General features: G+C 39.1%; 3 protein-coding genes across 4 annotated transcripts; 1 reads left to right on the forward strand and 2 right to left on the reverse strand.

Annotated features, from left to right (window-relative positions):
- Nucleotides 1-777: 777 nt before the first annotated feature.
- On the forward strand, nt 778-19,751 carry prpsap1 (phosphoribosyl pyrophosphate synthetase-associated protein 1). 2 transcript variants are annotated; one of them, XM_056250655.1, is made up of 11 exons: nt 778-1,037; nt 1,514-1,566; nt 3,754-3,820; nt 4,149-4,321; nt 4,505-4,620; nt 4,720-4,775; nt 7,337-7,482; nt 9,442-9,480; nt 17,489-17,559; nt 17,673-17,819; nt 19,281-19,751. In XM_056250655.1, the coding sequence occupies exons 1-11, from the start codon at nt 955-957 to the stop codon at nt 19,437-19,439; spliced, it is 1,110 nt and encodes a 369-aa protein (XP_056106630.1). In that variant the 5' UTR covers nt 778-954; the 3' UTR covers nt 19,440-19,751. The 2 variants fall into 2 exon arrangements, with proteins under 2 accessions (XP_056106630.1, XP_056106639.1); XM_056250664.1 differs by lacking the exon at nt 9,442-9,480 and having other exon boundaries at nt 779-1,037.
- Nucleotides 19,752-27,431: 7,680 nt separating this feature from the next.
- On the reverse strand, nt 27,432-28,321 carry rasd4 (rasd family member 4). The gene has a single exon (XM_056253403.1). It carries the CDS (start codon nt 28,280-28,282, stop codon nt 27,656-27,658), a length of 627 nt encoding a protein of 208 aa, XP_056109378.1. The 5' UTR covers nt 28,283-28,321; the 3' UTR covers nt 27,432-27,655.
- A 34,622-nt stretch (nt 28,322-62,943) lies between these two features.
- On the reverse strand, nt 62,944-65,906 carry LOC130087184 (uncharacterized). Its single transcript, XM_056253413.1, has 3 exons — nt 65,775-65,906; nt 63,833-64,138; nt 62,944-63,434 (listed from the first exon to the last, which is right to left on the reverse strand). The coding sequence occupies exons 1-3, from the start codon at nt 65,827-65,829 to the stop codon at nt 63,040-63,042; spliced, it is 756 nt and encodes a 251-aa protein (XP_056109388.1). The 5' UTR covers nt 65,830-65,906; the 3' UTR covers nt 62,944-63,039.
- Between the last annotated feature and the right edge of the window lie 6,183 nt (nt 65,907-72,089).

Raw genomic sequence — 72,089 nt, forward strand, 5'->3', positions numbered from 1 at the left:
TCATATTGATTTCAAGCAAAGCATAAGTAGCTCTACACAGTGGACATTGCATGCTGCTTGGTCATCAAGATTATTTGAGTCACACAAATGTCAGGATTCCACAGTAGCCTATACCTCAAAAGTGTTGTTACTTAGTTAACCAGCATAGTTGTTGGAGATGTTGATGGGGTGCTCGCCCTTTACAGTGCCTGTAGTGAAGTTTTTCTTTTTGAAACTTTGAATCAATTGAAACAATTGCTTCGCAAAATGATTCGTTGTTTCGAAGCCCTCAGACCGCGACACGCTGCTCTGCTGACCCCTGCTGGTCATGCATGAACATGCATAAAAACACCTTTTACGTGCGCAATTTACGCAAATGTTTTATTGAAAGTGTACTCTATTAAATGCTATTAACAAATAATACCATTAAATGAAGTGTAGTCTGTATAAAATGTGTTATTTTGTTCAATTATAGCTGATTTGTTTTATGGGGGCTGCTTGGTTAATTAGGCCTAGACAACTGTCCCTTTTATACAAATGTGGCATTACAATTTCTACAGATTACAGAAATCAGGTAAAAAACATATAGACACTGGTTCATAATCATAAACTTACATTTCGGAACGTTTGAAAACAGTTGAAGTAACGGAGCCTCGTTTGTTGAAATCACTTGACTTTAGAAGTTTGAATCACTGATTCGAACCAAATGATTCTCAAAGGTTTCGAAGCTTCCCGACACGCGCCCGCCACCAGGTGTCAGTAGCGAGGCGTCGTGCGTTCATAGACAGCAGTGGAGCTCGCGCAGAAGAAATCGGTATGGTTGTTTGGAAACCGCAGTAAACGTTGGTCTTCTTCAATAGCTATTACAGCATCCACAGGTTTTCCTTTTGTAAATACGAAGATAAAACCACGAGACTCTGTAGCAGTAGACCTGTAAACGGCTCAGTTTTGTTGTTGGTCATTGTGTAGTTGATCATGAACGTGGCTAAAAGTGGTTATCGTGTTTTCTCGGCTAACTCTACGCCCGCCTGCATAGAGCTCTCTAAGAGGATTACTGAGTAAGTAAAGTATCCTACGACCAATTGCTCGATATTTGACATGGGTCGTGATTATAGAAGCTGATCTTGATGTATAAATGTGATGCTATTGTGACAATCCTGTAAGTTAGATCAGCAGAACCTGGCCCGTTTCCTCGCATCATCACTTTGATGATGTTATAGGTTAGTTGTAAAATTTTGGGATTGATAACTGATCTATAAAGCATCACCATTGTGCTCTTGAACATCAGATAAGTGGACATGTAATAAGTGTACTTTGGGAAGTAAATGTAATGTTTATCTCGTGCACGTGAAGAGATCAGGAACAGTGGGCTATTCATCACATAAGCTGTACATGTGACTGGGGATATCCTGCATTCAGTGCAAACTCTTGACTGAAGGAATACAATCTATTTAATCAACTCTGCTTCAAAGTTACTCTCATGATAAGACACTCTTTGCAAACCTGTCCTGATGTTCTGCTTGTGTTTGCGCAGGCGTCTTGGAGTCGAGCTGGGGAAATCAGTTGTTTACCAGGAGTCAAACAGAGGTGATCAATAATGCTTTGCTTGTTCAAACACACTTTGACCCTTGACACCCTAACATGGACTGAACTCATTTTTACTATAATTTGATTTTAAAAAGTCATACATTGTGCAAACCATAAAGCTTTTATGCTAATCTTAATAAATAAATGGGTTTAGTAGTGTCCTTGTACACGTTACATGTACTTCCTCAAGTAATAATAACAGTAAATCAACATCTAACCCTAATTATATAGTAAGTACATGTGGTTAATTGATATCTCTTGGTACTTAATTATATAATTACACTCTAACAAGGACTCCTTGAAATAAAGTGCTGCACTTTATTTGGTAACACTTTATTTTACAGTGTCCTTGTTACTTATGTTACATGTACTTACCATAGTAATAACAGTAAATTGGGCATAATTACATACAACTAAACATCAACCATATCCTGATCCTACCCTAACCCTAGAGTACGTACATGTTGTTAATTAATATTACCCAGTACTTATAAATATATTAATTACACTGTACAGTGTCTTTGTTACACTGTAAATATATATTTAAGGACAGAGTAATATTATTAAGTAACTACATGTACGTACTCTAGTGTCAGGATTAGGATTTGGTTGAGGGTTAGTTGCATGTAATTATGCATAATTTATTGTACTACAATATCTAAATGACACTGTAAAAATAAAATGTAGTCAAAACCTGATTGTCCTCATTGCATTACATCACGGATTTGTTTGTAATTACTAGGCTTAAAGGCCATCACTGCATTTTTGCAATTTCAAGCTTCATCTGTATCTCTCAAAGTCCGCACTATTTATGACAATACTGTTCCTAAATCACACAAAACTCAAAGGATTATTTCATATATGTACGCACAGGAGAACTTCTCACAAAACAATTCTACTTAATTCTCAACACATGCGCTCGCACATGAATTTGTTCTTAATCTCGGTCTAATGTTAATGAATCTGGAGTATACTAAATGAGCGACCGTGTGCCCGAGGTTATAGTCGTTTGCATAAAACACACCCAAAAAATCTCCAAATAAGGGCTTTCTGTACAACCCCCTTCCTTTACAGCCTTTCGTCTCGCTCCGCAAACACGTGACCTTCTCTAAAGATGTATCTGAGAGCACATGCATGTGCAACAACCAGCTCAAACACAATAAACACCTTTACCCAGATTTTACCACTCATTAGCCAGCGGTACATATGCATATCTGTGTTGTTATTCAGAGAAACCTTGCAGATGAGCCATAACACTGCTTACTACTTAATATTTCACCGTATATGATGAAATGCAATTCAAGTCGTCATGAAATGGATTATTTCTTGTGACGTAAGTCAGAGTGAAACGGCTTCTTGAATAAGAAAAAAAAAATGTAGGTCGAGACTTGTTTTTGTCCATGGTGAATTGATTGGATGGTTGTGGTTTGCTATTGGTGGATCTCATGTGAGTGACAGGTTGCTCCGCCCTCGCGCCAGTGAACGCATCATCAGAGAAGAGAAGAGATGCTGGGGGGGGGGGAGAAGTTTTGATTAAAGACTACAAGACGCATTAATTAAAAAAAAAAGATATGTTCATGGATAAATTGTTTATAATAAATCCTTCAATATTCCATATAAATAAGAATTGTCAATTTTGATTTCATTGGGGACTTTATGATGAAAAATGTTGTGGTTTCACTTTTACCAACTTTTTTTTTTAAAATTTTGTAACAACTTTTAGTACAAAAGTTGGTGAATCATGATTTGTTCTTGATAACATTTGTGTGTTAGTGAATGAGACCTATCATGTGTCTAAGCCAACTATGTAAAACACTTTCTGAAAAAATTCATAGCATTCATAAACCAGTAGGTGAAAAGTACCCGGGTGACCTTCTTCACACGGCCAGATTGTGTATCCACGTATCTGATGGACACTTTACTATCCCATGAGGCCACACGAGAGGATTTGTGACAGTGAGGCTCAAGTGATGTCTTAAGTCACATGATGATGACAACATGGCTGATGTTGCAGTGTGTCTAAATCTCATTCATACTACACACGTTCAATATTTTTTAATGGTTGCAAAGTAAATTTCTTATTTTTGTTTGAGGTAAAATATTACATTTCACCCAAAAACCAGTTAGTAGCAACTGAATAATCCATTTAATGTTGCTTTTTTTCATGCGTTTGCTTTTATCTTACAGAAACGAGAGTTGAGATCAAAGAATCTGTGAGAGGACAAACAATCTTCATCATCCAAACCATTCCCAGGTAAGAGGAGAAAAGGGAATCAGCACTCTTATTAAGTAAATTCAGGATGTTTAAACTTATTCGTGTCTGTGCATTTTGCAATCTAAAATCATATATAATGCATCATTGTACACAAGGTGATATTTTTAATGTGAGATGTAGTTGCCAGTTAAAGGGTTAGTTCACCCAAAAATCATTTACTCACCCACTTTTTTGCATTGAACGCCAAAGGTGAAAATGCTTTTTTGTATGTATATATACATGTCATCTTACCTTTTATTCTGAACTGCATGTATTGGTCTTTTAGTCCCAGAAGCACTTAAGATTTAGATTTTTCTGTCTCTGTCAGAGATGTTAACACGGCTATAATGGAGCTGCTGATTATGGCCTACGCACTGAAGACCTCCTGTGCCAAGAACATCATCGGCGTGATCCCGTACTTCCCCTACAGTAAACAGTGTAAGATGAGGAAGAGAGGGTCAATAGTGTGCAAACTGCTCGCTTCCATGTTAGCTAAAGCAGGTAATGTCTATGATGTTCCTACTTCTGGTTTCACACTACCACTCAAATGTTTGGACGTAACACTCAGTCTTTATTATTATACGTGCATGCTGAAGACTTGATGACTGCTGTTCCTTCAGTGTCTGCGAAATATGAAAACTATTAATTATATAAAAACATTTTACTCTCTGCATTGGTAATTAGGTCTGACTCATATAATCACAATGGATCTGCACCAGAAAGAGATCCAGGGCTTCTTTACATTCCCTGTGGACAACCTGCGGGCTTCCCCGTTCCTGCTGCAGTACATTCAGGAGGAGGTCGGCAGCATTCACTGACAAAACCTTGATAAAATTATAAATAATCAATTAATAATTAATATTGATAATTTCTCTTCTTCCTATTTCTGTTTTGCATAGGTTCCTGATTATAGAAATGCTATCATTGTAGCCAAGTCCCCATCTGCTGCAAAACGGTAACTGTTCCTGGATTTATCATCCATTTGTATTTGTTTTGTGGGTGAAAGCAGGCCTAGATGAAAGTGTATCTAAACATTGTGAAATGGGTTAAACCGAGCTGAGAACGCTACATTTTTAGATGAAAGTGTTATCCAATTAAATAACACGCTTGGGGCAGATAAAGCATATCACTTTGTGGATGGATCTGCAGAGATTTGTGAGTGCAGATTGCATGTGGGTTTGCTTGTTTACAGTATATCGGAACCAAACTTTCAGGTTGCTTAAATTGCCCCATTATGCTTTTTTTTTCCGGATATTTCCTTTCATGTAATATATAATATAGCTGTTTGTGAATGTTAAAGTTCTTCAACATTTTGAAGATGATAGTGCCGATAAATGGAGTTGTTCACTCCCAAAAGAAAGAACCACTTCTGAACTGCCTGAAACGAGTCGTCAGTCTTATGTCCTGTTACTAAACAATTCGGTCGTGTTTGGTTTCCGGCGTGCACTGTAACCGATCGACCAACTGTCTGACCAATCAGAGCAGAGTAGACCAATCACAACAGCCTGAACCATCTGACCAATCAGAGCAGAGTAGACCAATCACAACAGACCAAGTCAACTGACCAATCACAACAGACCAAGTCAACTGACCAATCACAGCAGACCAAGTCAACTGACCAATCAGAGCAGAGTAGACCAATCTCAACAGCCTGGGCCATCTGACCAATCAGAGCAGAGTAGACCAATCACAGCAGACCAAGTCAACTGACCAATCAGAGCAGAGTAGACCAATCACAACAGACTGGGCCATCTGACCAATCAGAGCAGAGTAGACCAATCACAACAGACTGGGCCATCTGACCAATCAGAGCAGAGTAGACCAATCTCAACAGACTGGGCCATCTGACCAATCAGAGCAGAGTAGACCAATCACAACAGCCTGGGCCATCTGACCAATCAGAGCAGAGTAGACCAATCACAGCAGACCAAGTCAACTGACCAATCAGAGCAGAGTAGACCAATCACAACAGACTGGGCCATCTGACCAATCAGAGCAGAGTAGACCAATCACAACAGCCTGAACCATCTGACCAATCAGAGCAGAGTAGACCAATCTCAACAGACTGGCTTCTGATTCCACTTAACAGTTCTGGGGCCTCATTTATAACCGTTATGTACGCACAAAACATGCCCTGAAGAGGCGTACACCATTTCCGACGCACAAGTTGTGATTTATAAAAACAAACTTGACAGGAAAATTTGTGCACGTGCACGCAAACTCTGACCCGTGCGTACGAACGTTCTGGAGACAGAGCAGTTTGGCGACACCGATGGTGAGCTGGAGTTAAATGTCTTCTTGGTCATTTTAGACAGAACATTATACATATACAGAAAGATAATACAAATATAATTTCACTCACCAAGCCTATCACTTGAAGCAAATATCCATCGCTTCTTAAATGTCCGTGCCAGCGAGCGCCTTGGGCCGTTTAGTGAAACCTATATATCTCACGGCAGATGAAGTAAATCTTGATTATGAGTCCTAATCATAAATACAGTGCATGCTCACAATAACAGTTTAAATAAATAAAATAATTATTTAAACTCTTTTACCTCTGATATAAACATTTAGATTAAATATGCCATTCTCATTAATGGAGTTAAACGCTTAAATGACATTAAATCATTACTGAGAAGTAAATATAAATATTTGTTGTGGATGCGATGCTTTTGAACACTTTTCCTCTGGCATGCTGTGTTTTAATGTTTTAACTACAGAGAGAATTGCTTATCATGATAAAATCGCAGATTGTCTGAGAAAATATTTTCGTGCATCAATTAGAAATACTATTTTGGCCAGTGGAAAAGATTGAAAAAAACTTTCTCTGGAATGCATTTTACACTAATTGATTTATTTCTTCAAAAACAAGGCAAGGGTAGACTACTAAATTATGTTTCTCAATGTAATGTGGACGGCACATCCATATTCTTATATTTTCCTAATGTCTTTTACCGTTAAACGTGGTATCAGGTGGATGAATAAGCTTATGCAAATGATATGCAGATGAGGATATGCATAGTAAAACTAAGCATTGTAAACTCATATATGGTTATTTCGGGGTAGAGACACATGTGCGCACAATCTCCCGCTGACTGAGATTTATGAAGGGAATTCTGCGCAGGTTCTGGCGTACGCACGGTTTTATAAGTCCGAGTATTTTTTAGCGTACGCCGTTTTTGGCTTTCAGGCGCACGTACACTTTTAGTAAGGATCCTACGCAAAGTTTTATAAATGATACCCCTGGTTTGTTAACAATTCAATTAATTGTATACTTCTAACAAAACAAGCATGTTTCTTTTCCCCACACAAGATAATGTAAGACTTTTGGATATAGCACTAGGACTTTTTCAGTTTCAGCGGTCACTATGAACTGTCATTATTATGTAAAAGTGTTCAGGAAGGCTAAATCTCCTAGAATTACTGAATCCCAACCTGGCGCTCATGAACATCTAGGCGAGAGGCCCATAAGGAACATGTCTGTATGTGTCCCCTCTCTTGTCGTTGTCTCTCCAGGGCTCAGTCGTATGCGGAGCGCTTGCGTCTCGGTCTGGCCGTCATGCACGGAGAAGCTCAGTGTTCGGAGTCCGACATGGCAGATGGGCGGCATTCTCCTCCATGTGTCCGCAACACCTTTGGACACTCCGGCTTGGAGTTGCCATGTAAGAACCACCACACTGTAGATCTGCACGACCCAGCAGCTTGAACCCTGCGACTAATCATTATTAAAAGTCTTAACCAGGTTATAAACACTAACTAGACCAGCAAGACAGCTGAACACTCACAAAACCTGTCGAAACATGTCCTGCTTACATTTGACCCTAAAATCAAAAGAAAGAAATGGTTATTTTTTATAAACAAAATTAATGTGAATAATTTTTCATTGAGATTTTATTTTCTGACAAAAATCTCATTCTTATTAGTGTAATAATAATAATTAAAAAAACACAACAAAGATATGAAATGGAGGTTCTGAAGTATTTGTACCTCATGGTAGTATGTCTTGTACTGCCTTTAAGGTGATTAAGTAAAAAAATATTGTATTTCAGTAATAGTATTACAGTATTAAGAATTACCAGTAAGAAATATGGGAATTTAATAAAAAACCTCAAAAGTAGAATATAAAGAAGCAGTGTGGTTTTGAGAATTAGGGTGGAAATGGTCCATGTATGTTGCATTCATTTGTTTTTGGTTTAATATTGAAAGCAGAAAAGGCACATTTTTTTATGAAGACGAATTCTTGTTGAAAAGTTGAATTTTAAATGATTTTTTATTTCTGATTTCAGTATTAAACCAAAAAAAAAAAAAAGAAAAAAAAAATGAATGTACACAGACTGAAAATTTGTTTAATTGTCATGAACATAAAGCCACAGTGCAAGAAAGACTTGGTGGGGAAACAAATGAACAAATTATATTTAATTTTATTTAGGCTATGCAATTTAAATGTACCAAAAAAATGAATTCTTTTGATTTTGGGGTGAAATGTAATCTAGCCTGAGATTTATACCGTGATCCTGTTAATAAAGGGGTCGATTGCAGCATTCAACCTGCCGAATAGCTGATTCTGGAGATCTGTTAAGTAGTTCAAGATAGGTCAAGAGGTTTTTTAACCCTCCCACATTCATTTAGCTCTGTCTCTAGATGTTTACTAAGGCTTTGTCTCAAAACCTAGTCAGTACGCGAGCTACCTAGACAATCTGCTCTGCTCTGTTCTCTTCCAAAACCTAGCAAGCCACCAAACTAGAAACACAGTTTATGCTATATTGGTAGCTCTTGACTCGGAATGTCTTAGTAGTAATGTCTAAGTATTTAGAAGTTGATTAAAGTTCTTCCCTATTGTGACATACTGTATATCATAGTGAAACTAACTAAATATTTCAAAATGGGGACCTCAGTTTTAACTCTTAAGATTTGGAGTGGGACCTACTAGCAGAATTGATTGGTGACTTTCATCCCAATAATCAACAGTGCCCAATACTGTATGGTCCTGAGATTTTTTAACAAACTTTGAAAAATATCTCTCTCTGAAGCATGTGCATATATAACCCACAAATAAAGAACTGCACAAACTCTTAGAATATGTTTGTTAGTTACCATTACAAGACTTGTTTTCCGTGACGAAAGTTTTACGGCATGCTGTTTAGGTAGACACTGACCAATAAAGGAATTAGACAAGTCATCTAGGTTTTGAGAGACAGCTATTATTTTCAATGTTCCATGTGCTATTTGTTTTAGATTTTAAGATACCCGTGTCTTACCTTGAGCACGCAGTTTACTTAAGAAGTTCATAAACACACTGTGATATTTAGCATATTAATTTATGAGCAGGTTTTGTGTGGTAGGTGTCTTGGCCTTTATATACTCACATAGCCTGAGAGGAGTTCACTCCAAGTAGCTCTATGTACATTTATGTGTGGACTTTAACAATCCTCAAAATACCCTCTCTTGTATTTGTTCTCAATTTGAAGGCACTTAATTTAACTTGAAGTGTAAAAAAAAGTTTATTTGAAAGCTTAGAAAAATGTTTAATAAGGATTGTTGAAGTCCTAGTTTCTTGTTTGTATGTTCTATCATTTGTGTGTGGATTTTTGTTTAACGTGATGTTTATTTATTGGTAATAGGCAAACAACAAGTTCCGTTCCCAGGCATAGAGCTCCCAAGTATGACGGTTAACTCTATTTGCTACCGATCACATCAGTGAACACGCTGAAATGTTTCCTATTGCATGCGTGCAGTGGCTGAGGTCTCTCAGTGTCTGTGATCCCAGCACTCTGAAGTACTTACTCGATTCACCATAAGGTCTTTATCAATTCACCCAAAAATGTTTTCATTATTACTCACCCTTGTGTCGTTCCAAACCCGTAAGATTTTCGTTCATCTTTGGAACACAAATGAAGAAATTTTAAATGAAATATGAGAGATTTCTGTCCCTCCATTGACAGCTATGCAGCTACCACTTTGACGCTTCAAAAAGTTCATAAAGGGATCATAAAACTAATCCATATGAATCGAGCAGTTTATCAACATTTTCTGAAGAGTCTAGATCGCTTTATATGATGAATAGATTTGATTTAGGCTTTTATTCACATATAAACATTGATGAGTGAACACAAGAGTAACACAAGAATGAACCTCATTGGTTCTCGCTGAAGCTCAAACGTGCTGCGTAACACGAGAATGAACCTCATTGGTTCTTGCTGAAGCTCAAACGTGCTGCGTAACACAAGAATGAATCTCATTGGTTCTTGCTGAAGCTCAAACGTGCTGCGTAACATGAGAATGAACCTCATTGGTTCTTGGGGAAGCTCAAACGTGCTGCGTAACATGGGAATGAACCTCATTGGTTCTTGGGGAAGCTCAAACGTGCTGCGTAACATGAGAATGAACCTCATTGGTTCTTGGGGAAGCTCAAACGTGCTGCGTAACATGAGAATGAACCTCATTGGTTCTTGCTGAAGCTCAAACGTGCTGCGTAACACGAGAATGAATCTCATTGGTTCTCGCTGAAACTCAAACGTGCTGCGTAACACAAGAATGAATCTCATTGGTTCTTGCTGAAGCTCAAACGTGCTGCGTAACACAAGAATGAATCTCATTGGTTCTTGCTGAAGCTCAAACGTGCTGCGTAACACGAGAATGAACCTCATTGGTTCTTGCTGAAACTCAAACGTGCTGCGTAACACGAGAATGAACCTCATTGGTTCTTGCTGAAGCTCAAACGTGCTGCGTAACACAAGAATGAATCTCATTGGTTCTTGCTGAAGCTCAAACGTGCTGCGTAACACAAGAATGAATCTCATTGGTTCTTGCTGAAACTCAAACGTGCTGCGTAACACGAGAATGAACCTCATTGGTTCTTGCTGAAGCTCAAACGTGCTGCGTAACACAAGAATGAATCTCATTGGTTCTTGCTGAAGCTCAAACGTGCTGCGTAACATGTGAATGAACCTCATTGGTTCTTGGGGAAGCTCAAACGTGCTGCGTAACATGAGAATGAACCTCATTGGTTCTTGGGGAAGCTCAAACGTGCTGCGTAACATGGGAATGAACCTCATTGGTTCTTGGGGAAGCTCAAACGTGCTGCGTAACATGAGAATGAACCTCATTGGTTCTTGGGGAAGCTCAAACGTGCTGCGTAACATGAGAATGAACCTCATTGGTTCTTGCTGAAGCTCAAACGTGCTGCGTAACACGAGAATGAATCTCATTGGTTCTCGCTGAAACTCAAACGTGCTGCGTAACACAAGAATGAATCTCATTGGTTCTCGCTGAAGCTCAAACGTGCTGCGTAACTCAAGAATGAACCTCATTGGTTCTTAGGGAAGCTCAAACGTGCTGCGTAACACGAGAATGAATCTCATTGGTTCTTGGGGAAGCTCAAACGTGCTGCGTAACACGAGAATGAACCTCATTGGTTCTTGCTGAAGCTCAAACGTGCTGCATAACACGAGAATGAATCTCATTGGTTCTTGGGGAAGCTCAAACGTGCTGCGTAACACGAGAATGAATCTCATTGGTTCTCGCTGAAGCTCAAACGTGCTGCGTAACACGAGAATGAACCTCATTGGTTCTCGCTGAAGCTCAAACGTGCTGCGTAACTCAAGAATGAACCTCATTGGTTCCTGCTGAAGCTCAAACGTGCTGCGTAACACGAGAATGAACCTCATTGGTTCTTGCTGAAGCTCAAACGTGCTGCGTAACACGAGAATGAATCTCATTGGTTCTCGCTGAAACTCAAACGTGCTGCGTAACTCAAGAATGAACCTCATTGGTTCCTGCTGAAGCTCAAACGTGCTGCGTAACACGAGAATGAACCTCATTGGTTCTTGCTGAAGCTCAAACGTGCTGCGTAACACGAGAATGAATCTCATTGGTTCTCGCTGATGCTCAAACGTGCTGCGTAACACGAGAATGAACCTCATTGGTTCTCGCTGAAGCTCAAACGTGCTGCGTAACACGAGAATGAAACTCATTGGTTCTCGCTGAAGCTCAAACGTGCTGCGTAACACATGAGAATGAACCTCATTGGTTCTCGCTGAAGCTCAAACGTGCTGCGTAACACAAGAATGAATCTCATTGGTTCTCGCTGAAACTCAAACGTGCTGCGTAACTCAAGAATGAACCTCATTGGTTCCTGCTGAAGCTCAAACGTGCTGCGTAACACGAGAATGAACCTCATTGGTTCTTGCTGAAGCTCAAACGTGCTGCGTAACACGAGAATGAATCTCATTGGTTCTCGCTGATGCTCAAACGTGCTGCGTAACACCAGAATGAACCTCATTGGTTCTCGCTGAAGCTCAAACGTGCTGCGTAACACGAGAATGAACCTCATTGGTTCTCGCTGAAGCTCAAACGTGCTGCGTAACACGAGAATGAACCTCATTGGTTCTTAGGGAAGCTCAAACGTGCTGCGTAACACGAGAATGAACCTCATTGGTTCTTGAGGAAGCTCAAACGTGCTGCGTAACACGAGAATGAACCTCATTGGTTCTTGGGGAAGCTCAAACGTGCTGCGTAACATGAGAATGAACCTCATTGGTTCTTAGGGAAGCTCAAACGTGCTGCGTAACATGAGAATGAACCTCATTGGTTCTTAGGGAAGCTCAAACGTGCTGCGTAACATGAGAATGAACCTCATTGGTTCTTAGGGAAGCTCAAACGTGCTGCGTAACATGAGAATGAACCTCATTGGTTCTTGGGGAAGCTCAAACGTGCTGCGTAACATGGGAATGAACCTCATTGGTTCTTGGGGAAGCTCAAACGTGCTGCGTAACATGGGAATGAACCTCATTGGTTCTTGGGGAAGCTCAAACGTGCTGCGTAACATGAGAATGAACCTCATTGGTTCTTGGGGAAGCTCAAACGCGCTGCGTAACATGAGAATGAACCTCATTGGTTCTTGCAGAAGCTCAGACGTGGTGCGTAGCGGTTTGAAATTACATGATGGTGAGTAAATGTTGACAGAATTTTCAGTTTTGGGTGAACTAACCCTTTATATTTTCCTCATTATTATGAGCACAAGAGCAGTTAAAAATGTAAAAATAGCAATTGTAAGCTATTACGAAGAGTAGGGGTGGGCGGTATATCTAAAATATCACATGCAAACAATTTGTATCTCGATTTAGTTATTTTCAATATAAATTCAATTATAAAAGTTTTTTTTTTAATAAGCATGTCGTACCGACTCTTTTTGCATAATCCATTTAATTAAGGGGGTCTTATGCTTTTTCAATTTTAGTTAGTGTGTAATGTTGCTGTTTGAGCTTTGTAAACTTGCAATCTTTTTCATGCTCAAAGTCCAAAAGGGAAGAGATTTTATTTAAGAGAATCCACTTTCCAAGAACTAGAACACGTTTTTTCCAGATGTTACTCATTTAAATAATCCCCGTCCACAGAATCCCACGTCCCCTTCTCGCCTGTTTGAGCGAGAAGACCGTGTTGAGAGATGCTGTTTTTTCCACCCCGTTTCCAAAACTTATTTGTTTGACCTTCCTACAGTGGAGGAACTTAGAGTGCTTGACTTAACGGCTTCCAGAAACTAACAGTACAATGCACGAAAGCTTCTTCTGAAATACAGCAGTTCCCACTTGTTGTTTGTGGATCACACATTGAAAGTATGTCTTATTACTTGTAGTTGCGTTTTCAATTAACAGTTCCAATTATACGTTTTATGTTGTTGCTACGATGTAACGAAGGGCAAAGCTGACTGGCTTCGCTCGCCTGCTAGCCAACATTAGTGTTGATATAGTGTCTACTGTAGCTCTTGCTAGCTCTCGCCTTTTTCTACCACCCCTTAGGAAAATTAACCATAGTTTCGTGATTGATTACTCTTTGTATTACCACAGTTTTCCGACAAATATCATGATTCAATTGTGTATAACATATCTAAAATGTATAAGAAAAAAAAAACACTGAAACGTCCCATGAAATCTGTTCATAATAGCCGTTTTGAACGATCCTCATGTTGAAATTCTTAAGTCTAAATAGGTTTGAAATTGACGCCATCTTAATATTTACATCTGAGAGGAGCTCGCGGTTATGGTAAGGGGCGTGACATTTCCCGAACACGCGCTAAGTGGTGCCAATCACAACACACTGGGCCAGCCAACCAATCACAGCACAGTATTTCAGAAGGAGGGGCTTCATCAAAAATGACTCATTCGAGTCGGACTGGGGAGAGAGGTGCTGTAATGTAAAATATGTGAGACATAATGTGTGTTTTTTGAACAATCAAGCGTGAAAGCGTATTCTAGTACACCCCAAAAACAAGACTTCGTAAAAGGGCATAATACGACCCCTTTAACTATTTTACTAATCAGGTACTTCTTCATCTTATGTTATATTTTTATTTGAAATGGTTCATTAGAAGCCGTTGTACATAGCTGTTCAAATACATCCACCATAGATACTGCCATACCGCCCAGCCTTAATATCATTTTACCAAACAATTGTAAAAATGGATGTTTAAGCTTCAGAGTGCTTCACTCAAACAGAACTAAGAAACCTCAAATGAAGTGCTTTTTTTCAATTTCCATGTAATTATCATCACTTGTTCCATCGAAATGGAACCATTGAATGTTTGTCCGAGAGATATGCCTTTATTTGTGATCCAGGCTCATCTAGCCAATCAACACACCATGCCTGCTTATGAAAACCCCTAGACTGGAGTTTTTAAATGGTAGTCTTTTAGCTGCTTGTAACCAAGGCTCTTGCATCGTCTTGGAAACACATGACCTTGATAAATAGAGGAAGGTGTTCGCTGAAAGTTTCTATCAAGGGTTAGAGTTTTTGATACAGGGCTAATTTAAAAACAAGCTAGCATATGTGAAGTCAACATATGCTTTGTGGTCTCATAAGCTTGTAGAAGTACACATTAAGAAACAGTTTGACATCACCATTGAGAATATAACTTATGCAATAGAAAACTTGTTAATATCTACTACCAGACTTCAAAATTGCCGTTGTCTATCCGCACTTGTTGGGGTCGTTCACACAGGACGTCATCTTGTATTCCATCTGCGTTTTTTTTTATATCATTTCTATATTAAGTGTCTAATTTTGTTAACGAAAACGATGACTTCAATTACCTTTTTTTTATGACTAAGACTGATTACAAGACAACAAGGTCATTAAACGATTACTGTGACTATATTAATATGCAATATTGTTGACGAAAAAACCCCCAAGACTAATATGTAGTTAAAAAATAAAAACTTTACCTTTGTCGTAAAAAAAAGAGACAAAAAAATTTACAAACTGCTGTACAAGCCTCGAGCAGGGTTTCCAGGTCTGCACAACTATCCGTGGCCATTTGCTAATCAAAACTAGTCTGATCATGGCCAAAACTAGTGTTCTTGGGGGTAAAAATCGCATTTTGTTTGCTTTAACCTGTGGACTACAACAACTTTGCAACACTGACTATGAGCTTTCATGCTTACGGTTGCCAGATGTCAGGAGTTAAATCCCCCAGTCAGAGCTTTTCTGTTAAAAGAATCATTTTTTTTGCCCGGTGTTTTACCTCATCTTTGCAATCTGGCAACCATATTTAATAGAAAAACCTTAAAGAGATAGTAAATTCTGTAATCATTTTCCAACCTCAAGTTTTTCCAAACCTGTATGAATTTCTTTCTTCTGCTGAACACGATAGAAGATATTTTGAAGAATGTCAGAAACCAAACAGTTGATGGACTCCATTGACATCCAAATTTTTTTTTTTCATACTATGGAAGGCAATGATTATCAATTTAACCATTATGCAGCATGACAAAAATGTGACGTTTTCATTTACTAAAACTAGAATAAAATCCCCAGCTATTAAGTTGACTAAAACTTGACTAAACATGATAAGGTTGACTAAATATGATGATAAACTAAAAAGTACTTTTGACACAGGACTAAGACTAAATAAAAAAAATAGTTGACAAAATTAACACCACTTGATGTGTCACGATAAATACATTTTTCTGATGGTTTGGCCAAATATTTTCAGTTGCCAGAGATTCGGTGCATTACTATTTTAACGACATTGTGTCATGTAAAGCCCTGTTCACACTGAAAGCCATTAAAACTGGAGTTCTCCTGAGTCTGTGTGCTGCTGGTTTCTAGTACTCGAATTCAGTGTCTAACTTTGTCAGGCGGGAAATCACTGGACTATCATTGGTAGTCGCTGCGTCATGTCTCTGATCATTAGATAATCTCTGCCATTTGACTAATCACTGTGGAAAATTACGTAATTTCAACGCTGATTGGCTGATAACACTGCAATAATACACAGTCTTAAACAGAATGCAGACAAGGAAAACATCTACAATGAATATCTACAGTTAAAATGTTGCTCACAAAAATTATATAATGGCCCCCTTTCACATTTCCGGTGTTCTCAGAAGCGGAAACCTACAGTGGTAAACGGAAACTATGACACATAACTTTTGCTTACCATTTGCTGCAATAGCTGAAGAAAATAAAATCCATTATGGCGTTTCTATGATGTTCCAAAAAGGGAACAAAATATCAAGTTATTTACTACGTTGGTCAGAAGACAGAAACATTTCAAATTTGCCATCACTCTCTCAGCCGTTACGTAAGAAACGCTCATTGTGTAAACTAGTAATGCAAAGCCAATGTAATACACAGTAGGAGTTAAAAATGTAGATGTTCATTACAGAAAAAAAAAATGAATATAGGTTTTAAAATAGCTAGATTTACAACGTGGTACAATAATGGTAGAAATGCATTATCCCAGTCTGTAAAAAGGGTCCATGTGAGTTTTGGTCACCAGTGAAGATGATGTTTGGTGCATCTGTGTGCTGGTGCCTCCAATGCACCCCATCAGCTGTAACTCTTTTTAAGTCAAGATCTCGTCCTCTGTGAATTGCTCCTTTCAAATGTGCCATTTTAGATGTGTATATCATAGCAGCTCCTTGCAGTAGTGGGTCTATAAGCCTGTAAGGTCTGCAAACCTTGTAAATCTGATAAAGATATTTCTGTATAAATATCGAAAAGCTTTGTGGGTCTTGCTGTTGATGAAAGGCATGTGTTGAAGGCATGCACAACTCCTTTAACCCTATGTATTCATAAATCGACCCGCCAGTCTTCCTCTCTCGTGTTTACTTGGGTCGGTGTGTTTTTTGGCTGTGTTCCAGTGTCTTTCCTCTGGATGAATGACATTAGCCCTTCTTGACCTCTCCTAAATTACAGCAATGTCCTGGAGTCTGTCATGCTGACTCAAGGACAGATTGATTGATTGATGTGTAGTTTCCTGCACTGACTCTTAGTGTAAACCTCTAGACATTTGCCTCTATGATTGGGTACATTGGGGACCAAGAGATGATCATTTTGATTTCTGCATGGCATGTGCCGCGATGAGTTTTTTCATTGCTATTTGGATTGAATTCAGTTGTAGGTGGGGTAAAATGGGAAGCATTCTCCAACAAATAGGCTAGTGTTATGCTATGCTATGCTATGCTATAGGGTCCCTTCAGGACTCTTTAAATTTTAGTTGTACCATTTGATTATATGGGAGGGTTGGGCCATTACTTAAAGTTCTAGGCCATTTTTATACACTTCTTACCCCATCTTACCCAATCTACTTTGATGATGGAATGTGATTGGTTATAAAAATGATTTCCTGAAATGATGTGCAACACCAGTTTATATTTTTCTTTATAGTAATGATGGCCAAGGAGAAACCACCCATCACTGTTGTCGGAGATGTTGGAGGCCGCATCGCCATCATTGTCGTAAGAAATGCAGATTTTTGGAGTAGTTAACAGTATGATGGTCTTTTTTTTTTTTTGATTGATTGATTGATTGATTGACCGGATGAGCAATGCATGTTGTTTCCGTCCTGTAGGATGACATCATCGATGATGTGGAGGACTTCGTGGCAGCAGCTGAGATCCTGAAAGAGAGAGGAGCTTATAAGATCTACATCATGGCCACCCACGGGCTCTTGTCTGCGGACGCCCCGCGCCTCATCGAGGAGTCCGCTATAGACGAAGTGAGTCTTTCGGCTCATTTACTTCAACATCCACTGAGAAGTGAATGGCTCATTCTGCTTCTCCAAAAAAAGCACATTAAATCTAAGTTATGCTATGCACATTTCAAGCATTAAAATTCCAGATTTACCATGAATCAGTTAAAGTAATGTAACGGTTGTAATTAGTAACATTTTACAAGGCTCTAACCAGCCCTTACCATTTAGGATTGGAGGAACCTTAATAAACTGCCATTGAAAGATGTAATTGACCATTGCTTTGAATAATGAGGGGGATGTCTATGGTCGTCCCTCAGTGTCTATGGAAAATATGGCCCTGATACGTTGGGTGTGAATTGGGAAAAGAAGGTGATTTATTTGAAAAAAGTTTAACGGTAACTCTTAAATGGAATAAAATAAATTCATAGGGGCTTTCGCATCTTTCATAGATCTTTTTCTGGTTGCATTCGCACCGCCAGTAGGAACTCTGAAGTGACGTAAGCCGCGGTTTTTTATTTTGACGGTGCGGCGGACCTTCATTTTGATGGCGCTGAGAACTCCAGAGGCTAAGCACACAGTGCTGGCATTTTCCGTATTCATTAGTTTACGATCCGTCTAACAGTCCTGTCTAATACGTTATTAAATAGAACTGTTATACATAAAAAGACAGTATATGATAAGGTATTAGCGTATGCCGTGTGGTTGATGTCCAGTGTCACTATCACGAGCAGAAATACATAATCATGTTTGGCCTGATCCTCTCAAAGTGGCGTTGGATTTTCTCCTTAGCGTAAAGGTTAAGAGGTCCATCTATCACTGTTTTCCATGTTGTTTCTGGAGTAAATATACAGGTAAATATTTTTTGAGACAGGAATTTTGGGTTTTCATGAGCTGTATGCCAAAATCATCAGTATTAAAACAATAAAAGACCTGAAATATTTCAGTTGGTGTGCAATGAATCTAAAATATATGAAAGATTAATTTTTATCATTACGGAAAATAATGAACTATCACAATATGCTAATTTTTTGAGAAGGACCTGTATAGTCTATAATCTGTGTGTTACACACCTTTTTTTTTTTTAAATGGCGGGTGCTGGTGCTTCGCATGTGTTCGGCCAATCAGCACACACTAACATCACTGGTAGTTCCTATAGTGCTGGGTTAGACCTGACTCTGAAGTAGGAGCTAAATTAGTCCCTCCAAAAGGAGTTCCTAGAACTAAAATCGTTCCTAGTTCTTGCGGCGCAAACACACCACAATCTGGGTACTTCCGCCAATAGTTCTAGGAACTATGAAAAGGTTCCTCCGGTGCGAAAGCCCCTTTAGTTCACAAGTGACACTATTTCTTGAGAATGAGCTAGATGTCCATCAGCAGTTACTTACCTTCATTTACATGGATGCTTAATACGTTCATCAACAAGTATTGATTTTAACAGATATTAAAAGGATGTTTGCATGACCAAATGTTTGGGATGTCTTTCAGGTGGTGGTGACCAACACTGTCCCTCACGAGGTGCAAAAGCTGCAGTGTCCTAAGATCAAGACGGTGGATGTCAGTATGATCCTGGCCGAGGCTATCCGACGCATTCACAACGGGGAGTCAATGGCCTACCTCTTCCGCAATATCACAGTAGACGACTAGCCAACAGACACATTTGGGTTAGAGATAAAGGTGAGGTGTAGAGTTTAGGGAAGTATCTTACGCAGTTGAGAGGTGTGCCAATGCAGTTCCCCATTCCCAGCACAACCGAGGACTATACAATCACCTTCATTTCTCAAATGAACCGCTTTTATTCGTAAATACAATCTAAACACACTCCCATTGCCAAATGACATGAATTCCAAAATAAACGAACAATTACTCAAACCTGTTAATTTACGCACACATCCAATCTTTTTCTAAACGCAGATATGAAGTTATATTCCAATGCAAAGAATAGAAATTATGCAAGTGTTCACCTGTACATCTGTTTTTACCTTTAAGTGATGTTCTGCAGTAAAACCGTCAGTTATGGATCTACTTTCCTGTCAGAAAACTGGTTTATTTTGGTTTAATTCTGCGTAATGAAGTTGCTTCAAAATGAAAGGGAGAGTTCACCCTCCTTCATGTTTATTCGTTTAATGTTGTTATAAACCCATATGACTTTCTTTCATCTGTGGAACACACTAGGCAAAAAGGTTTCTATTTGCAAAAACCTTTGCAATCCAGAATACTCTTCAATTTTGTTCAAAATATTCTTTGGTGTTCCAAGGAGGAGTGAAATTCATACAGGTTTGGCCAGATTGGATGGTCAGTAAACTTTTTTGGGCGAACTATGCCTTTAACACTTGATATCTGTAGTGCACGTTACAGGCCCGGGTATACTTCATTTATCTGCGCTCCGCTCCATCCCGCACACAGCCTTCAAAGTATACTCAACTGCGGATGGACGAGTTCGACACGCCAATTGCTTTTCTATACTCCACCTGACATCAGAGGGCAGCACTGAGTCGTGTCACAGGGCATTCCCTCAGACGGATAGAAGAAGAAATGTAGCGGATCTGCCATTGCATGCAAAGTTTAGAGCAGGAACCAAAGCCAAAACGATGGAGAATGATATGCTGCTTGGTTTACTGTTGTTTTGTATTGCTCTTTCCACACACTTCTTCGACTACTGTACAGTACATCACCGCCGTGTTTTGGGCTTTTATTGTCTGAACATTCACCTTGAGCATGAGCAGTTGTGCATTACTATCGTGCCGTTGTCTGCCGACCCTCCTGGTGACACAAATGACGTCACTCGAACAGTGCGCGGACGTTGCAGATCGCGGATGGTGGAAGTATACTTGGGCTTAAGGAACCAAAATATAATATTTTACAGAAAATACTGGTTTCTGACTTTAGTTGGTTGATACGTGTCATGAATGTTTACTCTATTGGACAAAAGCAAAACAGTAACACTTTACAATAAGGCCTCATTTGTTAATATTAGTTAATGCATTGGCTAACATGAACATACTATGAGAAACATATTTTTACAGCATGTGTTAACCTTTGTTAATGTTACCTCTGGTGGTCTTCGGTCATTTTTGACCGAAATTTTTTACATTTTTAAAATCATGGACATGATTAGAAAAGATTAAAAGGTTAAATTGTATCTAGTGGAAGCATTTGGTACTGCAGCCAAACAAAATCTGACCGAAAGCTAACTTTTTGGATATTTAAAGCTCAAATTTGGAACACAACTGGTTTAGATTTATGGCTTTGATTTTCTTGCAGTTTTAGAGAAAAAATGATTTATAATCTGCCAAGTGTCGGCTTTGAGACATCAAACTTAAGTCTCTGCTCTAAAGCATTCAAGATTTACCACAGTTTGAGGTCTGTGCTCGAAAAGTGAATTAACAGATTTTAAATACAGCGTACATATAATTTAGTATATATAAAAAGCACAAAAAATACAAAATATTACTTAAAAAGCATTATCAAACTAAAATATAGTTCATTTCATTGGTCCAGGGAGTTAAAAATACAGTTGTACATTGTTCATGTTTGTTCACAGTGCATTAACTAATGTTAACAGATACAACTTTTGATTTTAATAAGTTAACAAATGAAACCCTATTGTAAAGTGTTAGACAAAACAAAAGAGCTCTGAACGAAGCAAGTACTGTGAATACTTCTCCATATACTCCTACACGACACAACTAAGGGAGTGAAAATGGCACGTAAAACACGTCTCCGTCTAATCTGTTCCTCAGTTTCAGTGTATTTTTACATTTCAGTTACATTCGTGTGCTAATGTCAAGATCTGGCGTAGATGATGATGATGATACAACCATTTGTATATCTTGAAGGCATTTGAAACCATATTAGCAATACTAGGCCAATAAATGCAGTACACTGTGAATGTTTGGCTAGTTAACTGATAATACCATTTAGCTTTTGCTTCCTGATTAAACCTTAGATGAGCGGGATAGCTGAGGGATGGAGAACACATGCACCAGCACTGCCCCCCCGCACGTCCCCATTCTTCCTCTGTGTGCGTCTGCCGTCGGCCGTTGTTCGTTTGAAGCCCAGCAACACTTCTTTCTTGTAACCTTATCTTCCACATCTCCGTGTTCCTCAATTGTATGTCGACTAGCTGTTTCCCCAGTGCCTCACACTCCGTGAGAGTGACAGCGGTTGCTATGGCAACCTTATTCGAAGGCGTTATATTTTTTTGCTGTTGTGCAAATATTGTCCGACCTTACAGAGAACATACATTTCTTTTGCTACGATGTACTGTATCTGCTGTTGCTTTGCAAGCTTATTTTTGTAAATAAACACAGATTCGCCTCATGCCGCTCTCTGTTGAATCTTTATTGAACTGAAACATAGAGATTAAGCACATGCAGTTTTCCATGATGCGTTCAAACGTGTCCGTCAAGCTCCTGTCGGGACGTGATGTCATCAGTGGTCTTCAGTGTCAGAGGACGAGTTCGTGAAGGACCCTTTACTTGCTCTTAACTCCTCAGGTTTTACACACGACACTGAGGAGCTTAGACCAAGTCAAGCGACCCAGACAAGAGAACCTATGGAAACATTTTGCCTCAAAATCGCCTATTTTTTAGGATAATTATGACTTTTTTTGTTGTAATGTGACATTGCGTTCATGACAATTAAGCACACATAGTAAAAAAAGTACAGACAAATCATGGTAACGACTGTTTTCTTTTGTTAATGATTTGCAATATTTATTAATACAAATGAATCTGCATAAATATAAAAGTGGTATATCTAAACCTTAAACTACCATGATGTATAAATACATTTATTTATTTTATTTTGTCCGGTGCTAAATGGTCCTAAAGTCTACATTTTCTAGAAGGAAAATATAATAATATAATACAAAATTTTATAAAATTGGACCCAGACATCCCAAAAATGACAATTGTCATCCATTCACCCTCATGTCATTCCAAACTTGTAGGACTTTCTTTCTTTCATGGAACATTAAACATTTATCACATATTTATGTATTTGAATGTCAATTGTTCCACAGGAGAAAGTCACGACATGAGGGTGAGTAAATAATGACATAATCTTCCCTTTTTTGGTTAAACTAACCCTTTAAAAGGTTTTACCCACACAAATATTGACAACATTCTCAAGGATCTTTACATCTGAAAAGAACAATGATAGTTGAACACAAAAAACTAAAGCAAACGTACCTCCAAGTGTTGTGCAGGTGTGTCAGGTTTAACACTGTTATCAGTCAGACACAGATCTGGTGAGAGTGGCACTTATCAGTGTGTGGATGACTGATGAACAGACAGCTGTGTGTTTAAACCCGGCTCGAAGAGGAACTAGACATGCAGCGTTTAGAGGTCACTTCCCACTTGTGGCCTCAGGAAACAATACACCTTGTATCTACTGTTCGTATGAAAGGGGAAATACTCACAGTTTGTGTGTGTGTCAGTGGGCAACGGTGTTTTAGTGCGGAGACATTTTGGGAAACCTTAAAGTCATTACAATCATGCATGGCTGACTTTCTTCTATTTAATACATAAAGAGATGTATTTAATACATCATTTTCAAAAGGGACTAAAAAGCACCATAATAGTAGTTCATATGACTTGTGTATTTTATGACAAGTCTATATGTGTATGAGGAACATACCGAAATTAAACCCTTTCAACATTTTCACTTATTTCATTGGCATATTTCACTCGTATATGTGTGTCTGTGTATCCATCATAAAATCGCATCGCAATATATATATATGTATATGTATATGTGTGTGTGTATACACACCGCCATTCAAAAGTTTTGGATCGGTAAGATTTTTAATGTTTTTAAAAAGAAGTCTCTTCTGCTCACCAAGGTTGCATTTATTTGATAAAAAAACAAAAAAACTTTTTTTATTTTAATACGTAATTTATTCCTGTGATCAAAGCTGAATATTCAGCATCATTACTCCAGTCTTCAGTGTCATCAGAAATAAAAGAATATTATAATTATAGACATTAATACTTTTATTCAGCAAGGGTGCATGAAATTGATCGATTTACAGTAAAGACATTTATAGTTTTACCAAAAATGATATTTCAAATAAATGAAATGTAACTTTCTATTCATCAAAGAATCTGGAAAAAAATGTACACAACTGTTTTCAACATTGATAATAATAATGAATGTTGTTTGAGCATAAATTCATCATATTATAATGATTTCTGAAGGATCATGTGACACTGAAGACTGGAGTAATGATGCTGAAAATGCAGCTTTTATCACAAGAATAAATTATATTTTAAAATATATCGAAATAGAAAACTGTTATTTTAAATTGTCATAATATTTACAGATATTACTGTTTCTTTAATCAAATAAATGCATTGGTGAGCAGAAGAGACTTCTTTTAAAAACAGTAAAAATCTTACCGATCCCAAACTTTTGACTGGATATATATGTCACTTGTATTAAAGAAAGTTTAGAAAGTGGAAAAATCCAAAATATATTCAAGATAAAGTCAATAAAAACAAGACTTAATATTTTATGCAATGTTTCTTCTCTAGTAAATATATATTTTGTGTATATATGTGTGTATATACACTCACCGGCCACTTTATTAGGTACACCTGTCCAACTGCTCGTTAACACTTAATTTCTAAGCAGCCAATCACATGGCGGCAACTCAGTGCATTTAGGCATGTAGACATGGTCAAGACAATCTCCTGCAGTTCAAACCGAGCATCAGTATGGGGAAGAAAGGTGATTTGAGTGACTTTGAACATGGCATGATTGTTGGTGCCAGAAGGGCTGGTCTGAGTATTTCAGAAACTGCTAATCTACTGGGATTTTCACGCACAACCATTTCTAGGGTTTACAAAGAATGTTGTGAAAAGGAAAAAACATCCAGTGAGCGGCAGTTCTGTGGGCGGAAATGCCTTGTTGATGCCAGAGGTCAGAGGAGAATGGCCAGACTGGTTCGAGCTGATAGAAGGGCAACAGTGACTGAAATAACCACTCGTTACAACCGAGGTATGCAGCAAAGCATTTGTGAAGCCACAACACGCACAACCTTGAGGCGGATGGGCTACAACAGCAGAAGACTCCACCGGGTACCACTCATCTCCACTACAAATAGGAAAAAGAGGCTACAATTTGCAAGAGCTCACCAAAATTGAACAGTTGAAGACTGGAAAAATGTTGCCTGGTCTGATGAGTCTCGATTTCTGTTGAGACATTCAGATGTTAGAGTCAGAATTTGGCGTAAACAGAATGAGAACATGGAACCATCATGCCTTGTTACCACTGTGCAGGCTGGTGGTGGTGGTGTAATGGTGTGGGGGATGTTTTCCTGGCACACTTTAGGCCCCTTAGTGCCAATTGGGCATCGTTTAAATGCCACGGCCTACCTGAGCATTGTTTCTGACCATGTCCATCCCTTTATGGCCACCATGTACCCATCCTCTGATGGCTACTTCCACCATGTCACAAAGCTCTAATCATTTCAAATTGGTTTCTTGAACATGACAATGAGTTCACTGTACTAAAATGGCCTCCACAGTCACCAGATCTCAACCCAATAGAGCATCTTTGGGATGTGGTGGAACGGGAGATTCGCATCATGGATGTGCAGCCGACAAATCTGCGGCAACTGTGTGATGCCATCATGTCAATATGGACCAAACTCCCTGAGGAATGCTTCCAGCACCTTGTTGAATCTATGCCACGAAGAATTGAGGCAGTTCTGAAGGCAAAAGGGGGTCCAACCCGTTACTAGCATGGGGTACCTAATAAAGTGGCCGGTGAGTGTATATACAAGTATAAACAATTACCAGTAATAACTCAATAAGTAGTCATATATTTTGCAGTGTAATGGGGTTAAATGTTCATAATGCAATTGTAGATTTCATGACAATTAAGTTTTTAATACTTGGATAACCAAGTAACGTTTGAATAACTCTGAATAACCTTTTTTTATGTTATGATACATTAAAGGAATTACTTAATGTGGTAACCCACTTTATTTTCCGTGTAGTCCTGCATTGTTGAACAGAAGTCTGTCATTGTAAAATGTTGTGCTGCAGATATGTGCTACATGCGTTACGCTTTCATTCAATAGATCATTCACTCAGTGTTTTAGGAAGTGCCTTACATCCTGTTGGGTGTATAGGTGATAATAGGCCTTTGTTATACGCAGCTCACATTTCCTCGTTGCTTTTATTGCTCACTATATTCATGGCATATCATATCCTAAGCCGGTGAAATGAGAAGCTCAAAGTCAGTCGATGAACCACAAAGTGGCAATATATGACAAGTACTGTATGTGCACGGCATGCGTGTGAACGTGAGCTGTGGTAGCAGCTTTTTTTATTATCAAAGTAGAAAAGTTAGGTATTGTGGTTATGTTTTCATAGGGTTTATGTTGCCTTCTGGATTTTATGACTGATTAAACTTGTTTGTATGAAAAAATTCTCATGAATTACAAATAATTTATTAGCGTCTACTTAAATACTTGAAATTATTTTGTGCATAAATATAGAATATATTGATGCTTTTACAATTTTTTTTATATTATTTTTAAATAGATAAAAACAGCACATGAAAACTCCATCATATGATTTTTGTTCTTTCAAAGCTTTGGAGTCTTTTGTTACGTTAATCTTAAAAACACTGTGTACATGATACTTACAAACATCTAAACATTATTAAATCAAGACACATTTACTTGAGAGGCAAAATTACTAAATATATTAAATCTTGTTTGTTGAAAACAAGACTTTTTTTGTTTAAAACTAGGAAAATATCTGCAAGTAGGATCATAAAAAAAAAACTTAAATCAAAAGGAAAACAAGATTATTTGTCTCACCCCATTGGCAGATATTTGTTCTTGTTTTAAGTATAAAAACTCACTTAATTGTGATACTTTTTCAGAAAACAAGACTTCATATCCGATGTCATTTTGCTTCTCAGTTATAAGCATCTTGGTTTAATAATATTGAAACATGCCTACAATACCGAGTAAGACATTTTTTTTTCTGCAGCGCAGTGATAAAGAATGAATAGATATTTCCAACAAGTATACCACAAAATCTTGCACAGGTGGAACTCGAAAAATTTGAATATCGTGCAAAATATAATTTTGTTGATTATTGTGTTTATTAGAATATTGTGAAAAGGTTTTCATAAGCCATAATCATCAAAATTATAACAAATAAAGGCTTGAAATATCTCACTTTGCATGCAATGAGTCTATATGATATATTAGTTTCACCTTTTAAGTTGAATTTACTTTGTGCTTTGACACATTTCAAATTCTCTCAACATAAATGCTGCCAGAAAGCCTTTGAGCTGCAATTAGTTCTTTATTTTTCTTTAACAAGTTACAAAAAAAGACATCAGTGCTTTATACGAGTTTTCGACAGAATAAAAGTGCATGACCAGATTCTGACGGTATATGCAACTGAACAATGAACACAGTGACCTTAATACTTAGTGCAATGATTTGTAAACCAATGAACGTCATACAGTCAAATTATGTTAATAAACATTTATGACATGCTGTAGCATTAAAGTCCGAATATTTTAACGTATACGATAGCATGTTGACGACACGGATCACACAACTGAACTTCAGGAACTCGACATCACGGTCAAAACATTCAACAGTTCATTGTCTTTTGATCATCCTCCCCTTTCTCTGAAATCGTTGTTTCCCTTCATCACTGCGGTGGATGCTGATTTTGGGAGCGGGATTATGTGAAGTTTCGCTATGTAACAAAAGCGTCTTCATGTGCCTTAAAAGAGCCTTCCACATCTTCGCTTTGCTTCAGCGTCGGCGTCGAGAAGAACCTCGACCCTCGCCGTCCTCGCTCGTCTTTCTCTCGCGGGCTTTAGGAGACTGAGCAGCTGTTGGCCTTGTTCATGGGCGGCCGTAGACCCTTGTCTTTGGGAATGGTCTCCCTGCGGCGACGCAAGGCCGGGCTGAGGAGGCTGGGGAGGTTGGCTTGCTGGAGCAACTCCCTGAACACCTCCATCACGTTCTCGTTGTCTTTGGCCGAGGCCTCCAGGAAGCAGTTGTTCCAGTCCATCTCCACCTTCGCCAGCACGTCGTCCGCGGACACCCTTCGCTCGTGCAGTCGGTCCGTCTTGTTGCCCACCACTACGATGGGTGTGAACTTGTCCTCCTTGACCTCCATGATTTCCTCGCGCAGGCTCTTGACGGCCTCGAGGGATTCGGGGTCGTCCACGGAGTAGACCAGTGCGAAGGCGTCTCCGTTCTGGATGGAGAGCTTCCTCATGGCCGGGAAGGAGTAGCTTCCGCTCGTGTCCATGATGTTGACGGTCACTTTGACCCCGGCCACCTCGTACTCCTTGCTGTGGAGCTCCTCCACTGTGCGCCGATGTTTGGGCTCGAAGCTGTCTTGTAGGAAACGTTTAATCAGGGCTGTTTTCCCAACACCTGCAGCTCCCATGAACACCAATCGCACCTCTGTCTTTTCCTTGACTTCCAGAGACATGATTCCCAATCCCAGATACTCAAGCTCTCTGCTGAATGTAAGTCTCCCCTGCAGCTTCTCGTGAAGACTTCAAACTCGTGGATCTGTCTGATTGTTGCAGTCTTGAAGCATGAGGAATGGTTTCAGCTGCATCTGTGTTTTGTGTGTGTTCTCGTGCCCTATTTATGGCCTTTCTCAATCGCAGGGATTCCAAGCCCTCTTCAGAGCTCAGCCAATCAGCTCCTCTTGTTAAACCACTGGCCAATGGCAAGACACTATGCAGATGAGATACAAGCTCTTGCTGTTGATGTAGTGGAGAGCTGTCAGATGGGGTTTGCGCCTTGGATACAGCGGTTGTCAGGTTTTTAAATGTGTGAATTTAATTTGCCGAGAGCATTTTGGCAGTTTATATATTTGCATGCACAATGTGTAGTGTGTGTGTATCACCCTGCAGGAGAATCATCATATTTTTGGTCCTCAAAGAATCTTTCAGTGAACGGTTCTTAAAAGAAACATTTTTAATAATCGAAATAATCTTTTTTTCCAGTAAAGAACCTTTTGTGGAATGAACTTCCTTCAAGGAGACGGCAATCCCAGTTAAAAAATTATGATTATCTGTGTTTTTATGTGGTGGATATAAGAGAGTTTCAAATCTGTCACGTACCGGCATCGTGTGTGTGTGTGTGTGTGTTTGTGTGAGAGAAAGAGAGGCCGAGAGACAGACAGAGAGAGATTTTGTCCTGAAACGGCATTCGATTAAAAGTGTCAAAATTTTTACAATTGGATCACAAATCTGTGAAACGCTGATCTAATATGCCACACAGAAACACTGCATCAGTATTTTACATTAGAATTGATAATAGTTGCTCAGATTATTATGTGGAATAAAGCGGCACAAGTCTCATTATAGAATATGATGACACGATGCCACAAATCCAAGTACATCGCTGTAAGAAAAAAAAAATCAGTAGATAAATGGAAAATGTCCTGGTGATTTTCTGCCAGGATATTATCCGTTAAGTTTACAGACATTTCCCTAAAACACAATGCATTGTAATGTTAATGCAATGTACATTAAAATACGGGTAAAGGACCTGTGAAAAATCAATATGGAAAATTCCTTCATATTAACATTACATTGGGCCCAATTTGTATATGTAGGTAAGTCTAGGCATACTTACTCACATATAAAAAAAAAGAAAAAAGGTTATTTAAAATGATTCATACAAGCAAAATAAATATACACACAAAAGTCAAGTTTTTCACCCTTTCAAATCGATAAAATCAATAATAAAAGAAAACAAAAAAAATTGAGAGAACATAAAAGTTTACGTTTCTCAACGTAAAGGACAATTAGTTGTACAAACTTGTATATTCAATCAACATAATATATTAAGTTGAACAAACTTATAGTTAAACTTCCATTTTTAAGTTTAGTTGACTAGAAGTTTCTTACCATAGAGATTTAAAGCTTTATTGCATTTACAAACTTAAAGCTGGAGTTAACCAACTTAAAGTTAGCGGGTAATTATGTCACTTTCCCGTGCATGTATTGTCAAATCCCCAAATAGAGAAAAGTTGCTCCGGCTACTAAAAAAATTAGTAAAAACTTGGGAGAGGGGAAGGAAAGTTGTCACGAGGGAGAAATGGAGCTGCTAAATCTCCAACCTCCGGGGAATCACTCGTTTTAAACAAACCAGAACAGAGGAGAGTCTGCTGGCGAAAAGGGAGCGTGACAGAGCTCATAATAACCTTCTCCAATGAGAATAAATGTAAGGCAGGACTGGGTTTTTGTCCTTGGGGAATTGATTGGATGCTTGTGGTTTGCTATTGATCGATCTCATGTGAGTGACAGGACGGGCTGTCAATATTTTCAGTATTTTTCCATAAAAAAACAAACAAGAATTACCCATTTTAGCTTTAAGAGTCTCAGCCCATACCCCTTAGCTGAGGTAAAAAACACTGCTATTCATGGTTTACTGCTTTATTTCCTCTCTCCCCCGACTCTGATGTGCTCGAATGTTTAGCTCAGCTGACACTCAAGAAGCTGTTCTTTTATCTCAACCTCTATTGTTAGAAGAGCACCACTGAAAATCCTTCATTAAGCCTCAATTCAGAGTATGTATGTGATATGATAAGCTCATTGTGTTAAAATTGATGTCTCTGGTCACATCTTTCTCATGTATGCTGCAGTTTCTCTTAGTTTTACTATTGTTTTTATCAAAATTGCAAAAATAGTGCATGCATTCAAAGCAAATTTCAACTTCAAATAAGGATTGTGATGTAGGAAAAAACAATTATTATCACGAAATAAAAGACTGAAATGGTATTTGACTGTATGATGAATGTGGCTCAAACCAGGCAATTTATCTCGAGGATTATTCTTTTTTTAGTATCTCAGTGAGATCCCAGAATGCCCTTCTGTTGAGTTTCTACTCATACCCGTTCAAATAGAGCATATCTGTAACGGGGAAATGCGAAAAGTTAAGTGATCTTGCAGATGAAATGTACATGCTTACAAATAATTTGCATTTGAATGATGCTTTTAAACTAAAAATGGAAATATGTTCTGGAGTTTGGAGCTGTGGACTCAAAAGTGTCTCCGTCTGAATAGATATAATGCTCAGAGAAGCAAAAGCTGAGAGGGTCATTTTCTCCCCTCACATGTTAGATGTCCCCTCATTAGCTTGTGAACATTAGTGTACTGAATAGCTCAGAAAGGAAGAGACCTAGTGAAGGATAATGTGGCACTGTGAAGTAGTGTGTTTGTAGAGTTTAAGCTTGAAATTGCTGTTTAAAAGACTCTTGAGTAATGTTATTTCTTTTTACTTCTGGCCAGTGAGAGCTGGAGAATGTAAAACAATCAATGTAAAATACATAAAAATATAGTTTTTCACTAAAGAATGATCATGATTTAACCATTGTATGCATGCACCAATGTATCAACACATGGTAGTAAACAACTATTTTTACCTACAAATACTGGTACTAAAACACTTTAATAAATGAAAAAATATAATACATGATAGTTTTGTTGAGCACAGTTTTGAATCAGTTCATTGGACAGTTTGAACTGGTTCATGGAAATTAATTGAAATAAGCTCTAATGCCCTTTTGCCAGAGACTCGATCGACCTTGTAAAGCCTGAAAAAGCCTAGAAAAATCTTTTTGGACGGCGATTTGCAACGAATGTGGGATCTTATGCTTTCAATGTTAGCAGGCTAAATTTAGCATTTCCCAGATCACCTATTGCACCTTTAAGTATCATATTTCATACATCAGACATTTATGACTCACAAGTTGAAATAGTTAGAATATGGAGCTCACACTTGAGGAGGAAAACATTTTCTATTGAGAGGCCCAAACTGTCACAGACACTCATTCTCTGCGTATTACGTGTTCAGTCTATAGTGTATCATCGCCACCTAATGGCCTGGAAGCAGAATACAGCGTTCTTAGTCGTTTTCACGGATCCGTGCGAATGGGGATCGTTTTGAATATGGTGTCGTCTGTACGCGGAAAACACAAAAGACAATCTTCTCAGTTTCAAGCTTATATTTGTCGTGTAAACGTACCCTCAGTTTCATTATCATGGACTTTTAGTTTGTTTTCATGAGTTTCCTGTTTCCCTTTGTTCTATTTTCCCGCCACTCGTTTGTCTTCTTACTGTCATTATGAGTTTTGTGTTTCAGCTGTGTTTGATTATCATCTCGTTTGTGTTTGCTTTATAAGTTGTACCCTCACAGTCACTCTTTGTCCGGTCACCGTTAATGTTAAGTTGTGTTTGCTCGCCTGCCGTTTGGATTGTTTGCACGTATGAATTATTAAAGCCTTTTTGAACCCCGGTCTTCATCTTCATATGCTTCCTACAACCTAAACGTGACACAAAATAAGAAAAAACATGACGTTTTGTGCAGTTGCTAATATTTAAAAACTAATATGATGAAATTCAGATAGCTTGATCAGATATAGTATAGACTTGTGCATAAATCTCAGTTGTCACTCTATAATATGTCTTAATGATAATATTTAAATCCTTAATTTTATGATCAAATCTCTGCAATGCCTAATTAATACTCTTATTTTAACATGATTTGTGTAGGAAATTATGAGTTATTACTAGCAATATAATAGTTATTCTTACATTTACGTACTATATACAAATCATTAAAGATTTCACAGCAAAAATACATGTGAACACCAGGGGGGACGTTTTTAAAAAATGTACTAAAATGTATTTTACTTGCTAAAATTTTATTGTATCAAAAATTATACAGTAGGTTTAAATATTTGTAACGTTCTCAACAAGAAAGGATGACAAAACTAGTCTAATGACGATCTCTTTAGGAAACTTACTGGCCAAATAAATAGACAATTGAAATCATTGTGATATTCAGAATTTGGTAGCAGTTTATTTTACAGTCCTGTTCCGCATGTACGTACTTATTATAGTAATTATAATAACTGGGTAATAACTAACTCTGAATCTACTCCTAAACCATGTAGTTACTGTACATTATATTAACCAGTTCTTTCTTAGGTAAGTCTACATACTGTCAAATAAATTCTTAATTTTCCTTAAATGTTACATCACCAGGAATCTCATCATAAATATATCACGAACAATCAATATATGGCCCAACCCCATGATCAGTCCAAATCTGACTGCCTTCTTGGTTCTCCATTGGTTTACCAAGTATTATATGTTATATGTGACACTTTAATACATTTCATATATAATGGTTCAAAGAGACCGTGACATAAGATAAAATAAGAAACAGTGTTTCTACATATGCGGTTCCTGACTCGTCGGGTCAAATATAAGTAGTTGCATGTTTCAAAGCTTGGTAAACAAGGCCAGGCATGTGTTGAGCTGATGAAATTCTTCAAAAGATCATATCCCTGCTCAACATATTTTACATTTGCCGTCTCCAGCGCTGATTGTGGATGTATCTGAAAGACCAGCTTCAGCTGAAATGACACATCTGACCCAAGCGGATCGCTGTGATGTGTCAGCCACTTGCATCTGCATTTTATTACGCAGGATAAGTTGACAATGATAGAACAGTTGTGAAGTGTTTCCGCTGCAGCAGAGGCCAATTCAGTTCAGTAGCTCACTTATTCTGAATGTTCATTGATATAAGGTCGTCAAGAGCACTAGGGGCCATCTACATTTATAGCAGCCTTGGTAGCAGACATGCATTTCCCTTTCATCTTTTTTTCCAAAGGGCCTTTCAAAAATGTTCAATAACCCAGTCAACCAGCTCAAAAGTGAATCACATAATAAACTCTGTGCTATAGGGCTGTGTTATAAAGGGTTGTAAAGCGTCACTGTGGTGGCTGAGTTGCACCGGTGGTTGGTCCACCATTTTTTTTGTATGTGAATGCTGTTTTACTTTAATATTATGGAAGGGTTGAAGCACAAAGCTCTGTTTACCAAAGCAACAATAGATTAGCAATTAAACATTACATCGCAGCCATGGAAACGTTTGGATTCGTGACGAATGAGAGAGTTGCGTGAATGCGTGAGCCCATGCATTAAAGCTTTGATGGGTTTGTATTCTGTTTTGCGATCTGGTCACTCGATAATCAGCGAATTTACCAATAGTCCATTAGCTATTCCACTGGACATGGAATCTTGTTTCTTTTCCCAAATCTTCACTCACGTCTCTTTCTTTGGTTCGCTTTTAAGTAGGCCTATTATATTCGCATTCTTTACTGTGGTAAAGTAGAAAAACGCTGTAGGAAAGATAGCCTACCTTTTTACTTGCACGTCAAATTCGTTTTAACACAGTTTGTGCTTGTTATTATACTTTGGTAAGGCGCGTCAAGATTATTTGTAATCCGTGCTTCACACACGCGGGTGATTTTAGTTTCACTTTCTCTGGCAGCGCAAAATCAAACATAGATTAAATGCCTTGTCCTTGTGGAAGATAAAATTTGCGATTAAAATTGCGATGTGTGATTTTTCATTGACGGAAGTGCTCATGTGTGTTACGAAATGGATGTTTGGGCCTCGTTTATTATTAGCCTATTATTTTATTTCAAAATGTATTTAATTGAGGTGTATATATGTATAGGTGGTCAGGGGGTGTGTATATATATAACACCCCCCAACCACTGCGCCACTGCCGGTGGTTGGTCCATTACCACCACGGTGGTAAAAAAACTGTCACCGTCACAGCCCTACTCAATGCTGAGGATTCTGGGCCGAGAACAGTCTGTAATTGACCTATCGGTAAGCCCCTCCCCTCAATCACAGATGAGCCAATGGCAGTTGAGTATCAGTTGCACGGGGACCAGAACTGGGACATCTTTAGGTTTCAGCGCTATAGAGAAACATTGGAAGATCCAAAGCTCTCATCGGTTTGATGGTCTTTAAGCTACAAAAATGGTGAAACGATGTGCCTGGGGTACTTGTAACACTGATTCCTTGTATCCTGAGATGATGGGCATGGGTACTGTGCGCGCGTTCACCAGCGAGGTTCAAAAGTGTGATAATATTTGTGCGAACGGACCAATTATCTGCGCAATATGACAGAAGCCCGGTTTATTCATACTGTAAAATCAATGATGTTCATTTTCTGGTTATCATACTCTCATTAAGTTGCAATTAAAGTTAGTGAGTCCATGCTAACGTACAAACCTAAATAGATAACTGTTCTCACGTCATGTACAGTGAAGGTCAAAAACACATAAACAAAGGTCTACATTTCAGTGCCTCTCCATATTAAACTGATTAAATGTAAATTAATTTAAGCTTTCCCCGCGATACATGAACAGTGCTACGTAACATTAGGCTTTTCCCGATTGCATTGTGATCTGTAAACCCTCGCTTCCAAATTAATCTTGTTACCTAACATATTTATTTTAAAATCTTTTACATACCCCTCCATGGCATATTTGAGTCCCACTTGAATGCTCCTCGATGAGAAGGTGGTCCTTCGGTCCAAAATTTATCAAAAACATCTTGGGATAAGGTTTTCACACTGACAGCTGTGATTGTAAGACAGTTAGCAACTCCATTTGTTTGTCCGAGATAGCAACAGTAACTAAGGGGGGCGGGGCTTATACCATGCTCAAGTGGAAATATAACTTGAACCTTTCTTTGCCGTTCTTAGAACCGTTTGGAAAAAGCGGCTACAGTAAATGAACCTGGTCGTTCTGAGACTCCGTAACACTGTATCATGAACTACACGTGTGTAAACGACATGTTTCACTCTTAAACCGGTTACATATATAATTTCTTAAATCTCAGCCTCTGCGATTGGAAAATTGCCCTAATTCGTGATATTGCCCTACTGCACAAATCAGCAAACCATGCAATCCCCCTATCAGAGCCATTTTACGATGACCTACAACTGCGGTTGCAGAGAAGCAGATCAAGCTGACGATTATTTGTCGTAATGAGAACACTGTGCACATGGTCGTTCTCACAGTCCGCTGCGGCCGCACATTCATCATCCGCCTCGTGGGCAGAAACACTCAAAGACGTCAAGGGGATCGTTTTTGAGCTCAGCCCGCCGGGCACTGACCCATTTGACTCATTCAAGAATGTTAACGCGAGTACTCTTTTTATTGGCACACAAAAACCTTCTTTACCGATGACCTAGTTTCAGAAGCTCTGAAGGCATGCGGCCTAATTGGATTTGTATCATTCAGGAGCTTTTGGGCTGAAACCACAAATATTAAGAAGGCTGGAGTGTTATGCAGACTTGAAAGACCTTTTATTGACGTTTCTGAGCCTAAAATAGAAGAGTGGAGGGAAAATAGTCTTTGCTGACTCGTTCTTTATGCAGGAGTAATAGGACTGTAGTCAGACTTCTACTCTGGGCTCCTTTTGTTATTTTCCTGGGGAAATCTAAAATTCATTGTGAAGTATATCTTTCAAAGTGTTTTTCTTTGAGAAAAAATAAAGTTGAAAATGTTTCCATATTTGGGTAATTCTCAGGAAACAGTGCCATTTGTGTCCAGTTGACTTACTAAGACAGAACTTGTAACCCGAAGGTCGCAGGTTCGATTCTCAATACCGACAGGAAACAACTTAGAAACCCCCAATCACTCTCTGGTGAATGGCTACCCACTGCTCCGTGTGTGTGTGTCCACATTTTGCAGTGTGTGTGTCTGTGGGTGTTCACTACTCAGTGCTCCTAATGTGTGTGCACTAACTTGCACTAAATGCAGAGGACAAATTCCAAGTTTGGGATGCCATACTTGTCCTTCACTTCTCTTCATTTCACTTCACTTACTGTGCATATACACTGGAATTGACTTTTATTAGAGATTCAAATACAATTAATTGGTAATGCAAAAGAAATATTTTTTTCAGTGGGTTTGCATATCACCATTCATCACCTTTATGTTATTAGTAGGTTTATTGATCTTAATGTCGGTGTAGTTTTCTGAGGAAATGCTGATTTTTCATTCATCACTTTCTGTTAAACTCTGTTATGCTGTGATATTCCCACCTTTAAAAAATAATTTTGGATCTATTCAACATCATTTTAAGGAGAGAATTAATCATGTTTAGATCACATTGAACAAATTGCATTACATATTGTTTCTTCTTTATGGTTAAAATTATATTTCCCTCAAGTACAATAGTTAAAAAATGTTATGGAAATATCACAGTGAAACACAAGCTTAGGAGACAAGTTTGACCAGGAAACCACATGCGGCTTGAGTTTTTTGTAAAAGTTGACTATTCCCCGCCATTGTTTTTGATTTCACAATAGTTTCATGGCCACCAGAATATTTTGTTGTATGAATATCTGAAAATGCAATATGTCAAAAGAAAGAAGAGAGCCTCTGCTTTTAAACAACAACACAAATGGTTTATTCTAGCTTCATGCATTCTTTTTTTAACAACACTTGAATATGGGTATGGTTCATAAAAAAAGCAGCAAAAGCAACCATCAAGGGTCTTTCTGCATCTTCTTCACCTGTGTTTTGATCAGGAGATTCAGTACTCTTTCAGAAGATGTGTAATAGTGCCCCCTACCGAATAAGGCGTAAAAACTGGTCATTGGCGGGCAAGCGCTTTCTCATAAAACATGAGATAACTTGTCAATGGCGGGGAAAGAGTTCAGCTGGTCTTCAACGCAATTCATTTTGCCATTTTTATTGTTTTTACCCTTTAAAAGTGGCTGACCTTTTGAATCAAATACGTTTGTTTCTTTTCAATAAATCATGTCCTCTCCGTGGATTTAAAAGTCGATCCTTCTAAGACAGTGATTCTCACCCAAGGGCCCCAAGATGACAATTAAGACAAGATGAGAATTAAAATAATATATTTATTATTTTAATTCAACCTCTCAACAACTGTTTGTAAAGTTAAGTCAGATATATACAAAGTTCTGTCATGAAACATGCAACTCTAGATGGGTCCTCAACTCAATCGGCTTGCAATCACATCATTCTCTATAGGGCACAGCTGATTGGTTCCTGCTGTATCAATAGCCAACGAGCTCGCTGCACATCCTTCAAATACTTGGTCAGCGTTTGCTGTAGCAGTTACTGTGCGCTTTTAGAAACCCTCCACCTTCCCCGGCTCCACCTGTATAGATCTGCTATGGGTAATTCATGTATGCTATGTTGTACAGTGTATGTATTGGCAGTAGCAAGTCCCTTACTTGCTCTGCAGCAGCAGCATAGCAGATCTATTTCACCAAGACCAAACATATCAACATTGTCATGTTCGTTGAGAGTTGTCATGGCAGAAATTAAGTAGCCTATTTTAAAAAAAATATTATTTCTAGACCTGGAAAAGCTGTAACCTTTATAAACCATCATAAACCAGAACATTCCTTGGATGCTATTTCATCTTCTTTATTAGGCATTGAGGATGATAACTTAGGCATTGAGGATGATAACCAAGGAATTACAGTATTATTGTTAACCTTCTGATTGCTGAAAAAATGGATTAGTTTATCTAAAGCCTGGGGGTCACGATGTAAATACATTATGATTATCTCATTATTTAAGCTGGAATAATTACGTCATGGAGAGGTCAATCAATCCTGTTGACATTCAATTTGGCTCATTTGTGCCTCAAGAGGAGATTGACATTAAAATATGAACAATTGTCATTTTGCCATTCGGGAGCACTTTATAAGAAAATGCTCATGATTCATATGACCCTGTAGTGACTATACACAGAGGAGCCAAAACATTATGAACATCTGCCTAACATGTTGTTGGTCCTCCACGTGCTGCCAAAACAGCACCGACCTGTCGAGGCATGGACTCTACAAGATCCCTGAAGGTGTCCTGTGGTTTCTGGCACCAAGACATTAGCAGCAGATCCTTCAATTCCTGTAGGTTGTGAGGTGGAGCCACAGTGGATCGAACTTGTTGGTCCAGCAAATCTCAAATGAATTGAGTTCTGGAGAATTTAGACGCCAGTGCAACACCTTGAACTCTTAATCATGTTTCTCAAACCATTCCTGAACAATGTGTGTCAAGGTGCATTATCCTGCTGAAAGAGGCTACTTCCACCAGGGAACGCCATTGACATGAAGGGGTGCACCTGGTCTGCAACAATGTATAGATAGGTAGTACATGTCAAATTACTACCTAAACATGGCCGGACCCAGGGTTTGCTAGCGGATCATTGCCCGGGTCATCACACTCCCTCCACCGACGTTGTCGTCATCCCACAGTGTATCCTGATGCCATCACTTCTCCAGGTAAATGGTGCACACGTACACAGCCATAAAAGAAAACAGGACCCATTGGACTGTACGACTTTCTTCAGCTCCTCCAAGGTCCAGTTCCAACACTCGTGTGTCCCTTTCAGTTGTGGACAGTGGTCATCATAGGCACTCTGATTGGTCTGCAGCTACGCAGTCTCATATGCAGCAGATTCACTGTGTTGTGACACATTCCTCCCTTTTGTGTGACTTTGGTACCACATTAGACCTTCCGTTGGCTCAGACCAGACAGCATAGCCTTCGTTGCCCTCGTGCATCAATGAGCCTTGGGTGCCCAACACCATGTCGACGATTTGTGGTTTGTCCATCTTCGGACCACTGTTGGTAAATTCTCACAAATGCTGACTGGGAGCAACACACAAGCCTTGCCGTTTCAGAAATACTCTGACCCAGTTGCCTTGTCGGCCCTTGTCAAAGTCACTCACATCTTTATTCCTGCCCATTTATCCTGCTGCATCCAACATGTTCATTACAAGAACTGATTTTTTGCATCCAACACATTGATTATGAGAACTGATTGTTTTCTTACCATCTAATCTACCCAGACCTCAATATGTGGCCTTGTTAAGAGATGTTCAATGATAATCATAATGTTTTATTTGTATTTTTTTGGTTCATCGGTGTATAGTTTGTTTGGCTGAATCTGCAATGTAGTTTTAGAGACTGAGATTTGTAATGTAAAACCTTCTTGGGAGAACTTGGATGTGATTCATTCTCAATTCCTCCAAATTGAGCACCGTATTGACAGTAATGTAAGATTCTGCCTTGAATTGCATCTCTATGATTAGATGTGCCCGTGCAATCTTACTGCATTTCTGCCCATTCGTCCTTCAGATGATATTTGAAGACGTGCACCATAGAGCATTGAGGTTGTCAAATGAGATTGTGCTGCACGACAAACTCCTAAGGGCCCTTTACACTCCACGAACAGAACCTGTTATTGATCTGTTTCTGATTTCATGTAATTCACTATGTGCAACACTTTGAACACATACAGCTGATCTCAGAAGTCTGAGGCCATACTAAAAATCCTGGATGTAAATAAAGCTGTCAATATTTAATGTTACGTTTTTGAAGACAACATACATATACACTCATTTTTATCAATGTCACGTTTTGTAATTTTAAAGTACTTTTAGTTTGTGTAGTATTTCCTGTATTTCCTGTGTTTTCCTATTTCGTTTGGTTGTCACAGTACATTGTTTGACTGATTGGTGCACGCCTGTTTTGTATTGAGTTTACATTATCTTGTGTATTTAAGGCCTTCAGTTCACTCTGTCCATTGTCTTGTGTTGTTACAACACTGTTTCATTCTTCATTTTCTTTCTAGTTTTGTATTAAGTTCCTTTGTTTGTTAGGTTTGAAATGATAAAACAATAGATATACTGTTTAAATGAAGATTAAATGTAATGTGGCACTTTGCGTTTGCCAAATGTCAATGGATGATGTTAATAGTTAATGTGATTCTTAACACGTGGTTGAAATGTAGGTGTTTTTTCCTCTTTGAGTATGATCTCCATACTTTCCTATATCATACTATAACAAAAAGCACATTATTAAAGATTATTTTTAAAATATTTTGTCCAAAGGTTCAACAAACTGTTTAATTTCAACAATATTTTCATATTTTTAATAAAATAAATAAATAAATAATGGTGGATTTTAATGTGAATTTTAGTGACGCCCGGTTGCTTACCTAATTCTAATAGCAACAGATGGTAATCAAGACATACCAGATTGCTCAAACATTTTATGACCCAACAACCATGATTAAACATTTCCAGTCGATGAAAACAAACACCAACAAATGGCAAAACGGTAAACACATTGGTCTAACAACATCCAACAACCTTTGTGAATTAGCCTCTAGAAAAAGATGCCTGGCATTTGCAGGCTAGAAAGTTTGCTTGGTGGCAATTAATTCATTTACAGACCTCATTAGAGACCTTTCAAAATATTCTTATCTCATTGTATCTAAAGGACTTAATTGTTTGTAGAGGCTGTGAATTGTTGTGGCATTCTTGTGTTGTTTCATTAATTTGTTGTGTGCTGAGATTAGCAGAAGACATGCATTCTTATTTACTTACTGACACAATATTTTGTGCTTGGAATTTACTTTGGTAAAGAATCACCATGGATCAGACCTAGGTCTTCAAACCTGCTCCTGGAGACCCACTCTCCTGCAAAGTTTATTTTCAACCTGCTTCAGCTCACGTGCATGGGATTTTTGTTCGAGTGATCCTGAAGAGCTTGATTAGCTGGTTTAGGAGTGTTCGGTTAGGGTTGTAGCTATAAACTCTGCTGGACAGTGAGAGCAGTGGTAAAGGCCTAGGGATTAGGATATTAATGTAAATGTGGAGGTCATGTATATGTCTACATTAATCCGGATACATTTGGAAACTGCATTTATCTCTCCCTCTCTCTTTATCCCTCTCTCTCTTTATCCACATTAGCATTTTCAAGCGTATTCAAAAAGCTTCTTGTTCACACTGAGACATCGGAAAGCACTTAAATCATGTAATTCAGCTCATTGAGAGGATACCGAGAATGTCTTAAATGTCTTAAATTTATATTGCTATTCTTTTGGCACAATCATCTTACCAAAATATACGACTGACCTATCATCCAGGAAAAATTAACAATAAAAAAACAAGTTTCGAACTGACCCAACTAAAACAAACACTGATCAACATAATGGTGACCACAAACTAAACTATTCTTTTCAACAAAACATCAACATCTAAACCTCTGTTCATTCTCAATAACTTTTAACTGGTTAGACATAAGTGAAGCTGGTAATGCTGTCTTTTGGAGTTATTTAATTCTCTGCTGAAATCTTGAGAGATTTACCCCCGGGTTTCACAGACAAGTCTTAAGATAATCCCAGACTAAAATGCATGTTTGAGCTGTTTTAACTGAAAGCAACTTGCACTGAGATATCTTATGTCACTGCCATTGTTTTGTCTCAAGATGCGCACCAGTATTTTTTTTAAGGCACGTTTATAAAAGCTACTTAACTTAACTTAACTGAACTGGCCTAATACTGGTTTAGTGTAAGCCCTGTATGTGAAATTCTAACACTGATTCAGTGTTGCTGAGTAACCACCCTGCTGGTGGTTCCCATATAAACACAGAGCAGTGTTAATTTAACACCGGGGATTTTTCTGTGTAGCAACCCACAAGTTTTTTCAGAAATACTCTGACCCAGTCGCCTTGCTTTAATAATTTGGCCCTTGTCAATGTTGCTCAGATATTTATTCCTACCCTTTTCGCCCGCATCCAACACATTGATTATGAGAACTGATTCTTTGCTTACCATCTAATCTACCCAGACCTTAATATGTTGCCTTGTTAGGAGATGATCAATGATATTTGCTTCAACTGTGACTTGTCATAATGTTTGCTTGGATGAATGTGCAATGTAGTTTTAGAAAATTAGATTTGTAATGTAAAACCTTCATGGGAGAACTTGGGTGTGATTCATATTCAGTTCCTCTATATTGAGCACCATATTGATAGTAATGTAAAATTCTGCCTTGAATTTAATCTCTATGATTAGATGTGCCCGTGCAATCTTACTGCATTTCTGCCCATTCGTCCTTCAAATGATATTTGAAGACGTGCACCATAGAGCATTGAGGTTGTCAAATGAGATTGTGCTGCACAACAAACTCCTAAGGACCCTTTACACTCCACGAACAGAACCTGTTATTGATCAGTGTGCAACACTGTGAAAGTGAATAGCACATAGCTGGCACATACTGGTATAAACATAGATATATTTCGGTATTATACATTTAATCACATGACTAAACATGCATTATCGAAGTCAAATACCTTTGTTTTCACAGTCCACGCAACAATGCGAAAACAGCCTTTTCAAGTCCACTTGGGAGAATGTCTTAAAAAAGCGGGTTTTTTTTGTAGGCACAAAGGCAGGCATCTAAACATGCGTCATCATTTTTTAAATACTTCCGTTTTCACAGTCCACAATACAACACCAAGACGCCGTTTTCAGATTCATATACATACATCTGAGTTTGTCCTCAAAAAGCCCAGTTTTCGCAGGACAAAACCGCCATCTTAGTGTGGACGGAAGACCAAAACATACAGAAAAAGATGTGTTTTATGATTACTTGATATTCTGGGAGCGTCTCACTTCATGAAAGTACCATGTTTCTGAAATGGCAGATAGTGGTTTTGTTGTGGGGCTTGAATCGGTCTTTGGAGACCATCACTCGTCAGCTTGTCTGTAATCACGAAAGGCTTAAAGACAGCAGAACTGCTATTAGCACTGCAGATATGGTAAGGTTTGAGTACATAGCCTGTAGATGTATGGATTAGTACAGCTCAATGCTATGGAAAAGCAACCAACCCCTCGGATGAAATTTGAGTGTACAACATTGACTGCACTGTAAATCTGCCCGTGTTATCTCCTTTTTCTCCGCATGAATATCCATGAGATGCTATCACACTCCCCTTGGCAACAGAGATATAGGCTGCAATGTTGGTTTTGAATCTTGAAGTTTACAGCCTGCCCTTCACTCGCAGCTTTCTCCATGCTGGATATTTCAGAGCAACCTTTGCCACTGGAGGTAAAACAGTCAAAGTGTTGAATAATCTAGTAAATATTATGTAGAGGTCGGAATATCATGAAAAAGGTCATGCAAATTTAGAAGATTGTGTTTCAGGGATGGTTGAATCATCTGTTCCAGGTTTTCTTTAGGATATGTTTTCTAAGCTGTTTACACAGTGTACCTTTCAAAGACTAAGAATGGGGCATTTTCAGGCTATAAATCAAATGCTTATGTATTTGTATTTATTATTATATGTCCCCGAAGGGCAATTAATTTTACAACAAGACAGCATACAAAAGGACAATTTACAATACATAAATAATTTCACTAAGAGTTAAAAAAGTACATTTTAAAATACACACACACATAAGTAAATACACACACACAAAGTAAATACACACACGAAACCCAAACAACTACTTCCTTCCACCTACTCCCCCCATACCTGAATTTAACAGACAAATGGAAGTAGGAATAAATTAATGTTTATACCTGTTACTTCTAACAGAGGGAAATCTCAATCGAGATCCTGAGGGTAAAAACTGAAACTCAAAATAGAGAGGATGTGAAGTAACCATTAAAATGGATCGGGCTTTCCTAACTACCTGCCGGTTGTACAGGTCGGTAGGGTGACTCTGCCTTCACACCAAGATTTCCATACCAGCATAACATAGTAAATGTTAGAACCGACTCAATATAAGATTTATCAAATAAAATCATCAAGGACCTATCAACTTTGAATTTGGACAGTCTCCGTAGACAGTACAACCGTTGCTGGCCCCTTTTGCAAATCGTCTCCACATTACCATTAAATTTCAACTTGTTGTCAATCACACACCCCAGATACTTATATGAATCAACAACATCAACCTCCTGCTCTTTAATAGTTGTTCGCTTAAGATCAGTTTGATTACACCTAAAGCCAATAAGCATGTCTTTAGTTTTTAACACATTTATTTGCAGGAATGCATCGTTGCACCAATGTACAAAATCCTCTACCACAGGGCCATGGTCGCATTCACCATCACCAAAAAGGCTGACAATGGCTGAATCATCTGCAAATTTGACAATAAATCTATTGTCATGCATGCTTCTGCAATCATCAGTATATAGAATATACAGGAGTGGAAAAAGGACACATCCCTGAGGGGACCCTGTGGATGAATACAATACCTCTGATAAACAACCATTAACCCTTACTCTCTGGATGCGATCAGTTAGAAAGTCAAGGATCCAACCAACAATACTAAAATCAAAACTTAAAAGCTTCTCTACCAAAATATGAGGTTGTATCGTGTTAAAAGTGGATGAGAAATCAACAAATAAAATCCTAGCATGAGTCTTAGTTCCCTCTAGATGCTTAAGAACGAAATTCGACAAAGTGGCCGTAGCATCCTCTACCCCACGCCTGGCCCTATAAGCAAACTGAAGAGGGTCAAGGGAATCCTCCACCTTTGTAAGAAGCTCTTTTTTTAAGCAATCTTTCAAAACTCTTCATCACTAATGAGGTCAAAGCAACTAGCCTAAAATCATTTAGTGCTACTGAATGATTATTTTTTGCCACTGGATTGACTGTGGAGGTTTTCCATAATCTCGGCACCTTCTGTTGAGTAAGGGACAGTTGAAAAATATAATAAAAAATAGGTCCCAATTGCTTTGCACAGGAAATAAGCAGCCGACCCTCAATATCAACAGGGCCTGCGCTTTTCCTGGCTTTTGAATGTTTGAACCCATTAATTACATCCTGTTCTGCAAAAGGGATAGATCCATTAACAGTTAAATTGTTTTTCTGCTCACAACGAATATTCTCAAAGTCACAAGTATCAAACCTTACATAAAACTCATTAAATGCTTTTGCAAGCTGAAAATCATCTCTATACCCTTCCGATACCACCTTAGAATCTGTAAGTAAATACTCGTTCTGAAATCCAGTAAATTTATTACAAGAATATTTAAAAAGTACTTTCCAGTTAATAAAAGTGTTTATTTACAGTATCGAGCTACTGCAAAACAATGCATGTATTCATTCAGATACCCATAGTACAAACAAATGACCAGCCTGATCTTATAGGGGAAAATTAGTTTTTACGTTCATATGATACGCAATATTCACGTGCATATGATACGCAATTTATTGCGTGTAATACCCACGTACCCCACATCACCTGTCCTACCCAAACGTATAATACGCACGTACCCTAATCCTACTCAAGGGGTTTACAGTGTGTAACATATGTACACTCACCTAAAGGATTATTAGGAACACCATACTAATACTGTGTTGGACCCCCTTTCGCCTTCAGAACTGCCTTGATTCTACGTGGCATTGATTCAACAAGGTGCTGAAAGCATTCTTTAGAAATGTTGGCCCATATTGATAGGATAGCATCTTGCAGTTGATGGATATTTGTGGGATGCACATCCAGGGCACGAAGCTCCCGTTCCACCACATCCCAAAGATGCTCTATTGGGTTGAGATCTGGTGACTGTGGGGGCCATTTTAGTACAGTGAACTCATTGTCATGTTCAAGAAACCAATTTGAAATGATTCGAGCTTTGTGACATGGTGCATTATCCTGCTGGAAGTAGCCATCAGAGGATGGGTACATGGTGGCCATAAAGGGATGGACATGGTTCATGGTTCATTACAGAACAGTATTCTAAAGTTTTACCCCCTTTTTTATTATGTTGTAAAACCAAGCTTCTTTAGAAAAGGGCCTGGTGATGTTTAAAAAAGGAAATTTGTTTCACAAGTGGGGCAAGTTACTAGAGTTTGATGAAAGATTACAAAGAAAAAGAAAATGTATTGGAAAAACATCCACTGATGAATAACACAAAAACAACAGCAATAGGCATTGAGAAAACAAGGTGGATTTTTATTTTATGTTGACTGCAACTATAATGAGTTTTAAAGAAGGTCTCTGTTCCGTATTGCACACATTTCCAAACTTACTTTGGCTTAGTTTACCTCTCACTCTTGACAAAAAGTACTGTTTTGACAGGAATAGTATTACTCAGGCCTAGCGATTATGCCCTGTGCTTTCTTTGATTTGGGTTAGAGGTGAGTGCAATCATCCAGTTCCAGTGAATTGCCACATTTGGTCTCTATCTGTCTTAATGACTTTGTTTAGTTTCTCTCTATGGTGGCCCTGTGGATATATCACTGTGTAAGACAAGCATAAGTAACAACACAACCGTAAACACACAGAATAGAATCAAAGGGTCATTATGAGGAAAACATGCAGGACATTTTTCTTTATCATTGTGATGTTTTATATCATTTCACTTGAAAAAAAAAAAGAAACCAGGATGTTCAAGAAAACATTTTCCCTCCTCGTGCCCAAAGTCAGATTCTAGAGGACCGCCATTTCTTATTCTATATAACCCATTAAATGAGTAGATGGGAACATGCTAATTATATTCATTTTTGTTCACATTAATGAGTTAAATGTATATCAAAGGATGTAACAGTTGTGTTGTGAGTTTTGAATAACTTCTTTTATCTGTGTTGTTTGCATGATGATTGTTTTTGGTAACAGATTTGTTGACTACCATTCCCATGGCAACACAATAGAGTGCATCATGCTTTCAGCTGGAAAGATGAATTGGTTTTAAGGCCCGTTACCACAACTAACGATAACTATAAAGATAACTATAACAACAGCTAAATTAGCATCAACACAAGTGGACGGTATCATTCTGTTTATTCGGTTTTGTCATCTGTCGTTTTGAATGCTCAAGCTCTTTAAAGCAGGATGGATTCTGATTGGCTTTTATTGTTTTTAATCGTTGATCAGCGTATCCTGTGCTGTTATCCATAGTTGTGGTAAGAACTCTTCTATTCTTTTATATATGATTTCTATATTTTAATGCAGTTTGGGGAGGCCCTAACTGCACATAACTTCGATTTCTAATGCATATTTCAAAAGAACAGTTCTTGGGCTCTCTGTCATAAATAAAAACATGGCTCTTGGCTGTGATGTGACTTCACTCACTGCTATCAAAGTTTAATAGTAAGTGTCCGAGTGTCCAATGAGAATACATAATACTGTAGGCTAGTAAGATTTTATTACTCCCCATAAACCTCCATATAACATGCCCTCACTACCAAACACACACACACCTCGAGATAAACTCTCCTATACAGGTTGAGTAAATGGCATTATAACAAAACCTTCCCTTGAAGGACTGAATTTGCACCACAGTCAACACAGCGTAGTCAACCATACTGACTCTGTGTTTGGGTTTGAGCGGCCATGTGGTCATGATGTGTTTGCTGGTTTAATGTGGCGTATTAATGGCCTACAATGCGAGCATTGACGACGTTAACCACTAAACCGAGAGAGTGTCACACGACTAGGTTTAAGATCCGCATGAAAGCACTAAATGACCTGAATGAGATGAATGAATGTAGTAAGGTGGCGTGTGCCCTTGTCAGTTGAAGTGTATCAGGTGTGTGCCGTTCAATATATGAGGGAAAAGTAAACCTGTTCACCAGACAGACGATGTTTGCTTGTCTTGATAAAATGAAGAGGAAATGTGTGAAGCAAACAAAGACAAAGCTTTGTTCTAGAATAATTAATATTTAATAACAGAGTGCCAAGATCTAGATCTCGGGTTTATTTCAGGCTGCCAGAATAATTTGTTCTCATAGATTGTTTGAGCAAACAGGACAACAGGGAAGATCTTTGAACAAAAGAATGTCATTCTTGGACAAGTAGATCTACTTTACCATCTCTTAAACGAGATATTAAGATTATCATCACTGTAAAAAATTTTTTTGTTTGGTATTGGTGTTACATGTTTTGATCTTGAGTTCCTTAGTTTCCCCTGTGGCCTAGCTTTGCTGTGTCATGATTAGTTCATTATTCCCACATGCTGTGTCGTTAAAGGTGGGGTATGTGATTTTCTTTTTTGACAATTTTTTCAAAATCACTTGAAATCCTATTCCTAACCCACTTACAGCCACTGAGTTAGAAGCACTGAAATGAAAATTAAGCAATTTAATCATCTGTGGAACGGGCAGGACTCGAAAAACTCCAGCCAATCATTTCCAAGACCACCTAGAATCATTGGGCAGTAAGTGCGTCAACCAAACGGTCGTACCATACACCCCTCCCCCTCCCCATCGCGCGCGTGTCCCCTTCGTGCGCATACTCAAAGCTCGTGACCCAGTCACAGTAAGTGCAAGTTGCCCCGGTACAAAGAGAGAGAGAAAGAGCAAGTTGCTTCCGTTTGGAGAATGATTGCGCGTCCATGTTCTTCGAATGGGTTGAGTCAGGCCCAGCGTTGGAGGAAAGAAGGTAGGACCTTTTGAGTTGTGTATTTTCAAAATCTGCCGGCCGTTTTGCAAATCCCATACCCTACCTTTAATCATCCCATTAGTCCCAGTGTTTAAATACCTTTAGTGTCAGTCGGTCTACATATGTTTGTTAATGTTTGGTTACTTTATGTTTCCTTCTACAAATTCCTTCGTTGTGCGAGTCATTGCAACAACCAAGTACGTTACAGACAGACCGACCTACAAAGTTTTTGCTGTGTTTTTTCTTTCTGTTTATATTTTTGTTTTTCCTATGGACCTTCCCTCAGTCCAGGTTCTTTGCTTGGAGCCGAGAGACCATCCGCTGGAGATCGACACCTAGGACTTTTTACATCTGGTGTGCCTATCGCACTATCCTGATCGCTCGCTCTGTGTTTTCTACCTCACCAGCCTGAGCGAGCGATCGAAGGCACGGCTACCAGCGGACAGCCCCAGAGAGGATTTCGCCATGTTTGTGGATTAGATGCTGGTGAACAATGACTCTCTGTTCACCATCGGCCTGGAAGATGACCACAAGCCCTGGAAGAGCCGTGCTCCACAACCAGAGACCAGCCATCCACCACTGACAGCGACCAACACCCTAGAGTTGTCTGAGCCCACCGCACACAGTGGAGACCGGCAAGCCGCGGTGGACAAGCCTGTACCGAGGATAAGGACGAAGAGTGTCATCTCCACGGAGTCCGGACCACAAACAGAGTCTGACCAGGTGCCTCTGGATTTCCGGTTCCACCTCGGATGCTCGTCGCCGCGGCTTCACCTCTGTCTCGAGGACGCGTTGGCCCCATCGGCTCCACCTGGATCTCCTTCCTTGGTCGCTGCATCTCAGTCGGTTGTCCCCAGGGTGTCTGTTTCAATCAAGTCTGCAACACCATGGCTCCTGCGGCCTTCGAATCCGCCCTGGGGTTTCGTCCTGGCTTGTCTCTGGCATGTCATCTGGCTCCTCCTGGTCCTTGCTCCCCTCTGGCTCCTCCCACCTTCCACTCCTCCTCGGATTACTTTGTTGTTTATGAACTCCTCCTGAGCCCCCGCCCTCCCTCCTCAGTTGTACTCTGAGTTTTATGGCGCGAGGACTTGCCTTCCCAGGAGGGGGAAGGCACCCTGGTATTTTTCAATGCCTTGTTTACAAAACAAAATGCTCTGAACAGACATACGATCCTCCAATACAATCCGGGATGACATTAAATGAAACCATCCACTTGTTTCTGATGCTGGGATCTTTCTGAAGTCTGTACAGAGACGCAAACGAACTGTTTAAACTGGACGCATCAAAGCGGAAGTTATTTCATTCTTGGACAAGTTTCATCCATTTGTCGTGTTGTCGACTGACTCAAGCACATTAAGAATGTCTGAAACTGAACGCACATCTGTAAACTGTATCCAGTGTAGACAGTGATTATAATGGGATTATAATGGGATTATAATGTTTTAATACAAAGACCTCTTATATGTCAAAAAATCAATGCAAATGTGTTTTATCATGTCATGTCATGAACCCTTTAAAGCCACCAAGAACTGATTAACCTGTACTTAAATGTTCTTTCAATATTTTTGCAATTTCCTAGATTTTTTTTCCAGTGTATGGTATGAGATATATTTACTATTTTTATAAAATTATTTAATTCCTAAGTCTAAGACCACATTGAAAATATGTAACATTTTCACATTAATATATATATATATATATATATATATATATATATATATATATATATATATATATATAAATGTGTGTGTGATTTTTAAGGAAAAAATTAAATAAAACAATTAACAACAAAGTTTTGGAGAAACGTTTAAGTTTCTGAACTGTTAATGTGGTGAAATCTTTGTAGAGATGGTCAGATTATTTTTTTCCATTTCCATTGAAGCACAAGATGCTTCTTTTTGCATAATTATCAAATCATGCTGGAGAACATAGATCTGAATGTCTATAAATGGGCAAACAAACCAGGCACAGCTGAAAGATTTAAAATCATTTGTATGGAGTGTCCATTTGATTCCATTGATATCCATCACAAAGGCTTACCTCAGCCCCCACAATCCATCGCACGGGTAATTGCTGTATTGCATTTGGGAGGTATTGTAGTGATGCTTCTATAAATGGAAGGAAAGTGGACAAAACTGGATCGGAAAGCTCTGGAGATTGTGACTGATTTAGAGGCCAGCCTGTCCTCCACTGGCCACTAGTTTGGTACATAAAGCACAGGTACAATTAATCATTTTTGCAGTTGTAGAAGCTTGGATGGAAAAAATCATCCTGCAAGTATTTATACTAGTAGAAGTCTAATGTTTTTGGCACATTTTGCTGGTCTTGGTTATTAACTGTCTTCCATGTTACTTACTGTGCCATTTGAACTGAATTTAATCATATTATTGATACTGTAGATTTTACTCTTGTTAATCATCTTGTCTTGTTGTTACATGTGTGTCCTGAGTTTCCCCCCGTCTCTGTGTATTTGGTTTAATCCTGTGTCACTTTTCCCGCTCCTCGTTAGTTCTCAGTTCCTTCACCTGTCTACCTGTCATTATCAGTTCATTTGTCCCAGCTGTGTCTTGTTCTCATTATCCGTTCTAAGTGTATTTATACCCTGTGTTCTCCCTCACTCCTGGTCGGTTCTCGCTTATGTAACGTTGATGTTAGGTGTGTTATCCTTTGCCCGTCTGCCTGCCTGTATCCGTTTGTTGTTTTGCTTTATTAAGTAAAGTCTATTGTTTTTGGAAATCCTGATCTCCTCGTCTTCCTCTGCCTACACCTACCGTAACAGAAGAACCGACCACCCTAAAATGGACGATAGGGTAAGAATAGTCGTCCTGGCCGAGGAGAGCCAAAATCTCCCAGCCTATGCCCTTGGACGTTCGTTTGAGGGAACCCGTCTGGCCGATTTCGCGGGATCCGTGGAGGCCGCAGTAGTGGCGGTGGTCGAGAGGAGTCCCGACGCCACTCTCCACTCTGGCCCCTCTTCAATCCTGGGTTGGTTCCGTCCAGCCCAGCCAAGCCCTCACCGCTGGTTCCGTCCAGTCCAATCAATCCCTCACCACTGGTTCCATCCAGTCCAGTCAAGCTCTCACCACTGGCTCCGTCTAGCCCAGCCAAGCCCTCACCGCTGGTTCCGTCCAGCCCAGCCAAGCTGCCACCACTGGTTCCATCCAGCCAATTCGTGCCAGAGCCCATTGATCCTTTTGATGACCTTCCAGAGCTTCTTCCCCCAGAGACCGTCCAGCGAGAGACCGTCCAGCCAGAGACCGTCCAGCCAGAGACCGTCCAGCCAGAGACCGTCCAGCCAGAGACCGACCATGCTGCTCTGGAAGACACGGTTCTCATTGTGGGGTCCATGGCTGTTTTGTGTGTGTGGGCTGCACACACATCTGTTACAGCCCATAAGTCCTCTTCACCGCTGGTTCCGCTCTGCAGCCCTGGCGAGCCTGAGCTTCTCTGCAGCCCTGGCGAGCCTGAGCTTCTCTGCAGCCCTGCCGAGCCTGAGCTTCCCTGCACGCCTGCCGAGCCTGAGCTTCCCTGCACGCCTGCCGAGCCTGAGCTTCCCTCCAGTCCTCCCGAGCCTTCTCCGCTGGTCCCGTCCAGCCCTTCAGAGCCTTCTCCGCTGGTCCCGTCCAGCCCTTCAGAGCCTTCTCCGCTGGTCCCGTCCAGCCCTTCAGAGCCTTCACCGCTGGTCCCGTCCAGCCCTTCTGGGCCTTCACCGCTGGTTCCATCCAGCATAGCCGGGCCTTCACCGCTAGCCCAGCCAGAGACTTTCCACGTCCCAGAGCCTGTGATTCCCCCCAAGAAAGTTTTGGGGGGGGGATATAGGTCACCCGAAGGGGCGTCTCTGCCATGGTCACCCGAAGGGGCGTCTCCGCCCTGGCCACCCGAAGGGGCGTCTCCGCCCTGGCCACCCGAAGGGGCGTCTCCGCCCTGGCCACCCGAAGGGGCGTCTCCGCCCTGGCCACCCGAAGGGGCGTCTCCACCCTGGCCACCCGAAGGGGCGTCTCCACCCTGGCCACCCGAAGGGGCGTCTCCACCCTGGCCACCCGAAGGGGATTCTCCGCCATGGCCGCCCGAAGGGGTTTCTCCGCCATGGCCCCCTGACCATCCTGCTCCGCCATGGCCGCCCGAGGGGTCGTCTCCACCATGGCCGCCTTCCCAGCCTGCTCCGCCCTGGAGGCTTCCTGCTCTGGGTAGGCCACGCCCTCTTCAGCCTCCAGGGCGCCCGCCCCCCCACCCCCCCACCCCTATTGAAGTTATACGGCGCGAGGACGCGCCTTTTTGGAGGGGGCGTTATGTTACATGTGTGTCCTGAGTTTCCCCCCGTCTCTGTGTATTTGGTTTAATCCTGTGTCACTTTTCCCGCTCCTCGTTAGTTCTCAGTTCCTTCACCTGTCTACCTGTCATTATCAGTTCATTTGTCCCAGCTGTGTCTTGTTCTCATGATCCGTTCTAAGTGTATTTATACCCTGTGTTCTCCCTCACTCCTGGTCGGTTCTCGTTTATGTAACGTTGATGTTAGGTGTGTTATCCTCTGCCCGTCTGCCTGCCTGTATCCGTTTGTTGTTTTGCTTTATTAAGTAAAGTCTATTGTTTTTGGAAATCCTGATCTCCTCGTCTTCCTCTGCCTACACCTACCGTAACACTTGTTAATATTTTATTTTAAACTAAGGCTAAATCAAAAATTGCCAAAATATCCAAATCTGCAAATCTAAAGCTCTTGACTCATTAATGCAATTTAGAAGAACAGGGGAAATCAGACTCTTGAGTGTGTGTTGACAATTATTAAGAGTGCAGATGTAGGATTTTCTACAGGGTTTTATATCGCAAAGGTTAAAGCTAGATTTGTGTTCAGAATTTGATTCATGTGAACAATATTACTAAAATATATACCAAGACAAGCCCATTATATGCCGAGCACACGCTCATTCTTGAAGTGTCCATTGATCAATACACAGGACTCATTTGTGGACTTTTGTTTAATTTATCCAGCCCAAACACTTCTAGTCTCACACGTTCAATCAGTGCATCTTACATTGTTCCCAATAAATGTCTTGTGAAATATAAAGGGCAAATCCACTGAACTTCTCACGACGATATTCATCTGGGCTCTTACAGAGAGGACAGATGGGGTGTTTCCTCGGGAATAATCAGAGATGCAAGCGGTGGTTTTAACGATTACACAACCTCCAACACTGAGAGGACAGACAGTCAAAGAAGGATATTCACCGCCATCCTTAATGGGCATTTACAGTGCAGTGGTGTTGACTTTTACCACCTTATGCAATTGGGTAAACAGACAACAATAGTCGTCAGTACAGCTTTCTATTTACACACCTTGGATTTCAATGTAAATACAGGGAATTGAACCCCCTAAACTCCATAGTGGGTTAAATTAAATATCATCCAGACATCTAAGGTTTGTCTGTGATTCACACATGCCGTTCAAATGTCTGGGGTCAGTAAGCTTTATTTCTGTTTCTTTTTAAGAAAGTAATATTCAGCAAGGACAAAATGTGATAGTAAAGATGGTGATACAAAAAGGTATATTTCAAATAAATGCTGATCTTTTGAAAGAATCCCAAAGAGACCAATCTGTTTCATGGTTTTCACTAACACATTGACTGTTTTCAATACTGAAGTGTTCCTTGAGCAGCAAATCATCATATTAGACTGATTTCTGAAGGATCATGTGACACCAAAGACTGGAGTAAGGATGCTGAAAATTCTGCTTTGCCACAGGAATAAATTACAATATATTACAATAGAAAGCAGTTATTTTAAAAGTGTAATAATATTTTACAATATTTCAGTTTTTACTGTGTTTTTTTTTTTTTTAAATCAAATATTTGCAGCCAACATGACATTGATAATTTCAGATTTTGAATTTTTCTGAAATGTTGATGCCTTCCTGCTCTCGGCAGCCAATATTTCACCACACCTAACACTGCAAGTGAAGCTGTTTTATATATTGTGTGAGTTGTCTTTTTTCTTTTTCCTTGCATAGTTCTGCTAATGGTTTTAGAGGATGGGGGAATTATACCATGGTAGCTCACAAGATTCAATGGCCATATTTTCTAAAAACTGGAAAAAATCTGATTTGCTTTAATTAATGAATATAAAAGGTACCTTGCATTGTTAATAGAAGTGATGAGGAAAACCTTTGCTAAAACATTATGCAGCTCTGAGTGCTTCAACTAATCACTATCTGCATTGCAGAGAGATTGCACCCTCTACTTGGACTGGAATTGAATGACAGAGGCAGAGCCTTACGGCAGACTAGGCCAATTAATTTTTCTCTGCTTTTAACTGCCAAGGCATTTATATGCATTGCGTTATATGCAGTGCTGACAGAATATCATCCAGTTTATGATGATGGAACGTGACTTACGTGTACCACACAGGTGAAATGCTAAAAGAAGACCTCGCATCTGAAACTTAACTAAAATTAAAATATGTGAGTTGCACATCTCCTCTGGATGGAATAAAAGCTATTGAAGATTAGAAGTGAGAAGCCCATCAGCTAATTTTCAGATTTCTCCTGCTGACAGAAAAAAAAAAATACTGAAATTAAAATATTCTGAAACTCGGCTGAAGAAACATAATTGGCAATTTCAAATGAATTCGGATGATCTGTAAGTGTAGATAAACTTTCACCATGAAGGTCCATCCCTAAACATAAACCTTGGGGTTTGCAGATCCTATAAAGCATACACAATTGTAAGATATTTACAAATATGTAATGAAACTGTTGGTTGTTCTTGTTAAAAAACATTTCACAGCGAACAGTGCATTACAGATTTCTGTGTTGTTTTTCAAACCCATCTTTGACAAATTATAGTGCATTTGGAGAGAATAACATAACTGGAGCTAATCAGCTGTTGTTGTGTAGCAGGCATTCAGAAACCTGCGTTCACCATGGCAACACTGACTCTGCCGGCAGAAGCTCAGGTGTGTGACTGTGTGATTTGAGAGCCACAATCAATGAAACTCACTGCAGAGGAGCTTAAACCTCTAACCTAATGAGAAACAAGGCAATAGTTAATTTCAATAGTCAGAGCAGAGTAGACCAATAACAACAGATTTGGCCATCTGACCAATCAGAGCAGAGTAGACCAATCACAACAGATTTGGCTATCTGACCAATCAGAGCAGAGTAGACCAATCACAACAGATTTGACCATCTGACCAATCAGAGCAGGGGGAATAGGGGTTTAGAGAGACTGAATCCTTTATTGAAACATTTAAAAAAAGAGGTGATGCTGCAATTATGAGAAAATTAAAGCCTATTGTAGGAGACCTCTAAAACAAAATTAAGAACCTTTAAAATAGCAAGATAGGGTCACTTTAAGAGAGTTCCTAATCAAATTTAGCTAAAAACAAAAACAGCCAAATGTACAAGACAAAATACACATATACCGGTATTCATGAGACAGACTCCTCAGATACTTCCCTCTATGTTCAGCTCATAGGACTTGATGTTAATATCCTTAGTAATCAGCACTTCATTGTTTTAAGTGGGGGGAGGGGTAAGAACATCATCAGGGTCTTCAGGTGGGTACCCTGCTTCACCGGTGTTTCGTTGATAAACCCACGACACCTCCAGAGGGCTCAACGGCAACACCTGGCATCCCAGGTGAGCCCCCTTCTGCTTTTACCCCTCTTTATTGTTCTTTGCAGCCCAATTGGGGTCCTTCCTCTTTATCCAGATCCACCTGCTGCTTTGCTCTGCTGCCTCCGACAGTGATCTGATGGCTTTCCTGAAGGCCTGTACCCGAACTCCCAGCCCCTTCAGGAGCCTGGCTATGGATGTGGCCACAAATCCTCTGCACCCAACCTCTACCGGAAGTACCTGTGTACGCCAGCCTTGTTGTTTTGCCTCAAAAGCTATATCAGTGTACTTCAGCTTTTTTCGTTCATACACTTCTCCCACTGTAGCCTCCCATGGTACAGTTAGTTCCACGATGAACAGGGACTTCTGTGAAGTAGACCACAAAACCAGATCCGGCCTGAGATTGGTATTTAAAATCTCAGGTGGAAACTTGAGTTGCTGATCTAGGTCCACTTGCATTTTCCAGTCCCATGCGGCTTCCAAGAGGGTGCTATCCACTCTTGTAGTTTGTTTCACTGGGCACTGTCCTGCTCTCATGAAGGGGATAGTGGATGAGTGTCCGGCTGTTGGGTGAGGGAGGGCATTGATGGAGGATCGCCTTCCTTCTAGAATGACAGCCAGTTGGCGTAGGACTTGGTTGTGCCTCCAGGTGTAACGGCCTTGGGACAGACTGGTTTTGCAGCCGGTGAGGATGTGCCTGAGAGTTGCCGGAGTTTGGCAGATAGGACATGCTGGATCCTCTCCAACCCACTGGTAAAGATTCTTGGGTGTAGGAAGAACATTGTAGGTGGCCCTGATGATGAAGCTGATTTGGCTTCCTTCCATCTCCCACAGATCTCTCCAAGTGAGCTTATGGTGCTCCAAGTTTTCCCAGGTAGTCCACTGTCCCTGCTTGGCCTGTGACACTGCCTTTGCACATCTCTCTGCTTCCTGTTGGTGCCGGACCTCAGCAACTACCAGCTTTCTCCTCTCTGCAGGTATTGCCTTGTGCCATGTAGGTCGACTTGTCCCAGTCCAAACCCACGTCTTCCTTGCTGCACCTGTCCCACTATGTCTCCATGTCTGAGAGCGGATTTTGCTGGCTCTACCGCCTCAGCTGGGGTCCACTTCCTCCCAGTTGCCAGTCTGGGAGGAGCTGTTCGTATGGCTGCATCTTGAGACTCTACCAGGGTCATGCTCAGTCTCACTTTGGTGCACTTATATTCTTTGGTGAGGCTAGAGATAGGCAGTTCCAGTGGACCGTGTCCATACAACCCGATGTTACTGACGCAGTGCAGGAGTCCCAGCCACTTCTTGACGTATGCACTGACTGTCCACTCCAGCTTATCAACTTTGTAAATGGGAAACTCGTACACCATTAGAGGCCACATTAGGTGGGGGAGCAACCCAAACTGCAGACACCACAGTTTCAACTTGCCCCGAAGTGAAGTCTTATCAATACTGACAAGGCCTTTGATGGTTTCTTCCCTCAGATGGTCACACTGCTCTGTGTCTTTGAGACTTGCATTGTACCACCGTCCTAGGCTCTTGACGTGCTGCTCTGATACCAATGGAATGGGTGTTTCATTGATGTTGAACCTATGTTCGGTAAGCTTTCCTTTGATGATGGATATGCTCCTGGATTTACTGGGTTTCAACTTCATCCTTGCCCATGTTGTGTTGGAGTGAATAATTATTCAGTTAACAAAAGAATATAATCATTATAATTATTCAGTAAACAAAAGTGACAATAAAAAAGTTTTACACAATGCATTTTACTTGCGGGTAAAATGCAGTACAAAGATAATGTGATGATGAGTCTCCCATGCATGAGTGGCGTTTGCATGAATTGATGCAATCTTAATATCTGTTTAAAGTAGCTCTCTGGTACCGACTTGCTCTTCTTTTTATAAATCTTCTATCCATGACATGAGCTCCAGGCCAGATGAAATGATCCCTGAGAGCCTCCTGTGATCAGACAAATCTATCCTTCCTCCTAAAGTGAAGATGGTTCACCATGGCTGGTGTTTCTGTCTGCTCTATTGAAATACATTGTGTGTTAACAAGTAAAACATGGATCATCACCCGTATAAAACCAGACAAGGAAATATGGTATTATTCAGTTGTGCAGAAGAGTTCACAGGGGATGTCTGCGCTAGTTGCTTTACATAAAGAGGGGATATAAAACCTGTGACCTGAAATCATCGCGAAACAAATGCACTTAAGGATTTTCCTATCACCACGGGACTTGATTAGCTAGTGAACCACATTCAACTGAGCACTATTACTAATTTATTAATCAGAGTTTCTTGTTAGTTATATTAGTAGTAACAAATGTTAGTGTAGTTAATCATTAAAGGGTCACTCCACCCATTTCAACATTAATCTTTATTGAAAGTGGGTTATATATGTAGTCGAAATGTAAAAGAAATTTTAAATTTGGTGCCCTCTTGACCGAGAAAAGACAGAAAATAACTTTGGGGCGCATTTGTATGTAAGACAACAACTCCCACAATGCACCATGTTGCACAGCTCCGCAAGCCACTCCCACTAATCCAGAACAGCGCAAACATCAGAGAAATCGCTCTTCCGTCTACAAGAAGGCTAGCTGCCAAATGAGTTTAAAATTCATTTCACAAAAAATGTCTAGTTAGTTGTGGCGAGCAGGACGAGGGCGAGGGACGTGAGAGGACGACGCGAGTGATAATGAATGGCACCTGTGCAGCGGTCTCATATCTCTCACGGAGGAGCGGAAGCACAAAAGGAACAGGCCTGATTTTATGTTTTGTTTCTGTTGTGTGTGGCCAGCTGGCTTATACTTTTGTTTTGTATTTGTTTATTTTACTATTAAAACGTTTAAATGTTCGCCGGTTCCAGCCTCCTTCTTCCCACAACAACGAACCCCGTTACATTGGCAAACTCATTAGTGAATTACTCGTTTGTATTTCTTTCTATATGGTGAATTATTGCATGATACCTGCATGTTCAGTCAGGCGAAACTAGGATGGTTCACATCACAACACAAACGTCCGTGTGGTCGTCTGATTCAGAGATTTCGTCCAGGAGAAACTGCCTTGTTGAAATTCTCTGCAGCAGACGGACTCTATCTGTGTCCGTAGCGCACAGCGAGAGCACACGCACCAGCAGTCCGCCCAGCTAGAGCCAGCCCGGGCTCCTCGTCCGCGACAGGCAGCCGCCTCCTGTTCCACCATCAGCCTCAGCTGCTCTTCACTATATTGGGGCTCGTAAAGATAGCCACGAACAGCGGATTCGAGCAGCAGAATTTCAAAATCCTCTTCTTCCATATCATGTTTAGTTTCTTCCGTCATTGTCGTAACTTCCTATATCCACAGCGCTTGTTAGCTTAGCTTATAAACAAGATGGCTGATATTGCTTTCAGTATCTGCAAGTGAAGTCCCACCCACTGATCTGTGATAGCTCTGTTAGCGCATTAGGTCCAACCCCCTATGGGCGGGTTTGAAAGGGTGGGAATTTGTGCTTGTAGTCTATACAGAAATCCCCCCTTTTTACACTTCCTCCTACAATGACGTCAAATGACGATTTTTGCGTCATTGTAGGAGGAAGTGAAAAAGGTAAATAGTAGATTTCTCTCGTCTCAGGGGAAAATGAAAGAATGTTGCACGACCATTCAATAGTATGACTGGTTGTCTAACAATGGACCTCTTAATGCAAATGGGTGGAGTGACCCTTTAATGACGGAACAGTATTCTAAAGTGTTACCAAAGGTTATTGCGATGCCCCTGCCAGAACCAAACCACAAGTGCTAAATACTAAACCAGACTTGGCCCAAACTTTTTTGCCATCTGGAGCCAAATGCAATTGCTTTCTTTGTTTTTCTTGTGCCATTGCACCTTGAATTAAAGTTTATATACTTTTTAAATAACACTAATTAGACCTACTTTTGAAATGAGCAAATAAGCATACATCAAATTTCATTAGTTTTGAGAAGAGAAAACCTTTCTTCTATATTTTGTTGTAGGCATCAAAATCATCATTCATTATTTTGTTACTGTGTTGGGTCATCACTTGGTCTTCAATGTAAAATCTGCATCCTGGTGCAAAACCAGTTGAGAAGCACAATTCCAGTGATAAATGTAGTGAAGTGTGAATCTGCCTCCTAGTGGAGTTTTGTAAAACTGCATGAAACTTCTAGGAGTATTGAAACGGACTAGAGAAAATCACATGAAGCATATATGAGGGTGTTTGAGTACTTATGGGATTTCAGATGGAAATCTCTGTGGTGGCTAGTGAAGTGGAGAAAGAAGGCATCATTGATCTGTGTGTATGGGCACGATGTCAAAAAGTGCAAAAGCATTAAGACAAGTCATGCAAAATCATTCAGTGGCTAGAGGTACAATACTCTTCAATAACATTATATGGACTATATGTTTGTGACTTATTCAGTTTGACAGTAATTTGCTTTCCAATTTAAGAAACAAGGGTCAAATTTGATTGTAAGCCACAAGCTGCATTAAAAACATATATATAATTTTACCAACTGCATTTTTTTTTTAAATTGGACAAATCCAAAAACTAAATACAGAATTAAACAAGGAGAAACAATTCATTCACAAAGCTAAAAAGGTTGCACAGCTTTCCTAACTGATATTTGAAAGCGACTCAATGCCACCAAGCACCATCTTGAGGAAGACCCCATTTCTCTCATGGAACAGCTGACACTAGCATTTGTCACACAAAGGTACATGGACAATTGATGCATAATGTGTATATTCAATGTTTTCTTTAATCGTTTTTTTTCTAAACAGACATCTAAATAGATTTTTTGAAGTCACCATTATGTTGTGTTTCCTTTAGTTGGGCTCTTGGCCCTTGACTTTTAATGTTTTTAATGCAGTTACATATAGCCTTTTCAGAGAACATTTCTGAAATGACAAAGAAAGAGATGAATGAATGAAAAAACAGATCAACATGTCTGTTTTAAGGGTAGTAAATGACTGCATTAAAGTGATTTAAATAACTGCATTTTCTGTAGTTGTGTCTGTTAAGTCATGACTGACTTAAATAAAAAGTAGAAGCATTAATGAATAGAAAAAACCCACAAATAAATTCAACCTTTGTAATGAAAAGAGTGTTGTAATGCCTTAACACGGAAAACATCAAGAGATATTAAAAAAAAAAAAAAAACATCTTTTATGTAAAAATAGAGACACTCTTAGACATCAACACTCACAAACCTCTACAATGGTGACAACGATCAGAAAATATTGAAATATAAATAGTAAAAGAATAGGGAGGCTCAGTGGGTGAAACTGTCGCCTCACAGCAAGATGTCCCTGGTTTGAGTCTCTGGCTGAGCCAGGAGTCCTTTCTCCAGGAGTTTGCATGTTATCCCTGTGTCTGCGTGGGTTTCCCTCACAATCAAAAACATGCAGAGTAGGTGAATTGGAGATGCTAAATTGTCTGTAGGTGTGTGTGTGTGAGACCCAAGCCATATAATGGGGAGGATTTGGAAAAGACCTAACAAACCACCCCGAAAAAAATATTGCCAATAAAATGTATAGACAGTTTCTCACATATGGCGAGAGATGGGCATAGAATCATGGAATACGACTGAAATAGTCAAGGAGAGAGAGAGAGAGTAAAATAATTCAGCTTCATAATTTATTAATGCCACAATGCATGCTGGGAGCCATGAATGAGTTTTGTATGATGGCACCCATCATGCACTGCAGCTCGAATAATGTCACCATTGTTGAGTTTCATATGCTGGTTGTTGAAAAATAATAATAATAATTAAAAAAATGCTGATTGTTGATGTCTGTGAAGAGTTCCAGCTTTGAACCCCATTCATTTCAGTGTTTCTCAGGCACACTGTTTGGTAAGTTTGCAGTTAAAAAACATGAGCTACCAAATCAATAGCTAGAATCTAGTTGTCATATTTTTAACAGTTTTTAGTCTTCCTGCACTCTTTCTCTCTCTTTAGGAGGTCGAATTAGTTTCTATGAAGACTGCCCATTCAAGGAATAACTTACCCCTTACCTCACAATAAGTCATACCAACATGGCTGGGAGTGTCAGACCAACTGCATCAATGAGCAAGTAAAGACTTATTAAGATGATTTAGGCAAAATGGCTGAAAAATATAGTACAGTCACTAGTCTTAGATCTAAAGGAAGAGCATTCCACAGTTTAGGAGCAACAACCCAAAAGGCACAGTTACATTAACTGTAAGGTTAGGGTTCGGGTTAGTAGAATAAGTTGATGTATACTTGCAAAGTTACATATAGTCAGAATGTCTGTTGGGGATCATCAAAATAAAGTTTTAGCAAATATTAAGCAGACAGTCTACTAATACTCTAATGACTGCTAGTTGAAATGTAGTTGCAAAGTTACTTAAAGTTAGTAGGATGTCATGAACTGTCTAAATAAAGTGTTACCATTCCCTTACCGTACATTTCCCTAGATCTAGATTTTCTGCATGGCAGACAGTTCTTCCACTGAAAACATTGATTAGATGATCAGTCTATCTTGCACATTTCATTTATTTAAACCCACCAGATATTTGGTTATTTTATTGGGTCTTGTGATATTTGAGTAGGAGTTGAGTTGATTTATAAAGATTATAAAGACAAACAGGTTCTCAATGAAAACATAAGGGCAAGAAGGAGAAGAGTCCATGATAAACAATGCTGCGTACTGGTCCTGCTACCTTGACTGAAACCAACACCAAGACCAACACCAACTTCCACTTCAAACTCTTGATCTTTAAGGTATCGTCCATTTTTGATTGACCACAGAGAGCAGTTATATCTCTCTTCTTTGTCTTGAATGTTTAGGATACTTGAGATGTTGAATGTTCCATCAGAGTTCTTCAGGCTTGTGATATTAGAGTTGGAAGTCACGTTCCTGTCGTAATGAAACCAGTTTATTATTCCGTCCGGATACACACTATTAAAGCTACATTCCATTTGTCCGGGCCCAGTCATATTTGGGGAGAATTCTCCACTGCACTTTCCTGCGTAAATACATTTACAAACACAAGTTACCAGGGTTAATGATGTGATGCCCCGTTTTTGTGTCCAGATCTCTAAAAAAAATGTTTTCAGAAAAATAATAGTAAATATGCAATTCATACGAACAATGACTTGATTATGACTCTCTTCTAAAATTTATTTAGTTAAATTGAATACAAATGTTTTAAAAATACAAAGAAAGTTGACACATTTTAAACTCATGTTAAATTATTTTTAAAATATTACTTTTTAAGTTTCTCATAAGGATGTAACCTTTTCTACATATTAATTGATTGATTCACTCGTACATCCAAACATTCATGAATTCATTAAAATATGCATCATGCACGGAGCTTTGTTCTGCTAAATGATCATAATAATAATTGTTAAATGAACTGACCTAAAGAAACGTTGATTTTCTCTGATCCATGTGTAGAGTCCGCCCTTATACAACAAGAATATACATCTATGTTTGCTGGTGTAGGATGTAAAATAGTTAATGTTAATGCTTCCCTTGTGTAGTTGCACTCAAATCCTGGAGGGTTGTTACTTGATGTTGGATCACATTTAAAACCTTCTTCTGATTGTTTTCTCCAGAATATTGCAACAATGTTCAACTTCATTGATTTGCTGATGTTGCACTGTAAGACAGTTCTCTCATTGCAGTTCATTGTCTGGTTTGGGAAAGCATCCAGCACCTTTTCATCTGCATCTATCATAAAGCAATGTTAGCATTGGGTGAATCATTTCTATGCATTCTGACAACTTAATATATGCTAAGCAAAATTCTAAAACTTAATTTCAAAGGTTGAACATCAAAAAGAAAATCAAAGGCTTTCAATGTTGATTACAATTTTTGAAACCCATACTATGTGGTAAAAATGCTAAACAATTAATTACATTGTTAACAGCATGAAAATTTCCTTCAAACATTGTAGTCATACAAAAGTTGTAGAGAAATGTAGTTGTGTAGTAGTGCCTTGTGAAAAGGAGGTACACTTTAGTATTTAAAAAATACTTATTGCAGAAATAAAATTTGTTTGTGGAATCATGTCGTTTCCTTTAGTTCCCGAGTTTTCTATCTGTGTTTAGTTCCTGCTTACTTAGTTCCCTTGGTATCTCCTTTGTTACTATGGTTACTCATTGGCTAATTGATTATGTTCACCTGTGTCTTGTTGGGTTCCTCATTTAGCCTTTTAAGCCCTCGGGTACTCTACCCTTTGTCTTGCATTGTCTTCACATGTGTGAAGCTGTTATTTGGTTTCTGGATTGCTGTTTTTGTTTTAGAAATAAAAGTAAAACTGTTGCAATTTAGGGTATGTTTACACAACAACGATGTACTAAAAACAGAAAAGTTGTTCGTTTGCATTTTTCGTGTACAGACGACAACATTGTCAGAACGATCACCGTTTACACTGGTCCACGAAAACGATTAAAAGCGCCAGGTCATTTATGCCAGGTCAGTAGTTGGCGATGTCACTTTGTAAAGAAACACTATGCACCTATAAACTGAACACGTAATGCGCATGACTACAGTTTTAAAAAAAAGTATTAAAGTTTGAGTTTGTATGTATAATCGGAATCTTCAGTCTGTTCCTGAGGAAACCACAGTGTGAAAATAACAGTATTGTTTTCAAAAACTTGCACTATACAACCCGTTTTCAATTTGTTACAAGTTACAAGTTGAAAAGTCTGTTTTCAGGCCGCCAAAACAACATTATCGTGTAAATGAACAGCCAAAAAAAGTTTCCATTTTTAGTTGGAACTGGTGTCCTGTAAACTGTCCCTAAGATCCTCTGCTCCTCTTCCCTTGCCTGCACCATAACAATACTTAAGTGCGAAGTGAATGTATAAACTGAATTAACACAATTTAATATTGATTGTAATTAAGTGAAAATGTATTATAATTTAAATTTATATTTAATGAAATTAGTTAAACATTAGAGTGATTTTTGACCCTCTTATGTGGGACTTAAGTACACCTTTGTATGTGATTTCATATTAGTCTGTTGTGTGTAAAACAGTGTACTGACAAGCTTAAAATATACTTTAATGCAATATCTATTGAAACGTGTATGTCATGTATTTGAATATAATTGAAATTACATGATCAATGAATTTGCAATTTGGTCAATTTAAAATATATTGACTTTAAATATAATTTCAAAAACCACACTGCAGTTAAAATTATAACCAAGTACTTTAGTCTTATGTGTTTTTTAGTATGTTAGTCCTCACATCAAAATAAGTGTACTTTAAAGTAATTTGGTGAACCATAATACATTTATGTAAGGGAATTCTTCAGTTAGTTTATGAAGAACTAATTGTCTGAAATTTCTTACCTTTGGTGTTTCCTGATATCAGGAGAGCGGTTAAAAATGCCATAATGACTAACATCTTTTTTTTTGTTTTTCAGAAGTTGGTAGATATGTGAGTGGAAGAAGAAAGTTCCGGCAGTGTCGGTCTACACTCCTTCTGACTCCTACACTGACTATAAAGAGGAGAATGTTCCCCTAAAGCTACAACAAGTAGTCACTTGCCCACTCTGTAAGTTTTGTTCACCCCTCTCTTCTATCTTTATGTCCTAAACAATGTCAGACTGTCCCTCTTTGGCTTAAAAGGGGATTTCAAAAAGCATACCTATTTGTCATTAGTCTGTGTCTCAGCTTTTCTAGAAAAATCCATGAAATAAAGGGACTGCATGGAATATATATATACCTCCCATCCTTTGATTTATTAAGAGATTCTCTCAAAAATCCAACACCTCATTGTGTTTCATTAGCCTATAGAATGCTACTGCATTTATAATATGATTTTTACCCTTTTAAAAGGCAAAAGTAAACTCTACCAGGAAATGTACTGGAACCAGTGGCAGTAACCAAAGCTCACACAGCATTACTCACCTCTTGTGTAATGAATTTATCTAATAAATGTTTTTTTTTTTTCTAAACACAGAAACTCAACAGCAGGCCCAGACAGAATCTTTGGAACTCTTACAAAAATGTTGCCTTTTTGAGTTGACATGTTTTAAATATTATTCTGCCAGATGTTTTAAAATCTAAAGTATGACAGTGAAGATCATGATCAGGACTGCAGAGAAAATTTGTTTACAGACACAATCACGGGTGACTGAGACACAAAGTCTGCCTCCTACATTTATCTGATACTTTAACACCTCCTGAATGTTCTGCAGGCTTGGGCAATGCAGGACATAAAGCTGATGAGCCTTGGTGGAATGTTTTAGCATTCAGTGGTTGCGTTCAGATCTTCTGCGCAGAAATATGACTATATAAAGTGTCTTTGTACTATGTTTGAGTTATGTCACAATGCCTTTTGGGGTTCATTTCTTTGCCCCTTTGCTTTATAGATGCAAATAACATGTCATGAATCATCGTGTAACTAATCTCTCAAAGTGGAAAGCATCCAGAAACGCATGCTCTCTGGGAGACATCTGTCTTCACAGGATAGAGGGGGAATTGTGCTCCCATTCATATACTCATATTACAGAGGTTCACTCATCTGGCTCTAAGTCAAAAAGAAACCCAACACTCAAAACAAACTGGATACAATTATTTAGAACCATATCTCAGTGAGAAAATGTTCTCAAAAACGTATGCATTTGGCAGACACTTATCCAAAGCGACTTACATTGCATTTCAGGGTATACATTTACAAAACTTCTCTGACCAGATTAGCAACTGTGACTCACTGAAAACAATTTTATATATTTTTTAATTATTATTATTTTTAAATAATGATAAACTGCATAGCAAGAGTTAAAGACACATCGGAAATAAAAAAATAGAGTCATATATAACACGCACACATCAGTTCAGTCAGGAAACTCTAGGGGCCCTATCATACACCTGGATTGTCGGTGCGTTGCTATTTTGAGGCAACTGAAATAGATTTTTTTTTTGTTATTTAAAGGACGCATTAGTAATAAGCGCCTATTAGGCGGGTGCACAACGAGTGTGCACTCTGCTTATTCCACACACATGCCAAATATTAGAAATAAAAGGATTACAATGTAAAATATTATTATTGTGTACATAAAGATAAGGTGGAATCCGGCTTGTCCTGTAGCTTGCGCACAAGCTAACCTCACGTACGAGCAGATCTGTTTCAATGGGGTTAGACAAATAATCTTAATTCAAACAGAAACAAGATAATTTTGTTTTAGTCCACCAAGGCCAAATACATGAACATTGTCATATCCACTCACATGCTAAAACTATACAAAGAGTTGTCATGACTGACCTTCAGATAGCACTTTTGAGCAAACATAGAAAGAGATTGCATAATCAGATTTTTAGAGGGTATGAGATATAAGCAAAATAACTTGTCAATCAAAAAAAAATATAATAAAAACGTCAGTAACACTTTATAATATGGTTCATTAGTTAACATTATTAACTAACAAGAACTAACAATGAGCAATACATTTGTTACTGTATTTATTAATCTTTAATAAAATACATTCGTTTTAAACAAAAATTGATGACAAATTAACGATCACTGATACAATTTTCAATACACAATTTATTGCATTGTATTCCATTCTATTGTATTGCAACTCCTTTCCATGAGGTTGAAAATCACTTTTTTAAGACACCATTATGGTGATCAGTGTTTGCTTTAGTTGGGCTCGCAACCCTTAAACTGTTAACATTAGTTTTTGTTTGGCTGTTGTTATTGAATAATAACTGCCAGATGATCAAAGAGAAGAGGTGATCTGATGGTGTTGGTTATTTTTTAACATAATCATTACTTGACCTGCATCACAAATCTCAATTAGAGAGTATTTTAGTGATTCAATAGCAAACAATTTTCAGCATTTTCAATATAATCCAAAATATTTCTTTAGGTTTTTCTGATCAAAACACTCTGATAAATTATTTTATTTAGACACACTGACATCAATAATCAGCCTGTGAATCTCAAAAATGGTGACAATAATAAAGCATGTTGCAGTGCATTCTGGGTGCCACTAATAAAAACTGATTCATGGATCCAATCATGCTTCATGGTATGAATAAATTATTTTATTTTCCTAATTGAATATTCTGTTTGTCACCATTGTTGAGATTCATACACTGATTATTGATGTCTGTGTGTGCCTAAATAAAGATTTTTTTTATCAGAACATTTTTTTAAGAAATCCTTTGGATTATTTAGAAATTTCTAGATCTTGTACTGTAGAATCACTGTGATGTTGTAATCAACAAAATACATTTAAAGTCAGAGATTAGGCGCTTAATTTTTAAGCGAAAATTAAGTTTTGTGATGACCATCAGATCACCTTTACTCTTTGATCATCTGGCAGTAATAACTCAATAAAAACAGCCAAACAAAAAACTAATATTAACAGATAAGGGTTACGAGCCCAACTAAAGCAAACACTGATCACCATAATGGTGGCTTAAAAATGAGATTTTCAACCTCATGGAAAGGAGTTCAATGCAATATATTTTGTATTGAAAATTGTATCAGTGATCGTTAATTTGCCATCAATTTCTGTTTAAATCAAATGTATTTCACAAATTAAGGTTCTAGTAGTAATTAAGTATTTGGTACTGCTGCAGGTTTTAGAGTTTCAAAACACCACGTTTCAAGTTAAGTTTAGAAATCTTAACTTTAGTTGGCCGAACTTAGATTAAAAGTTTACTCAACTAAATCAAATCAGTTCATTGTACTTTATAACTTGTCAGGTAAACCTTTCCAAATTTGTCAGGTACACTTTTCGAAATAAGTTAAACTAAAAAAAAACATGCAAAAAGATAAACCCAAAATAATGAGTTAAGTCAACAATTTTTTTTTACAGTGTACGACACGGTAACGTATTTTAGAATTGTTTTTATGAAATGCATTTTCCTCCTATGCATAGAATGTTTCTGAACATTTTAACTTTTGGTATGTTTCTAATTTTTTCAGTCTAGCATGCTAGTTATGTTATTCTGTTCGACCTGTAAAAACCTGAAGCAATTGACAGATCAGAGAGCATGAGAAATTCTGTGTAAACATAATCCTGGGCTGTCTTGATCCTTGCTGTTGAGTCAGCTTGATATCCTTCTAACAATGTTGGGTTTGTTAGATTGTTCTTTGTTAGCTTTTATTTTGAGGATCTGTCTTTGATGTTCTTGGCTCTGTTCAAAACCTGTAAAATGCTGAAGTAGGAGGACATTGAGGCACGTCTGAATCCAGTGTTTACGCAACATTCTGTTTTGAAGACGGCATTAATGAATCCCTTTGCTGCCTATGAAATCCCAAAAATTAACAAAAAAAATACACTTTGACAATGTGATACCCTAAGAAATCAGTAAGTTACTAACAGTCAACATTTGGAGACACTTGACATCACAACAATAATGCTTCAATTCTTGAAATTTGCTTTGCAGACAAATATTATCAGTGAATAAATTAGAATTTGAGTTCAAACTTTTGATTGATAGTACATTTTCATTTTTTTTGTCAGAAACAGTTGGTTTAATGATATCATGTTAAAACGTTAAAACACATATACTTTTAAAATGTATGGTATTATAAGTTAAAGGCATCTGCCAAATGCATAAATGTAAATGTACTGTCTCCATCATTAATAAAAAGTCTGGCTCTTCCACCTCATCAGGCTGAAAGCATGAGAGAACCTCTGTGGCATAATCAGATAAATAACTTGAAATCTCAAATGAGATGTACAACACCACAACTTTAAAACAACCTTAAACAAAAAAAACAAAGACAGCGAGGGCTCAAAAGTGCTATGTCTGTTGTTAATGTAGAAGTGCTCTTTTAAAGACAAAACAGTGTTAGTGGTGCAAAAGGAAAGGGGACAAATAGGTAAAATAGAGATAAGGTTTCCAGACCTGAACACGTACAAGTTCCCTTTCAAGGGAACTTCGAGCTGCGTTTGAGACGCGGTGGGAACGCTCTGCGTGATTGCGTCATGAAGCACGTGTAAAATCAGTCCAATGGAAGCCCGATACGTCATAGGTGACGTCATAGACCAGGAAACTATAAAGCACCCTTGAAAACAGACCGCGACAGCTTCTGTAGTCTTCAGCAAGCGCTCTCTGTGATTCTGTCCTTGTCTATTTATTGTTGTTTGTCAAGCCCAATATATATATCACTATCTATCATTATGGCGAGCAAAGCAATATTATAGACGTTGTGTTGTTCCCTGCCCTCGTTACATCACGGGTGGGGACACACATCAGCTTTTTGTTGCTGTTTGGGAGTGGAGCATGCAACAGTCATTTCTCGAGGGATCTGACTGTGCATTGCGAGAAGCTGTCCGTGAGGACGCTCCGCTCTCGCCGGGCGTTCTTCGAGGAGGACGGTTCGGTTCGCGTTCCCCGAGCGGGTCTCTCTGTTGCCGAGGCTCGGAGACGGCTCGTATTTCGGGGTTCGAAAACGGATCTGACAGCGGGGGTTGGGACGGGCTCCGCCCTTTCTCAGCTTTCACATGCCAGATCTAGTGTGCTGCGATTTCCAGTTCCGAGGAATTGGTATCGTTAGTGTTTTGTTTAAAAAGAAAGAAAACAAATACAAATCTTTTTAAAAAGGCAGATGTTTGAGTTTTCAATGAATACATTTTCCAGCTCATAACTCTGTTGAATAAAGAGGAGCTTTTTTAAAGAAAAAAAGGAGGTTTTATCTAGTGCTGTTGCCAGTTAAATATTTACTGGCCAGCTGAACATTATGAGATTGAAAATAAAGAAGAGTTTGTTAGATGAACTGTATCTTAAAACAGGAAAACTCTGTATCTCAGCCTCCTCGTCGGGGACTGTGGTTTTTCCCTATCTCCACACTGAGGTGTCGAGATCGTGGAATAAACCGGTTTGTATTTTATGTGTTTAATCCCCAGATGTCTGACTATAGTAATGTTTGGGTATTAAGTATCATAGTATGACATTGCCTCGGGTTAAAGAGACGCTTGCGAGCTTTCTCTCTCCCGAGTCGGCGTTATCGTTATTAACCCCGACGTTACCCACCAGCCATCTTAATAATGAGTACATTTTTATTGGGCAGCGCTGGTGGGTAGAGTATATAAGGACATGGATGAATGTGAGGGGCGACTCTCTGAGGAGGGTCGCAGCGCTGCCAGTTCGGTTGTTTCCTGCTGGTGGCCGCAGAGTGATATTTATGTATATATATATAAGTTTTTCTGATATAAAGATAAAGGAAAATAAAGATATAATTATGTCTGTTCTTCTGGACGCTCCGCTTTCAAGAAAACTAAGAAATAAACCATTCAGCGGCGTTCCAGAGGTTTCTTCCTCACCAATCTAATGTTCCTGAGAACTATTATGCTCCTCTCAGCACAAAGTGCAAAACAGAGCGTCGCCATTCGGGCTCCTCCGCAATTGAGGGGTACCTGGGTGGCGGTCGCAGTCTAGCCAGTTAGAGACATGCAAGATCTGAGGACTGTTTTATCTCTAAAATAGCTTTGACAAAGGAGAAGCCCTGACGCCGAGGCGATCTGGCTTCTAAGGGTGGTCCCCTCTGGGGTAGGGACGGTTTTGAGAAATCGTTTCTCCTCAGCACCCTTTGGGGTGCGACTCTCTGAGGAGGGTCGCAGTACTGCCAGTTCGGTTTCCCTGCCGGTTCGCCGTTTCAGGGCACCAAGGTGTCAGTGTCCCCAAACGAGCCTTCAAATA

The sequence above is a fragment of the Rhinichthys klamathensis genome, unplaced genomic scaffold, assembly GCF_029890125.1.
Source record: "Rhinichthys klamathensis goyatoka isolate OS25496 unplaced genomic scaffold, OSU_Roscu_1.1 h1tg000004l_1, whole genome shotgun sequence".
Lineage (NCBI taxonomy): Eukaryota > Metazoa > Chordata > Actinopteri > Cypriniformes > Leuciscidae > Rhinichthys > Rhinichthys klamathensis.

What these genes read in the sequence shown, in the direction of transcription:
- prpsap1 (XM_056250655.1), top strand. Translation starts at nt 955, where the DNA reads ATGAACGTGGCTAAAAGTGGTTATCGTGTTTTCTCGGCTAACTCTACG. An exon ending in ATCATCCAAACCATTCCCAG is followed by an intron (nt 3,821 to 4,148) that starts GTAAGAGGAGAA and finishes TGTCTCTGTCAG; the next exon opens with AGATGTTAACACGGCTATAA. An exon ending in CTCCGGCTTGGAGTTGCCAT is followed by an intron (nt 7,483 to 9,441) that starts GTAAGAACCACC and finishes TATTGGTAATAG; the next exon opens with GCAAACAACAAGTTCCGTTC.
- LOC130087184 (XM_056253413.1), bottom strand. Translation starts at nt 65,829, where the DNA reads ATGTTAGTCATTATGGCATTTTTAACCGCTCTCCTGATATCAGGAAAC. An exon ending in GATATCAGGAAACACCAAAG is followed by an intron (nt 64,139 to 65,774) that starts GTAAGAAATTTC and finishes TGATAGATGCAG; the next exon opens with ATGAAAAGGTGCTGGATGCT. An exon ending in GAAAATCAACGTTTCTTTAG is followed by an intron (nt 63,435 to 63,832) that starts GTCAGTTCATTT and finishes GTATTTACGCAG; the next exon opens with GAAAGTGCAGTGGAGAATTC.
- rasd4 (XM_056253403.1), bottom strand. Translation starts at nt 28,282, where the DNA reads ATGTCTCTGGAAGTCAAGGAAAAGACAGAGGTGCGATTGGTGTTCATG.